General features: G+C 41.0%; 3 protein-coding genes across 7 annotated transcripts; 1 reads left to right on the forward strand and 2 right to left on the reverse strand.

The window, feature by feature from the left end:
* Nucleotides 1–2,190: 2,190 nt before the first annotated feature.
* Nucleotides 2,191–2,643, forward strand: LOC137829150 (uncharacterized). The gene has a single exon (XM_068635944.1). It carries the CDS (start codon nt 2,191–2,193, stop codon nt 2,641–2,643), a length of 453 nt encoding a protein of 150 aa, XP_068492045.1.
* A 15,232-nt stretch (nt 2,644–17,875) lies between these two features.
* Nucleotides 17,876–28,358, reverse strand: LOC137827811 (putative lysine-specific demethylase JMJ16). Of its 2 annotated transcripts, none has more exons than XM_068634146.1 (13): nt 28,039–28,358; nt 27,136–27,274; nt 26,679–27,044; nt 26,496–26,567; nt 26,014–26,091; nt 25,385–25,897; nt 25,052–25,276; nt 23,796–23,957; nt 23,182–23,550; nt 20,425–21,847; nt 20,224–20,327; nt 19,413–19,610; nt 17,876–18,651 (listed from the first exon to the last, which is right to left on the reverse strand). In XM_068634146.1, the coding sequence occupies exons 3-13, from the start codon at nt 26,994–26,996 to the stop codon at nt 18,343–18,345; spliced, it is 3,771 nt and encodes a 1,256-aa protein (XP_068490247.1). In that variant the 5' UTR covers nt 26,997–27,044; nt 27,136–27,274; nt 28,039–28,358; the 3' UTR covers nt 17,876–18,342. The 2 variants fall into 2 exon arrangements, with proteins under 2 accessions (XP_068490247.1, XP_068490248.1); XM_068634147.1 differs by having other exon boundaries at nt 26,679–27,053; nt 28,039–28,348.
* Nucleotides 28,359–34,900: 6,542 nt separating this feature from the next.
* LOC137828260 (guanosine nucleotide diphosphate dissociation inhibitor 2-like) lies at nt 34,901–38,559 on the reverse strand. 4 transcript variants are annotated; one of them, XR_011083844.1, is made up of 8 exons: nt 38,232–38,559; nt 37,867–38,028; nt 37,736–37,763; nt 37,087–37,188; nt 36,841–36,925; nt 36,182–36,383; nt 35,706–35,780; nt 34,901–35,152 (listed from the first exon to the last, which is right to left on the reverse strand). XR_011083844.1 is itself a non-coding variant. In XM_068634751.1 (6 exons), the coding sequence occupies exons 3-6, from the start codon at nt 36,985–36,987 to the stop codon at nt 35,099–35,101; spliced, it is 402 nt and encodes a 133-aa protein (XP_068490852.1). In that variant the 5' UTR covers nt 36,988–37,188; nt 37,736–38,028; nt 38,232–38,559; the 3' UTR covers nt 34,901–35,098. The 4 variants fall into 4 exon arrangements, 3 of the variants coding, with proteins under 3 accessions (XP_068490852.1, XP_068490851.1, XP_068490850.1); XM_068634751.1 differs by having other exon boundaries at nt 36,917–37,188; nt 37,736–38,028; XM_068634750.1 differs by having other exon boundaries at nt 36,917–37,188; nt 37,643–38,028.
* Between the last annotated feature and the right edge of the window lie 33,268 nt (nt 38,560–71,827).

Genomic DNA, 71,827 nt, shown 5'->3' on the forward strand with positions numbered 1-71,827 from the left:
TAAAGATTGAGATGCTAATTGCTTGAGATTCAATCTAAGGGTGGATTACAACATTAAACTACCCCAGAACAAAGCTTAAACCAGCACAGCAACAGCAAGCAAAGCACAGGCTTCAACATCCTTCAAAAGATTTGGATTCTTCAAAACATTGAACACCACTTGGTTCAACAACAACCAGGCAGAGTACGAGGCCCTGATCGCCGGAATGCTTTTAGCCAAGGAAATGGGCGCGCGAAGCCTCTTGGTGAAGAGTGACTCGCAGCTAGTCACGGGGTAGGTGACAGGGGAGTATCAAGCAAAGGACCCGCAGATGGTTGCGTATTTGAGGTACGTCCAAGTACTGAAGGGAGCTTTCGCTGCATTTGAGTTGGTGCATGTCCCGAGAGAGCAAAATGCCCGTGCTGACCTGCTCGCCAAGCTGGCCAGCTCAGGCAAGGGGGGAAGGCAGAGGACAATCATCCAGGAGACCCTCAAGATGCCGCGAAAGTTTTAGCAGACAATAGGGTGGATGTCCTCCATGTCAGCACGACTAAGGGAAAGCTGAAGAGCCATCAGTCTTTGATTCAGGACACGGCGAGGGTTGCCAGCATCAGTGTTTATCTGACTACACCTGAAGAAGAGGATCATATGCAGGTGTGCGTCTTAGAAGAAGGGGACACATGGATGAAGCCCTATAGGCGCTACATCGCAGATGGGATCCTCCCAGCAGAGCCTGGAGAGGGCAAGAGAATAAAGAAGAACTCCGCGAGGTACACTCTCGTGGATGGAGCACTCTTCAGGCACGGGTTCACGCACCCGATTCTAACATGTGTAAGCGGAGACGAGTGCGCTAGGATAATGTCTGAGCTCCACGAAGGGATCTGCGGAAGCCATGTAGGGGGGAGGTCGTTGGCATCCAAGGTGATCCGTGCAAGGTTCTACTGGCCGACAGTAAGGGATGATTGTGTGAGGTACGCCCAACGATGCAAGCAGTGCCAAATGCACGCTGACTGGCACAAGGCGCCCCCAGAAGAGCTGAGGTCAATTTATAGCCCGTGGCCTTTCCACACATGGGGAATTGACATTCTGGGGCCTTTCCCATTGGCGATAAGGCAGATGAAGTACTTGATAGTAGCCATCGAGTACTTCACAAAGTGGATAGAAGTAGAACCAGTCGCACAGATTACTGCACATAAGGTACATCACTTTGTTTGGAAAAACATTGTGTGCCGGTTCGAGGTGCCGAGGTGTCTGGTCTCGGATAACGGTACTCAATTCGCGAGCCAACAATTGGGGAAGTTATGTGCATAGTTAGGCATCAAACAGGTGTTCACATCAGTCGAGCACCCCCAGACGAACGGATAGGTGGAGTCCACAAATAGAATCTTGTTGAGAGGATTGAAGAGGAGGCTGGAGAAAGCCAAGGGACTCTGGGCAGAGGAGGTACCAAGGATAGTGTGGTCTTATCACACCACTTCCCAGACCTCCACCATGGAGACGCCTTTCAGCCTCGTGTACGGATCGGATACGATGATCCCGGTGGAGATTCACGAGAGCTCACCACAATGTTGGGTAGGAATGTGCAAGCCTATGTTGACGATATGGTGGTAACCTCACATAGGAGGGAGCGGTAGATCTGGAAGAGTTGTTTACCACCATAGCCAAGTACCGCCTCAAGCTGAACCCTGAGAAGTGCGTCTTTAGGGTCGAGGCGGGTAAGTTCCTGGGATTCATGCTCACTGAGCGGGGAATAGAGGCGAACCTCGATAAGTGCGCAGCAATCATCGCCATGAGGAGCCCAGCCTCGGTAAAGGAAGTGCAGCAGTTGACGGGGCGCATGGCGGCCTTGTCGAGATTCGTATCAGCTGGTGGAGATAAGAGCCACCCATATTTCCAGTGCCTGAAGAGGAACAGTCGCTTCGTGTGGACGGAGGAGTGTGAGACATCTTTCCTCAAGCTGAAGGAGTACCTGGCGACGCCTCCTGTGTTATGTAAGCCACAGACAGGCGTGCTCCTCCGCTTGTATTTCGCAGTGACGGAGTGGGCCATCAGCTTTGTGCTGGTTTAAGAGCAGGATCAGGTGCAGCAGCCTATATACTTCGTGAGCAAGGCCCGGAGACGAGGTATCAATCTTTGGAGAAAGCGGCCCTGACAGTGGTATTCTCCGCCAGGAGGCTCCGCCACTATTTCCACAGTTTTACGGTGGTGGTGATGACGGATCTCCCCATCCAGAAGGTGTTGCAGAAGCCAGATATCGCTGGGAGGATGGTTCGTTGGGCAGTGGAACTACCAGAGTTTGATATAGTATACGAGCCCAGGGGATCCATCAAGGGACAGATCTATGCAGACTTCGTTGTAGAACTCTCACTGGGAGGCGCTCCCCGGGAAGTGGAGCTTCATTCCCAGTGGCTGTTGTCAGTGGACGGATCCTCGAATCAACAGGGAAGCGGCGTTGGGATAGTCTTGAAGGGGCCCAACGGGGTATTGATTGAGAAAGCCCTACGGTTCGGCTTTAAGGCAAGCAACAACCAGGCAGAGTACGAGGCCGTGATCGCAAGAATGCTTCTAGCCAAGGAGATGGGCGCGCAAAGCCTCTTTGTGAAGAGTGACTCACTGCTGGTCGCGGGGCATGTGACCGGGGAGTATCAAGCAAAGGACCCGTAGATGGCTGCGTATTTGAAGTACGTCCAAGTGCTGAAGGAAGCGTTCACGGTGTTTGAGTTGGTGCATGTCCCAAGAGAACAAAATGCCCGTGCTGACCTGCTCGCCAAGCTGGCCAGCTCAGGCAAGGGGGAAGGCAGAGGACGGTCATCCAAGAGACCCTCAAGATGCCGCGAAAGTTTGTGGCAGATAACAGAGTGGATGTCCTCTAGATCAGTGCATCCAAGGGAAAGCCGGAGAGTCATCGGTCTTTGACTCAGGAGACGACGAGGGCCCCTAACATAAGTGTCTACTCGACCTCGCCCACAGAAGGGGACCTCGTGCAAGTGTGCGCCCTGGAAGAAGGAGACACCTAGTTGACCCCCTACAGACGCTACCTTGCAGATGGGATCCTCCCAGCGGAGCCAGAAGAGGGCAAGAAGGTGAAAAGAAATTCCGCAAGGTATACCCTGGTGGACGGGACGTTATTCAAGCATGGGTTCACACACCCAATCTTGATGTGTGTAAGTGGAGATGAGTGCACAAGGATAATGGCTGAACTCCACGAAGGAATTTGTGGAAGCCACGTGGGGGGGGGGGGGGGGGGGGGAGATCGTTAGCATCCAAGGTGGTACGTGTAGGCTTCTATTGGTCAACCGTAAGGCAAAATTGCGTAGGGTACGCCCAGCTGTGCAAGCAGTGCCAACAACATGTCGATTGGCACAAGGCGCTGCCAGAAGAGCTGAGGTCAATTTACAGCCCATGGCCTCTCCATACTTGGGGAATTGACATTCTGGGGCCTTTTCCATTGGCGGTAAGGCAGATGAAGTACTTGATAGTATCCATCGAGTACTTCACAAAGTAGATAGAAGCAGAACCGGTGGCACAAATCACTGCACATAAGGTACAACACTTTGTTTGGAAAAACATTGTGTGTCGTTTCGGTGTGCCGAGGCGTCTGGTCTCGGATAACGGTACTCAGTTTGCAAGCCAACAACTGAGGAAGTTGTGTGCAGAGGTAGGCATCAAGCAGGTGTTCGCATCAGTCGAACACCCCCAGACGAACGGACAGGTGGAGTCCGCAAATAGAATCTTGTTGAGAGGATTGAAGAGGAGGCTTGAGAAAGCCAAAGGAGTCTGGGTGGAGGAAGTACCAAGGATAGTGTGGGCTTATCACACCACGCCCCAGACCTCCACCATGGAGACGCCTTTCAGCCTCGTGTACGGATCGGATGCGATGATCCCGGTGGAGATTCACGAGAGCTCACCACGTTTCCAAAACTTTGTGGCAGAGGAGTCCAACGAGGAGAGGAGGGTGAATTTAGACCTGTTGGACGAGGCCAGGGAAGAGGCAAGAATAAAGGCTGAGGCAATGAAGAGAAAGGTGGAGCACTAGTACAGCTCCAAGGTGAGGCCTCGCCAGTTCCAGGTGGCGGATCTCGTCATGCGCAGGCTCATCCTATGAGTTGGAGAACAAGTTGTCCCCTAAGTGGACTGGGCCCTTTAGAATAACCGAGGCTAAGGGGAACGGGTCGTACAGTCTTGAAACTATGGAGGGAGGCCCCATTCCACGCACCTGGAACGCAGCTAATTTGAAGTTTTACTTTAGTTAATATTCCCGCCGGTTGACCAGGGTCGTCTTTGCGCGTGGCTTGTTCTCACGAGCTAGGGCACCTTCGTTCTGCTCCGTCTGTGAATACCTGAAAAGAAGTGAACAAAGGGGCGCCCTCGCGGCCGTTTGCACTCCGACGATCAAGTCAGCTAGCGAGAAACATCAAAGGTGACACACCCTGCGTAGAACACTGTGACTGAATGCTCTGAGGGTGGTCGAAAACTATACTGAATGACTGAAACTGTGTTGCCCTAATCGTCCTGTGCTCACAGTGGGTGCGCAGCGAAAACAACTAGGGTTTGTGCTCTATGTAAAACTGCGAGAATTAGCTCAAAACTCGCCCCCTTTTCAAACGCCCCAAGGTCCCTTTTTATACGCCTCTCGTGCTTAAAACGCATTCAAGCGCATTGAAAGCGTATAAAAATATTCCTTGGAACGTTCGAATCTTAACTGAATTAACGCGTACCTTGGCAAACTTTCACTGAAACATTTAATGAGCACGTGCTTATTGCCACGTGCTCTTTTGACTTGATCGTTATTCTGCGCAGAGGGTCCCACAACGCCGCAACCCAACTTAGGGTTATTCCATTACGTGAGCCCTCTCTCCTCGAAGTGCTTCTGGCGCGTGGGGTGACTTCCTGGATGCCAACTCATGCGTCCCAACCTCTAGTCACTCGCCTTGGGAGTGTATCTACCTTTCTCTCGTACCATGCACGTGGTTCTCCCCTGGGCGTGGCCCCCTCATGGGTCGTATCTGTCCCAAGGTTTCCCAGTGGTGGTGTGGGTACTTCACGAGTTAGGTCACTCCCTATTGGTACTAGGACTTATGGCCTTGAAGCCACCTTTTTCTTTGTTACTTGTTCTGAATTGTCGAGGCGCGAGGCCTCCTTGCGATGCCTTAGCTTGGCTATGTCTTTATCTTGGCGACGCCTTAGTCCGGCGATGCCTTTGTCTAGCGATGCCTCTATCGGGCGACGCCTTTCTTAGGCGACGCCTCCTTTTGGCGATGCCCCAAGCGGTCAACCTGTTGACTTTCTTCCTTGGGTCCCTCATGGGGTCCCATCATGTGTTGACTCTGACCTTTGGTCAACGCTCGGGGACGGGACGGTACAGTTAAAGACTTTATGTAGTACACAGTTAAAAGGGGACACTTTTTTTCCCTTTCGGGGGGTTTTTTTAATGAGGTTACCCAAGTAAAAAAATCAGTTTAAGTATACATTGTCTTGAATTTTCTTTTCTTGCAATGTAAGGAAACGTTAAAAAGAAAGGGCGTGGTTCATTAAGAAACGAACCCGCCACCATGGTGTTTAGACACCTCAGCAGGAGGGACGCGGATATCTCCTTTAGGCGTGGACACCAAGAGTGCGAACCACCTCAGACGTTTAGACACCCCAAAGGGAGCAGCGGGAGCGCACTCCATGGGCGTGGACGACGAGCGCAAGAGGTAAGTACAACATATAGTTAAAATTCGGGCGTCTAGTCCCTGAGGCAGTGGTTAACAGATTCCTTCGAGACGCCCCCTCCCCAGGAAAGAACGGCTGGCCCCGGTGTCTAATGTCTAGACACCTCGCAAGGAAGTGGCGGGGGGCGCCTCCTTCGAGTTTGGGCATCAGGCAGTGAGGAAGTTCGGAGCAGTGTAGAGCCAGGCGGTTTGGTGCAGATACACGCCAGGTAGGAGAAGCGTCATCCTTCGGGAAACCTTCTCCTTAAGCGTAATCACCAAATTCCTGGTCATCTTGGTGTTTAGATACACCGGGGACGATACGACACTGCTTTCAACATGCCTCTCCGCGGGCGTAGGCACCAAGCGCACTGATCGCCTTGGTGTTTTTAGACACACCGAGGACGAAACGGCGCTGCCTCCGGGCAGGCCTCTCGTCGGGCGTGGGCACCAAGTGCGCAGAGATAAGGGCTAGTTACCTTGGTGTTTAGACATCCCGTGGACGATACGGCGCTGCTTCCAGCAGGCCTCTCCTCGGGCGTGGGCACCAAAGCGCAACTTTGTCCCAAGTGTCTAGACATGCTGAAGACGAAACGACCTTGCGTTCAGTAGGTATCTCCTTGAGTGTGGGCACCCAGCACGAGCAAGTAGGTTTCGGCCAAGATAAGCCCTCCTTCGCCTTTGAGCGATGTCGAGGCCAGAAACACCTTTAGAAACGGATGCCTCAGGGCCACGAAGGGTAAGTAAAGATCAAGCTAAAAGTTTATTACGAGTTAGAGAAGCAGAAGGAATTCGCGGAGCAAGAGAAAGCAAGTGAAGACAATGGTCGGTACAAAGATAAAACACAGACACGATTACCAAGTAGTAAAAGAAGAGAAGCACAAGTAAGAATACAAAGATAAAATGGTTGATTATATTCAGCGTGGCATTACAAAGGAACAAGTGGTTATGAAAGTACAAAGTCAGAAAGGAGGCTAATCCTTAGGAATATCTAAGGGTATGATTTTGCCTTCAACGATGTGGTTGAGAGGGCCGCAGCTAGAGGTGTCGATCCCTGGGTTTGCACAGACCGCTTGGGCTAGAGCCTCTGCAAACCCATCAGCGAAGGCGCCCGTGGCGTCGTCGACCAGCTCTTTCTCCGCCTTCTCGAAGCGCTCGGCTTGGGAGGCCAACTCTTTGTCTTTGGCTGCTAAAGCTTCGTTCCTCTCTGCCCGTAGTTTTGCAAGATCAGCTTCCAGCAGGTCGAAGGCTTTAGTCTTACAATCGAGCGCCGCCTCCACCTCGCCCAGTTTTACCTCCCGATCAACACATTGGTCCTCAAGTTTCTTTGTTTTGATCTTGGAAGCTTCAGCAGCATCTTTGAGCTCAGCAACCTCCGTGCGAAGAGGCACAACTTGCCCCAGAAGTTCAGTATAGCTTTGACCAGCTTCATGGAGTCTTTTGTTGGCGCATCTTTCGCTTTTTGAGCCTCCTTCAAAGTCTCTTTGTAGGAGACTTCTTGGTGAAGCCAGCGACGCTCTTAGGCCCGAGTTTGCTCTTTCAGCGAGGCCAGCTCCTCCTCAAGAGCCAGGCAGCGGTTGGCTTTTGCCTCAGCTTGTTCCCTCCAAGAGCGAGCATTCGAGAAGTATTCCCCAATATAGTAGGCAACACCTTCTTCTGTGGTCTGGTTAGTCGAGCCTTCAGGCGTCGCCTGGTGCATGAAGCCTCTTATAAAGCCTTGGACTGGTTGGGGAAGCTCCGGGCCCAGCGTAGGAGTAGGTGTGGGATTAGACTCGACCCCACCCCCCAAGGCCAGTTGATGGGGCGGTGAGGTAGCACTTGGTGGATGCTCCCTCAGGGACTCAGCACCATGGTTGGAGGAAGAGTGGGAGGTGACGACTTTGTTGGTCTTCCTCCTCTTGAAGACTTGCCCGTCCTCGGTGTCCTCATCATCCTCGGAAGGGATCACCATCACCCATTTGCCTTTGTCCAGGGGGGGCTGGTGTGGTTGCAGTCTCGACCATGGTGATGGGCATGACCGCGATGGGAGGTGGAGAGCTAGGGTTGGGAGTGGCATGTGGTGAAGGAGAGGATTGGTTAGGTGTTGTGGCTGGGAGAGTTTGAGAGTAGGATGTTGGAGAGGTTGGAGGAATAGGCTCAGGGCTTGGGTGTGGGGAAGCATCAGCTCCTTTGGATGTAGCTTTGCCCCGGTGATGGCATTTTCATGAAGTTCTTCTTGAATCAATGTAGAGTATGGGGCGGAAGCAATGAATGAGAGTGAGCAAGATCCTCCTAAGAGTGGTGTTGATCTTGTAGGTGCATGATAGGTATGGGTATTGAGTGGTTCGGCCAGCTCAAGGGAAAAGATGAAGGAATTGAAGTTTAGAGCCTAGAATTCTAGGAGAAGCAAAGCTTGGCACAAAATGGCAGCATAACTTTACTCACAATAAACTTGAAAATACAAGGTGTAGGCTCCTCCTTTTATAGGCTAAGGAGGACCATAATGCAACCCTAATGCTAGCCAAATGAAATGTAAATGTGAAGCACATTGGTGCACATGGCACATGGGTGCACAAATGAGCACATGGGGAGGGGTGTGTCTAGTTTTTATGCTCACCCCCTCCATGGGCTTTCTAGACCGGCCTTGGTAAATTTAGAGGTTTTTTTAGAAACTCTAAGTTTACCTAGGTTGGTGTTTTAGGTGCCAAAATTAATTCTAAGAAAATTACAAATAAAGTTCCTATGCTAATTTTGACAAGAAATTAAAGTCTACTCTACACTAGAGTTTATGGCATTTGAACATGTAAAAGAACGTCTTCTTGGATCCTCTTGGCCATAACTCTATGGTTGGCCCAAATCTACCCTTTGGTGGGCTTGCATGTGGGCTTGTGCTTGGGCCTCTTCCATCATCCCCTCCCTCTTGAAAAGGATTTGTCCTCAAATCCAATACTTTTGCTTCCTAGGGGATGGTTGTGGCTGGATGGTGTCCATCATCTCCTCCTTCTTTGAGAAGATCTATCCTCAGATCTTCAGGCTTGATCTCGGATAGCAGCCTCTTGCTTCGCCAAAGCTTGTCCTCCTGGATCAAACGTCCACCTATAGAAATAATCAAATAAGGCATAGGTGTTAGTTTGCAAATTAATTTTACTAGGTTGCCATTTTTGTTTGTCTTTTGGTTTTGGCAACTTTGGACAAAGTTTCTCTTTTAATGGTTGTGTGTGGTCTCTAATCATCTTATGTATTTTAAAATGTTTATTTGTGGTTACCTTCTCTTTAGGCATAAATCCTATAGGAGATGGTAACAACTTAAAAGGAGAAAGATGATTTAGCACACACATAACTTTAAAAGTAGAAATATAAGTAGTTTTGTGAACTACTTGATGGTATGTTTGCTCATCTCTAGAGTTGTGTGTGCACATCATGATTATTCTAGGCATAGTAGAAAGAGCTAGATTGTCAAATGTATTTTGACCATGCGTTTGAGGATGATAAGAATTTAAAGTGTGCAACTTAGTTGCAAGTTTTCCAAAGGAAATCCTCAAATCATGGTTTGCGAAATTTGGAGCTCTATTCAACACTATGCTTGAGGATAAACCATGAAGATGTATCACTTCTCTAGAGAAGAGTTTATCCATAACCATGAAGATTGAATCAAAACCTTTTGTTGTCCTAGGGAGTTTTAATATGAAATTTGTATCTTCCCAAGGATCATTTGCAAAAGGTGAAGGAGTATAGAGTTCATGAGACATTGCCTTGGGTGTAGTTTGAAAACAAGAATTGTACCTAAGGTAATGTCTTTGAACTTCTTTTCTCATGGGGGACAAAAGTTTTCCTTTTAAAAGCTCTAGAGTTTTATCAACTCTAATTTGTCCCATGAGTTCTCCTTCATGAAGACTTTTTCTCTTATGTGTAAGGATAGTCTCGTTGTGACAACCATTGTTTATAAGGATTTGTACACTTTGCAATGGTTGTCTCAATAAGACATGGCAAGTTTCTTTAGGCCCTACTTCACATAAAAATTTGTTTTTGTAGATGCTTATAAAAAACTTGACATTCACTTGGTGATATCCTAGCACATATGAGAAATAATCTATTTCATTTTTATCTATGCAAGCTTCTTTTAAAGACTCTTCTTTTTCACTTAGGCTTGCAAGTGTTCCTTTACAAAAGGTAAGGCATTGAGGTTGTTCAACAAGACACATATTTTCAAAGGTATTTTTAAATCTTTGGTCTTATTGAATGACCTTGTGGGAAGGAACACTCTTCTCCCACGCCTTTTGTTCTTCAAGGGTCTTCTTATGCTTTTCTTTTTCTTTAGCTTCCCTTTCGACTTCCCCTCTCTTCTTTTGTATTTTTCTTTCCTTTCTTTCTTTATGGGAAGCAAACAATTTTTCTACCCTCATTTCCCAATCTAGGCAAGCTTCTATATTTTCTTTTCCATGGAAATGGGGTTGTTCTACCCTAACCTCTCTTGAGTTTTCTTGTTCTTTTCTATCTCTTCTATGTCTTCTAGGGGGTGCTTGATAATAATAATTTACTCTAATGCTTCCCTCCCCAAAAGAATCATGATCTTTAGAGATATATGCATGAGAAGGTAATTTTTTTAGAATGTGAGACTTCTCATTCTTTGCTTTAGTCAAAACATTAAGTTTAGTCTCACTCTCCAATTGTCTATATGCAATTGATTGCACAGTTTGTGAAACTCCTTTCAAAAGAGTTTTTAAAGATTTTAATTCACTTCCAATAGACTTTGTAGAATGAGAAGAAGAAGACATGGCTAAAGCTTTGTGTTATACAAGTATTTTACCTTGAGAAAACTTAGGAAAGTCAAAGAAGGTAGTTTTCCAGGTAAGGGAGGTGAGTCACAAAGGACTACTTAAATACCAAGCCTTTGCCTTAGCCAAAAACTATCCCCCAATGTCTTCACACAAAGCTTTCTCTTAGTAAACCACTTAGAACACAATTAAGTTGAGAAATCAAATTTTCAATGAAAGAAAACAATGCAAGCTACTAATCAACAAAGCTAGTCGGTTTAACACAAACTTAACAAAACTAACCATGCAAAGCATAGCTATGAAAGCAATAGAAAAGCAATTACAAACAAGTAACAATTACTAATCAAGAATGCTATACTATTCGGCCCTAGGTGAGGCTTCTTGGACACTTTGAGCCCTTGAAGACACACTCACCGTCTAAACGTAATTAACAAGGTAATTAACAATAAACCAAGTTGCAAAGGAAATAAGAGAACTCCCTTTGTTGATCCTCTTTTTGGTTAGTGCACTTCCTTGTTGTCTTTGCTTGTGGATTTTCCAAGTGTTTGTAGTGTTTTCAAGAATGCTTGTTTCGGCTTTGGCCTTGTCTTCTCCTTAGAATGATGGTCTTTAATTCTCCAATTACCAGCACCTAGCAAAGGGCTAAACCTTAACCAAATCAAGTTCCCATTCACATAAGCACCAAAGAAGAATTAATTTCCAGCACCCAAATTAGAGGTCAAAGAACAAAAGCAAGAAACAAATTTAATTGAATAAAACAGTACCACCAAAAGGATTTAGATTATGACAACTAGAAAGAGATTCAAGAAATTAAAGCAAACAAATAAAGGTACTCAATTAAAGGTTGGCACACAAAAGAATTCCTAAAGAAAAGCACTAGATTAGATGACCAAATAAAAAAACAGCACCACTGGAAAATGTTGTGGGCCAGAAAACGTGTTTGTTCCCCGATTTATGCTGAGCTGTATATTTAAAATTTGACTCTGAAATTTGATATGCAAGAGATTCAGGATCTTATCTAAAATCTGGCTTTGGAATCACTCAAAACGCATGCACCATTTTTTTTTAATAAATTTTGCAATTTTGGTGTTCGGTTAGGCCAGCTGGAGCGCTTCAGATTTGCACTCTGATTTTAAAAGATTTATCATTTTTTTTCTGTTGCTTCTTTTGACCTAATTCTTTTTTTGTCCTTTCTATAACACTTTAAACTTGCATTTTCCAGAGAATCAAAATTTTCCTATGAGTGGAAATATTTTTCTGGGTTAAAACAGCCAAAACAGAGAAGGTGAAAACAGGGGAATCTGAAAACTGGAAACAAAAACAGCAAGATACCAAAGTTTAGACACAATGGAAATTTGTGAAATAGAATTGTGTAGGATCTAAACACAATATGAACTCAAAATAAAAATTAAAAAGGCACCAAAGGAGCAAAGAACAGCAGATTCAAGCAAATAAAGAGACCCAAAATCAAGAAACAATTAAGCCAAATAAAAGGACTACTATGAATTGTTGACAATATGGATGAACATGACTTGACAAAACATGTATAGATTCAGAAAATTAAAGACTCAAAGCATAATATGAACCAAATAAGGAAAGCAATAAAGACTCAAAAGCCTAAAAGAAAAATAGCAACACAAAGGTGTATGGAATCCTATCACAAATTGCACAAGAACTTGTTCAAGATCAATTGAACAAGAGTGCTTCGGTTGGATCTTCCACAAAGCACACCAAGAACAAATTAAAATGTAAAAAACAGCAAGACAAGTAAGGAAAGTAAATGACAATATGAAATAAAGAAGAACTAAAATTGAAAAGACAAGGAGCTACTCATCTTGAAGAACCAAAGCTCATGATACCAAATGATGGCATTTTCATGAAGTTCTTCTTGAATCAATGTAGAGTATGGGGCGGAAGCAATGAATGAGAGTGAGCAAGATCCTCCTAAGAGTGGTGTTGATCTTGTAGGTGCATGATAGGTATGGGTATTGAGTGGTTCGGCCAGCTCAAGGGAAAAGATGAAGGAATTGAAGTTTAGAGCCTAGAATTCTAGGAGAAGCAAAGCTTGGCACAAAATGGCAGCATAACTTTACTCACAATAAACTTGAAAATACAAGGTGTAGGCTCCTCCTTTTATAGGCTAAGGAGGACCATAATGCAACCCTAATGCTAGCCAAATGAAATGTAAATGTGAAGCACATTGGTGCACATGGCACATGGGTGCACAAATGAGCACATGGGGAGGGGTGTGTCTAGTTTTTATGCTCACCCCCTCCATGGGCTTTCTAGACCGACCTTGGTAAATTTAGAGGTTTTTTTAGAAACTCTAAGTTTACCTAGGTTGGTGTTTTAGGTGCCAAAATTAATTCTAAGAAAATTACAAATAAAGTTCCTATGCTAATTTTGACAAGAAATTAAAGTCTACTCTACACTAGAGTTTATGGCATTTGAACATGTAAAAGAACGTCTTCTTGGATCCTCTTGGCCATAACTCTATGGTTGGCCCAAATCTACCCTTTGTTGGGCTTGCATGTGGGCTTGTGCTTGGGCCTCTTCCATCACCCGGGCTGTCAAAGCCTTGGCAAGCCTCATCCTCTTGTTCATGTCCATTTTTGAATCTGCACCAAGGAAGCAAACAAAGCAGAGGTTAGGCGCAGGCTAAGTCAAAGCATGAAAGCATAATCAGGCGTACTATGGAGACCTAAAGCAAACAAGCAGTTCACACACGAACAAGAGTAAACGTTGACAGAAGCAGAAATCAAAGAAGACAAGTGGGAAATGGTTCTCATACTGAGGTATTGAGTGAGGGCTTCGGAGTTGTATTCACGTGCTATCAACTCAGCAATGTCTAAGACCCCCACGCTGGCCAAAATCAAGCAAACCTCTCGATCTGTTGAAGGTAGTTCATCTAAGGTTTTGGGTTTGGTCAGCTTTAGTTTTTGTACCCAGTATAAAGGGAACCCGTCCAGCGTTGCGCGATCGTGATCAGTACAGCACACCCTGAAGAACTTACCCCTCCATCCCTTGTAGGACTGCTAAAACAAGGATAGAAGAATCCTCCCGGCGATGCCGCTGAAGCTGACCCAGAGGCTTTTCCCTTGTTTCTTGACCTCGAAGAAGTGGAGGAATACGTCCACGGAGGGGGGTTGGCCAAAGTATCCACAAAAGATCCCGAACGCTTTGATGAAGGCCCAGCTATTGGGGTGTAGCTGGGCAGGGGCGACATTTATCTCAGTCAGAAGCTCTCTCTCGAACCCAGAGAAAGGCAGACGCAGACCTATGCGTTTGAACACGGTCTAGTAGAAAAAGAAGAAATCCTCCCCGTTGTTCAACCGGTCGTCCACACAAATAGGCTCCCCGGGTGTGCAAGGACGCACAGATATGTAGGCATCATGCCTTTTGGCGAAGGCGTCGTGTTTGTAAACACCTGGTTCGCCTACATGGGCCCTCCAATCAGCTAAGGTGGTTAAGGTTGAAGTCTCAGCAAGCAGCTCATTGGAAGCCCAAGGGTACTGAGACTTGTAGTTGACGTTGGGAGGTGGAGGGTTGGCGGTGGTTTTGGTACGCACCATGATGCGGCAAAGGAAGCTGAGCAGAAAGAAATACAAGGGTTTAGTAAGCGAAGGGTCATGGTATCAAAATGGGTAGAAATCCCAGAAATCCCTACCCCCACGCGAGAAAGTTCAGAAGACAGGGGAACAAAGAAATGAGAAGGAAGAGCGCGAATGCGAGAAATATAAACATACCCAGGCAGTTATATCAGTACAAAATGTTTGAGAGAAAGAGCTATGGAAGAAGAAAAATCATACCTTTGAATGATCAGAGTGACGAAGATTTTGGGTGTGAGGAGAGAGTTCAGAGAAAGCTTCGAGAAGAAGATGAACAGTGAAGAAATGGGGTAATTGATGGAACAGTACTCAGAGCACGCGATTTTGAAAGGTATAACGTAAACCTTGAGAAGCGCTAGCGACACTCAACCTCAGCCGCAGGATTGGGCCACGTGTCGAGAGATTAATGCGCCACTTAAGTTGTCACGTCACAAGCACAGGAACGTCCCATCACCAGAGTGCCACGTAGACGGTAGGGTGAGGCCTTAAGTCTTTTCACTAAAAACAAGTTATCAGCTCAAGACTGGGGGGCTTGTGTATCGACCCGTCCTCGGGCGTTGACCAAAGTCAAACATACGATGGGACCCACCAAGGGGCTCCAAGGAGGAAAGTTAGTGTTGACCACCTCAGGCGTCCCAAGCATGGGCGTCGGCAGGTTTAGGCGTCGCCCACCTTAAAGGCGTGACCTGTTGTCCTAAGAGCGTGCTTTGGCCCAGATGGTGCCACCCCCCGATACCCACAGGTAGGGAAGACTGTGGAGAGGGCGACACAGTAAGAGGCCACGGTACAGGAGTGGAGGTCTCAGGCCTCGATACATCAGAACAGTAATAAAGAGAAGAGAAAGGTGGCTTCAAGGCCATATTCCCAGTACCAGCAGGGAGTGACCTGACTCGTGAAGTACCCATGCGTGAGGTGTAGGGACAGGGCGATCCACGCCACCTTTGGAGAATCGCTGGGACAGACACGAGAGAGGGCCACGTCCCAAGGGTAATCTACGTGCATAGTGCGAGAGGAAGGCTGAGATACTCCTAGGGCGAGTGACTAGAGGCTGGGGCGCATTAGTTGGCACCCAGGTAGTCATCCCCTGCGCTGGATGCACTTCGAGGAGGGAAGACTTACACGCAGGGATTTCCCTAAGTTGGGTTACAACGTCGTAAGGCCTTCCATGTGGAGTTGCGCTTAAGTCATAAGTGACACGTGGCAGTAGCACTGAAACCCAAGGTATATAAGCTTTTCTGAAAGCTTACAGAGGTACATTTTTTACATTTTTACACACGCTTGAATCATTTGCTAGCTTACACCTTGTACGCACGAGTGATTTGAGCACCAGAGAGAAGTTAGTTAGAAAACGGTTACGCACCTTCAGAACACCTGAGTCACAGTGTTCCGATACGAAGGTGCACGGTGTTTACTGCCTTACTGACTTGAGCGTCGGAGTGCAAATGACCGCGAGGGCGTCCTTTGTTCTCTCTGTTTCAGGTACTCACGGCGGCGAAGGGTGGTGAACCGGAACAAGGACGAAGGAGTCCTTGATACACGAGTCTTAACTGCGCACGAAGCACGATCTGATCAATTGACAGGAACATTAACAAAAATAATATTTAAAACCTAAATAAAACAATTATATGAATATTAATTAAAACAATAAATTTATTTATTATTATAATCCAATAATTTATGAGTAAAACTATTAAATATGAATAAAATTATTCATATCATCAACCTATTAAAGATTATCAACTAATGCGGCCCGAATTCCCTAACGAGGATATTTTGGCCCTTTTTAATGAGACTAGAAGTGATATTAATGAGAATAAATGGACATTGGTTTTTAACGGAGCTTCTAATACATTGGGGCATGGAATATGGGTAGTCCTCATTTCGCCGAAAAATCAATATATACCAATGATAACAAGGTTGTGCTTCGATTGTACCAATAACATTGTAGAATATGAAGCTTGTGTAATGGGTATTCGGGCAGCCATTGAATCCAAATAAAAGTTTTTATATGTATAATGTGATTCAACATTGGTTATACAGCAGTTAAAAGCAAAATGGGAAACCAGGGATAAAAAAATTGGATCCCTTATCAAGCACACATCAGGAGATTAAAGGAGAACTTTGATACTATCGTATTCCACCACATTCCATAAGATGATAACCAATTGGTTGATACTTTAGCTACCTTATCATCAATGTTTTAGATAAACCAAGATGAATAGTTGTCGCTAATTAAAATGGTGAGTCGTGAACGACCTATTTACTGCCATTTCATCGAGGAAAAGTCTGGTGGCAAGCCTTGGTATTTCGATATTAAGAGCGTTGAAACAACATTGACCACACCCTTTATACAAAACAAGTTTTTTAAACATTGCTTCTTTTGATTTTTTAAACAACGCTATGTGGATATTGTTTTTTGTTTTTGTGGGTGCAATTGGGGGGGCTTAAAAGGGGCGTGCAGCTTTGTTATGTGATTGCATGTGCCAATTTCATTGGCATTGATAAGCATTGTGGAGCCACCATTTAGCAAATTTTCATATGAATGCCTTAATAAATGGTCCGCGCAAGGGAAGACGTCCTTCAATCATTTTGGTATTTATTTCTTTTCTCTCTCCTTTTGCTTGCACACGTTGTAATTGCATGTGTTGGAATTGTATATCACTCTCATGTTACAATCTATCACGAATTTAATGTTGGTGATGCTCAATATACTATAATATATTTTAATGTCAATGATGGCTTATTAAATAATGAATTGTTAAGTAGCTTTTAAGTGCACGATAATTATACAAATATTATATTTCCTTTTTTCATGATTATCGATTTTTAATCTAGATGTTTACTTCACTCTCTGTATATTTAAATATTATCTATGTGGTCTCATGCACATTATATATCTTTTTGAATAAATTTTCTTTTGACATAAACTTTTTTAATATAATTGTATAGTTTACACTACTTTTTTTTATATATTAAAGAGGCGTTTAGGTATATGTATGATCACATTTATTATCTCAGGTCTACTGTTTATTATTTTTTTAAAATATAGATCTACATTTTAATATGGTAGAAAATTACTTATTAATATTGTACTACTTCTATATGCTTAAATAAATTTGAGATATTTGTACATCTGCATGATCTTATATCCAATATTTTATTCTTATATAATAATTTATTTAAAATAAATATTTTTTTCTAAATAAAATTTATATATCATAATATTAATATTAATTTACACTATTTCTTTTTATTAAATATCAACTAATTTAAAAACTATTTTTATAAACTAAAAAATTATTGACATTCAAAATAATTTTAAATTGAAATTAACTATTAACTACTTTATATTCTAAATTAATAAATTAATAAGTTAATTGAATATTTTTTTTCCGTAAATTTTGATCAAACAACGTATAAAAGTGGTTCATGAATATGAGAGTTCTTCACCTTAGCTGTCACCGAAGTAAAAACCAGAAGATTACTAGACATGTGTAATTTACATGAAAACTATAGAAAACAAAACAAATCTACATAAAATTGACGTTTAAAAAATGCAATCAATCCAAAGAAAGTAAAAACCAGATTAAGCCCCTATTGTTTGAATTAGCTACAGGAGGTTATTTTACAACTGAACTACGAGATAACTTTCTAATGTTTTCAATTTGTGCTAATTCTTAATTGGTTATAAGACAATCTGGCTAATTATATAAAAAAAATAACTTCGACAAATTACATTTGATTAATAAAAAATAATTTGGTTGAGGATAATAAGATGCCTCTCAACTTTTGAAATCATCTACATTCTAAAGACGATCATAAACTTTTATGAACCGTGGAATAGAAGAAAAAAAATACTTTTATAAGATATGTACTTTTTTAAAGAAAACAGCTTAGTACGAGTAAAAAGCTATTTTCTAAAATAATTAATGAAATCTAAACATGAACCTACATGTTGTTTCAAACTGCGTGTACAACATATGAATCAAAATCAATTATAAAGGCCTGGTAGCCTCGCCCTTCAGAGTTTCAGATGAGACAGCCATAGTGACACTTGATAACTTTCAACATCTCCCAGCTGCCACTAGTAAAGAGCAAAATTTTGAAGGGAAATAGGCTTCCCCACCCACACTTTTTCTAATTTTATTTTCGTTTTTTTCTTTCTCTTTCTCTATAACCTCCATTCAGGTGGGAAAAAAAATCAAAAGATTAAGGTTGCATGAAATTGCATGTGCAACCTCGGAGGAACTACAATATACATGTGAGAAGGTTAGGCGTATGAACAATTCCGTCCAAATAATGAATTACCTAGGGCGGTTGTGATTTGTGAATCTCTTCTTTAAGAAATTGCGCAATTTGGCTCCTGTCAGCCTGTGGCCTACTTTCACTAAGAATGCTGTACAAAGAGTTCAATTCTTCTGCATTAGCCTTTTTACATAGGCTCCTTAATACTGCAACAACTTCAACGGGAATGTGCTTATTCAAGAGAACCCCTTGACCATTTCCACCACTCACATTGCTTTGGCATGATTGTGAAATCTGTCCTAGAGGACGGGAGTACGGCCGTGAGTCCCAGTATTCATTACACACTCGACTTCGATCCAGCGCCTCAATAGCCTGTTCAAAGAAAGTATGTATCTTTAACTTATAGCTTGATAGCTCTCAAAATTCAAAACTATGCCCATGGAAAACAAAATCAAATATGCATTAAGATGGTAACAATATGGGTGGAAACCAGAAAGAAGCCTACAAGCCCTAAAACACGGCTTTAAGAATAAGACTATTTTTAAAACCCAGACGTAAAACATGTGACAAGATTGTTATCTTAACCAAGGGAGAGATGAAATATTCGTTAAAAAAGACTGATGCTAGATCCACTCCTAGTGTTCCATTAGCCCTAATGGAAAGAGACGAGCTAAGAGAGAGTTCGGTTTGTGCATCAATAAATCAGAAAACTGTTTAAAAAAAATGCTTGGTTGCATTTTAATGAAAACGCTCCTTGTTATTTCCTTAACCTAAATACCTACTGCAAAGGTATAATTCAATCCTGAATCACTATCATGTCAATCTAAAAGAAGCTATAAAAGTATAATAGAAAGGTTAAATGAAGTCCTTGGAACCATAAAAGGATTTTAGGCCCTATTTGGAAGAAAAAAAAAAGTCATACAGTAACAGGAGAAGAAAATAAAATAATAAAATATTTGAGCTTCTCATATAAATAGGCTAAAATCAACTGTCATACTTTAATAAAATCTTTCATTTAACTTATCCAAAACCTGAAATGCATAAGTTCATTTTTTCTTATGCTTATAAGATACGTTCAATTTATTTAACCTTTTTTATTTTATTTTCCTACAAGTGTTTATCAGTAAAATTACCTGCACTATTGCTGGTGAAGAAAACCCAAACATTTCTAAGCCATCAAGGCTACCAGGGGGCTGTAAAGGAGGAAGGCCCTTTCTTCCCAGCTTATGTTGCTTTGCAATTTCTTGATTCACTTTCTCTCTGACGAGCTCCCAGCATCTTGCAGCTGACATGTGGATGAAGACCTCACTTGGACAACTTTCCAAGGAAACCTGAGGGGTAAAACAAGATTTTAGTTATTTCAAACACCAGCTCTTCCTAGTTTCAGTCAACTAATTACTCATACCAACCTATTTTGATATCCAAAGAAAATTTTAACCAAATCCATCCAACACCTAAAAAGTTAAGATATCAATTTTGATCTAACTTGATAAGGAAATAAGTTGCTTAACCACATAGCACCATTAAAGACTACACCATAATACCAAACACCTTGTTTGCATTTTTTTTACATGACTCCATTCTTAAATTTAGATGCCCAGAAGCCAGAATAGTCAGTAATCAAATTACTAAGATAAAGGGGCAATCAATTCTCACAACATTACACGTTTAAAAGAGCAACTTCTGAAAAAACAAACATACGTGGCTCTAAACCTACAACATCTCCATGAAGTGCAAAGTAGAGGATCCAGGAATCATCCATCAAACTTTTGCCGACTTAATAAGGGGGTAAAACTCAGCAAGATATTAGCAACAAAGGATTTAAATTATAAACACATCAAATTGGCAAAAAAATATGAAATACCTTTCCAGACATAATTAAAATAAAAATATAAGGCCAAATTGCATGACAAAAGCCAGCAATTGAGAACGAGGTGAACATACCATAAATAGAGGCCAACCACGTCCAGCATCCAGTATTTCTGAAATATAGTAACACATACTGGATGGATCTGAGACATTTATGTATCTAACACGGCTTCTAAATCCTGCATCAATTAATTCAATTTGCATAAATACACAGTTTATAGACTCAATTAAACAGTGCCATAGAAGTTTTAATTCATTATAACCAAGCATACAGACCCTTTGGAAATATAGCCTGACTGCTACACCAAGACTTTCCAGAAAGCACAACTCCAAATTCTAATGGTTCAACATTGCAGTTGATGCGCCGGACAACCTTTGCTATCCGAGGACCTTTCTGTCGGAAACTGTTTGGACCACAAGAAAAGTTCCCATTAACAGATCTTGCAGGGTCTGCTACATTAGAAGTGGCACATCCTCCAAACTTTTCGTGATTATCTTCAGTCTTAACCTTAGTGCCAGAAAGTTGTGGGTTCAGAGGAGAAATCTCCAAACTTGCCAAACAATGATCACTTGCTTCTACTTTTGAAGGAGCTGAAATATTTTTTGTACATTCTGCACTTGTAAGACCCATATGACAAGAAAGATCTAGTGGGGTAGAGGCTAGAACTGTTCCTGTGTGTTCATGACATTCTTGTTTCACATGCAAAGGCCGAATTGAAGCAGAACTCATATTTTCATGGGGTAATGTGCTAGCATCCTTTTCACCCATCATTGCAGTATCTGTCAAAGAAATGGTCAGGTTTGTATTTTCTATGTTGTTCAATGGCCTTGACTTATCTCCAGAACCTACGGGCATAGAAGAAAGTGCCTTCCTTCTATTTGAATCAGACATTTTCTCGTCATCTTCATCATCACTAAGAAGTATAATATTGTTATGCCTGTAAAGTGAACTTTTCTCACCTCCTTGTTGAGGTAGAGTAGATAAAGCATATGATGTATCCTCCTGAGACAATTGACAACCAGGTGTTTTCATCTTTGATCTGCAAATAACAGATTCTTCTTTAGTAACACAGATCTTGTGATTATGTACGTCAGATGTAGGTTTTGAGCTTATAAATGTTAGCAATTCCTTGGTTGAACCCAAAGATGAAATAGCTTCAGCTGATTTAATCTGTTGAAAATAGCTCTGATCTTTGCTATTTGCTTGATTCTCTATTGGGACGTCAATCAATTGAGAATCATCAATATATTTATTTGGAGGATGCAAAGCCATCTCTGTATGCAAAGTGGCCCTGGAAGAATGAGACAAATTGGATGAATGTGATTTCAATTCTTTAAGTATTGTTTCCTTGCCTGCTGAGACATAAGATGATAGCGCCAGCCCAAGATCTGATTTTGCCCATCTGTAGATTGCACTTAATTTTCCTTCCAATGCCTCCACCAGAATATTTAGTTCACTAACATCATAGCGAAAGAGGAAGAATCTAGAATCCCAAGAGCATGAACAAAACTGCTTTGCATGATCCAAGCAAGCATATCTATCTGGGGAACAGCGACAGCCAGATGCAGATAGGTGTAAATCAAAAAAGCATATGTTGCATTCCCTTTCATCAGTAGCATCAAAAGTACTCTCCATTTTTAATGCCTGTGAAGAACTGCAGAGGAATTCTCTTCTTGCTCGTTCCATCTCAACACGCATCTAGATAGGGAATCACAAGTAACACGAGATTATTAATATTAAAATTCAATAGAAAGTACCGTGGTGATGTATTTTCATAGAATTTGGATTCACAAAGCTAACTTATCACAATTTTGCATTTAACTTTAATATTTTTTTTTTTCGGGGGTGGAGGGTGCATTTTAATCACAAGAATGAATTTCATTTACTTTCTGAAATTGTAATTGAAAGATAACATTTTCTCTACCATAATCTCACAAAAGGGACAGAAAGCCTACGCATTATTTAGACTTCAAGCATCTTGAGTAGAGTATAACATATAAAACCATTGATGAGATTGAGTGTTCAACTAAACCTTAAACTTCTGGGATAACTGGTTAATGACACAGGAATCATTGAATTTTGATTTTTCCTTTTCTTTTTATTCCACTTTTGGATAACAATCCTTGTCTATTTATATGGAAATATCTTCGTACCTCTAAAAAGAAACTTCATAAAAGAACATTTAAATTCAATCTAGCACTTTATGCTTCAGTTTAAAGACTCTCTCCACGATCAACTAACATAATACAGAAGAAAAAAGCCAAGGTGGGGGTATAAGAAAGGGATGAACAGATAAAATATTCGAAAGTACTCATGGTGGGTGAGGTTATCAAATCAAAACTCAAATTGTGAATTGTCAAGCTGAATTTTGATTGTGAATGATAATTTGTATCTAATGACATGATTCAAATATAATGTAAAAATAATTTCAAACATATCATAGTGATGATTTACAATGTTCAATTTAATAATTCAAAACTCAAAACTGATAAAACAACTTAACCACAAGAATCATACAAAAAAAAGTATCATTTATGTGAAACCACTATTTTAGAAAATGGAAACTAAACAATGAAATAGCCAAATAGAGTGCATGCATTGATTTAGTAACAAACAAAGTATTGGAATAATAAAATAGGACAAATTAAAAAAGGTCCTTTATTTCCTTTTCATTAACAAATTTAAGCTCATGTCACTTTTCAATTTCTTTCTTGAGAATCGGTGAAAGAAAAGTAAAAAATGGAAATTATGAATCTTGGAATCATATGATTTGTGTAAAGGATATGAAATTGTACCAATTCACTCATGCGTCATCAGATTCAAAGTCATCTGAAATTCATCTTTAGATATGAATCAATAGGTGGCATATTGAAGGAATTACATTGTGAACCAGAAGATTCTTACAATTATAAACAAGACTATTTAAACATCAACTCCCTTGTTTATGGTCATGACATAAGTTAATACAAAATCATAAATATCATCTCTTCATACTGCATGCATTACAGGGATTAGAGAGAAGCATAATTTACCTTAAGCGCTTTTGCCAAAAGGCCTTCCTTTCCACAGACATCCTTCCATCGTAGATTATCCAAAGTATTCTTCTTCAGCAAATTAAGCTCCCATTGAGCTCGTACTGCTTCCCTTGCAGCCCCAAGCAACAGCTTATCATGTGATATAGAAGTCTTGCGCCCCTGTTCCTGGTACAACTCTATAGCAATATGCCCATGGGGCAGCCAGTCAACAGGAGCTACATTAACAGCCTCAGCACAATTGAAACCGCAGTTGAACCCAGAGTGGTAGGCTCGAGGAAATGTCAGAACAAAGTCCCCAGGGTTTTGGACACACCTATAAACTGGTACTCCTTTGGACTTAAGGATAGAAGGAGAAAGCTGAGTGACCTGCAACAAGTTAGAAATACAAGCAGCAGATAAATATACGTCCAAAGAAATAAACAAGATCATCCAGCATCACTAGTTATCAGCTTAATAATAGAAATATGGACAGGTGGGTAAAATGGAGATGTAAAACATGGAACTCCACCAAATGAGAACATAATTTTAATTCTTTTGTCACCTCTCAAGCAGATACAGCAAACAAGAAGATCAAATGATGTTTGTCAAGTGATAGAAAAACTTTTACTCACCAGCTTATGAAGCAAGTCGGGCTGTTCTTCAAAAAGTTCTGGTAAATGCTTTCTCATAGCCTCTTCCAATTTGCAGGCATCTTTTCCAGGGACTCCATACCACAATTTTGGAGCTCCCCAATGCATGTAGTTCAATGAATATAAATGGTGATCTTCCACATGCTGCATTCACAATTAAATCAAAAGGAAAATATAAAGTTGTTTTAAACTGCAGATCCTATGGTAAGTAAGGACTCATTCTCCCACACACAAACACACACACAACATCAACAAATTGCCATCAACAGAACAAATAGTTCTGGTATTGTGGTTTAGCAAACAAAACCGAGCAAAAAGATAACACCTATACTATGTGTCCCCTTAGTCTCACACAAATGCACATCCTTACGTCCTTTCCATCCTCAAAGAGCATTTTGAAGACACAAAAAAACACATGTAAATATATTACATAGATTACAGATATATTCCAGGAGATCTGATACAGATTTGATTTAGTTGACTTTATTTCTATTTATATCAGATTTTATTTGTATCAGACAGCCTATTTTGGGAATATTTGCTGTAATTTATTTTGACAGGAACCCTGGAAGAATTCCACCACCAAAAAAGCTATCTGCAGTAGTTGGAGAGCCGAAGGCATAATAAACCTCACACTAGAATCTCATACTTCCAATGTGGGATTCAAGTCCCATACCTTATAATTGCAACCTAACATATCATCACATCGCAGCCTAAGTGCCCATGAGGACCGGCTATAAACTAGCCCTTTGACTAATCCAAGGCAAACCTGTGCAACTGACATGTGGTGGAAGGCTATGATACCAATTGATAAGAACCTTGGGAGAACCACACCATAAAAGCTAGCTATTGTAGCAGGAAAGCCCAAGGCCTTGTAAACCTCACACTAGAATCTCACACTTCCAATGAGGAATTCAACTGCCATACCTTGCAAATGTATCCCAACAACTATGTAAATAGGATCATATATTTCGATTTAGCTCAATTCATTTCTTACTTACAGCTTCGTGTTTCTATATATATGTGTGTGTATACATACATACATGCACAAAAATATATATATATATGTATGTGTATCTATATATTTCATTATCCATGTATCCTTTTGTACAGTTCAATCAATCAGAAATGAAGTATTTATTTCAATCTTTTTCTTTGGTCTCAAGCATTGTAAAAACAAATTGTGATGAATTCAATGAAATACATGCTAGAAAATAAGGAAACTATGTAGTCCTTACCCAACAAAAGGAGGAAAAGCACATTCCAATGTACAACCATGGCACTAAAACACCAGATATATCACTGATTTCATAAGAGAGCAGAGATCCAGGAAGCCTTGCAAAGTTATTTAAATTCCAGCCAGACTTTATGTACTGTTCATGTGAAGCAGAACCTAGTTGACTAGATTTACTAGGGAAACCACTCCCAAAAATCCCAGTTTCCAGATCAGCTCCATAAAGCACCTGGAAGTGATAGAAAATTAAATGTAAGCAGAGCAGCATATAATAAGGGCAACAAATAGATAATAGTTTCGTGCAGCAGAGAATTATTGAGTTTCTACAGAATATGACCTCAAGTTCTTCAGTAGGACTCTCGACCATCCGCCAATATTCACCTTCAATGCTCTCCACAGAAGGCTCTGAAGTACCATTTAAAACTGTTGTATTAGCACCCAAATGAGATACATTCTCATTTTTTCTGAAGTATTGGTGCTTAAAATCTTCTGCATATCTCTGAAATGTTTCCAAGGTAAATTCTGGACCAGGTTCAAACCCAAACCTTTCCACTTCACAAGACCCTGTATTGGGTCCTCTTCTAGTGCCATTATCCACCCCCATTCTGGTGCATCTTCTCCTTTTCCTCTTCATATTACTTTGAACCCTTGACATTTTTCTCATTGAATCACGATTCTGAAGTTTGTCAATCCTCTGTACACGTGTAGAAAATTTAGAACCCTCCCATGTACTTTTTTCCTTGAGAGGACAAGGGGGTTTCCAAGAAGATGGTGGAACAATGCGGCAAATTCCATATGGCTCAGCCCTGGACCGAATGCTTGATATATATTTCAAAGTATCTTGAAACTCCTGGATAAATATGAAAAGTCAGAGGTGTGATTTTCTGATAAAGCCAACTGACAACTAAACAGAACAGTGGCATGGACAGAAGTGAATTCAAATGTGCCATAGGAACTGCACAAGACCTCTTCAGTAGGGTAGAAAACAGGAGCATCCTCAATATTTGGCCTACGAGCCTCTTCTGGTCGCCAGCTGGCAATAACCTGTCAGAAACTTCAATTGTCAATTACTCATCCCGCAAGAGAGATGCCCAATAACACCTATTTTATAATGAAGTAACTCATAATATATGATAAAATTACCAACTCAAGTCCATTGCTATTATTACAATAACCAGCTCAATTATGAGCATGTAGACCAAGCCACTTCTATTTTAACATTCAATAAAGGACCATCCCAATTCATAAAACTTGGCAATACATTTTCTCTTAATAAATTCATCTTTCAAAGAAATTAATGTATGTCTATACTAAGTTATTAACATAATAACAAGAATAAAAGAAACGACAGTAATAGAGGAGAATGGAGGCAAATTAGAGTTAATTCATCAATAATGAGGCCAATAATAATTTGACAGAAATAAATCATGTATATTTTATAAATAGACCTTTTGGCAATTACTGCAATCTGGACATCCACGGATGACTCCCTGAGGAAGACAAGCTCTTGAGGAAAAATTCTGCATTGACATTCATATGTAAGATACTAACCAGAATTCAGTGCACTAAAATATTTAGGAAATGTTGAACATTGTATTCAAAATCAAGATATAAATCAATATGAGACGGACTTGATCAAGCCGCTCACAGTCAGAGTCTTCATCTGAATGGTTCTCATATTGTCCATAATTAATCCATGGTCTTCGGCGAAGGGATCTAGGAACCTTTGCAGTTTCACGAACTTGAACATCATTTTCCACCTGAATTGATGGTGATTCAGAAGCACTTGTAGAGGCTGAACAAGTGGTCATGTTTTTATCATCTTGTTTTTCATTGTTTTCTACCCTCTTCAGAGAGAAAGATGTATATGACTCAAAACCTGGTGGAACTGATGGAAAATCATCATTATCTTCTTTAACACATATTCTCATAAGCTCAGTCCCCATCATAACCTCATGCAAAAGGCGATAAGCAATAATGTCTCTGGTTTGTCTTCCCTGTACGAACTAAGGAGTCAGCATAAAACAATAATCTGCACGCCCAGGCCAACACAGAAAAAAAAAAAAATTTGGATTTTATTAAACTTACTTTGATAAGAAGTGTACTTATGAAGTGAAAGACGTGGAGTTTGTGGGTTCTCTGAACTTCCACTGCAAAGTAGCTCGAGATCACATCAACAGAAGCTAATTCAAGGTGCCGGTAACTTCATAAATTGGAATACATCAATCTGAAATAAATCACAATAAACAAATAGAGTCAGCTCAGATAAGGAATCATCATGCAAGACAGCATCTTGACTTTCAATACATTATTTGCTATTTGGTCAAAATTGTTATCCTCTCTCATCTCAGACTATAGCTCTAACTAGTTTCAATAACGCTATTGGCATTCGTCCAGTAGAATGGTAGATCTGAAAGCAAAGGCATATCGAAAGTTCAATCTGTTCTATTTTTTTAATATTCTTGTTGAATCGAATAGTAATAATTGACAAACGAAGGACCAAGCTTAATGTAGGAGGGTGCATCAACTACATGCAAGTGACAACCAGCATTCTTGATCTCTTTCTCACTTATCCCTCTTTTAATATTTATATTTACTCTTTCTCATAACCAAATCCCTAGTTCACTACATTTCAACAGCCAGATCATGAGATAATTTAAAAAAAAAAAAAAATCAGTGATCACTGACAGGATCCCAGATATAACCTAAAAGATCCTGTAAAATTTGTTCAAAAGAACCTTCACAAACTATGGCTACCATTACCGGAACTTAACAATACAGATGCATAACAGAGCAAAGCAAACATCATTATAAACTCACTGCAACAATATTATTTGCAAATATTAAATGAACAGACACGAATCAAAAAGTTAATAATTAATAGTAATTAATAAATAAAAACTTAGTCAATTTTACTATAATCAAGCGATTTTGTATTGATTAGCTCTAATCCTTACGGGAAACAAAAGACCACATCCTATCAGGAGTTACCTATACGAAATCTTGGAGGAATTGCGATTTTCTATTGTACGGTTGAATACGTGAAAAATTGGGGTTAATACAATGGAATATCGATAAAAAAAATATAAAGCAAAAATTCGAAGTTCTATAGATGGCCGGTGGTGAGAACGATGAGCGAGGAGAATTGAAGACAAAGTGCAAACTCTACAAACCCTAACAAGATGGGGGAAGAAGACGATGAAGGAAGCAACATAGATAAATCTGTATCCTCTACATTAATGTCTAGATGAAATTTTTTTTCCCCTATCTTTTGAGTTTTTTTTTTGGTCAACTTTCTTTTGGGTAAACTTGCAATAGTGCGTAATTTGTATAAAGTATATTCGAGCCCAAGGACATTTTCGGGTTTTTGTATCTCCGTCTTTGCCTAACAAAATTATCATAATAATAAGTAACAATAATATTTTTCATGTATATCTTTTGAAGCAGTAATTTTATACTATAATTATATATTTTTATTATAATATTAAAATTATGAACATTTTAGTGTTTTAAATTATAACTTATTGTTATATTTAGTATTCAATTACAAATCAATATGTATGACAAAATTAGTTACTTGTATTAATAGTTATCTAAAAAGTATATCAAAGGTGATATATGATTGAATGACTAAGTAATGTGAGTATATGAATATTAAAGTATACTTATAAATAAAACTTTCTGAGCATATGACGGATTCTTTAAGTTAATCTTGTGGGTATAATAATGTTACATAGATTTAAACATTTTTTTAATAAAATTATCTCCAATGGTAAATTTTTATTAAATTGGGTATTTAATCTAATTTTGTGAATTTTACAGTTGATCTTATATATTAATACTTTTGTTTATGTATTTTTATTTAAACTTGAAAATTGGTCCCAACAAATTTTAAACAATGCTACTTTGTAGCAGCAATGGTGTTTGTATAAGCAATGCAAACTCATTATCATTCTCTTTAAAAAAATACTAATATTAAATATTAAGCAATGTAATGATTAATATTTATTTTTAAAGTCTAATATTAATCAATTTTAATCATTCTAATTAAACATGGTCTTATCAAATATTTTTTACTTTTACTTTAAATTAAAAATAAATAAACAAAAATAAATAGTTGAGGTTGTTTTAATAAACAACAATCATTACAAAGCATGATAAAAAAAACTCGTTTCGAAATTTAATAATGATATCACTTAATTCTTTGTAATTTATTTGTAGTCATATTTAAATTTACTTTTTTCTTTATGCTTTACAAAAAATATTTGCATTTTTATATGTAATGAAAAATGATGAGGTGCATATTAATTACTGCCAATAAAACCAAAAAAAAAATGGTAAATAGATTTCCATATGAAAGGTGACGTACATTATAATTACTATGGATAAATAAAAAATAAGAGATAGTAAATAGATTTTCATAACATTAGTATAAAAGACAAGTGACAATTTTACCACTGTTTATTTCACATATTATTAAAAATCGCATACACTTTACCCAGAAACATAAATTTCTACCATTTGTATTAATAGATATTAAAATACATGCAATTTCAAAATCGTAATTACAATAATCTTGACTAACTGCAAAAAAAAACGTCAACAATTATCTATGAAATTATTGGTTATAAGAATTTTGTTCGAACACTTTTTTAAGTATTAAGGACTCTAATTAAATCTAAGACAGACTTAAGAGAAAGAGAGGTTGTAGTATAATTCACATTATAAGAAAATTTTTAAATAAAAATAAATTTTAAAGAAAATAAATATTTAGCTATTCTAATGACTAAATAAATATCATTTAGAGATTGGAATAATTATTAGTATCTAAAATCATTTTTATTGTTGATAAAATTTATTAATTAATTTTTATTAAATTGTTATCTAATTAGTTATCATATATTAATTATTAATTTTAGATTTTAAAATAATTAATACTTAAAATTTTGATAGTTAATTAAATATTAGTTTATAAACTAATTTATAATTTTTTTTAATAATAAAAATTATTTTAAATATTAATAATTTTGTTGATTTTTAAAATAATATATAATTTGATTAATATAGTAATTAATTATTTATTTTATTAAAATTGATTTTTATTTAATAAGTTTATTTTAGTGTGGAGAAATTGAAATTGGTTTCATTCCTCTTTGAAGAATAAATAGCTTTTATTCAAAAAAGTAACTTAAAGGGATGATTTGAAAAAGAAAATGCAGTTGTATCTCAAATACTAGAAAACGAAAATAGCTAATACAAATGGAAGGAAAAAAAAAAGCAAAATGTTATGAAAAAGAAGTATATGGGTTAAATTGAAACAATGTATCGATGTGTGTTAAAAAAAAGTTATTCTTTTAAAAAATGACACAATTTTGCTACTAACTTTAAGTAAACCATATCATTTAATTATCTAGTTTTTTTTTTTAACATTGTTAACATATCAGATAAAATGCACAAAAATAATATATATATATATATATATATACATATTATTATTATTAAAATATATAAGTTAAATAAATAATAAATTTTATGAGATGGTGAAAGATATGACTAAATTTTAAACAACGTAATAATAACACTGCTTTTAGGATGGCCAAGTCTATGCAAAGTGGATACGAAAATAAATAAAAAATTAGCCTAGGCTAATAAACATTAAACCCACACAAATAATTTTAAAAAAAAAACAAAATAATAATAATGAATTAATGTCGGCATGGTTAACCATTTAAATTATTAAAAAAAAATTATTTAAGCAGTTTGATCGACGTTAAAAGTTTTATAACTTAATTTAAATTCATTAAATCTATGTGATGACTTAGTGGTCACAATATAATTACTTTTTTATTTCTCCCAACATGGATCGACGCTTATTATCCAATATTTTTGCGTCTGTTGTTTTAAACATTAAATCGGCGCAAATTTTAAAGTTAGTGTCGACTCATTTTCGTGATTTTTTTAACTATGATGGAGTTAATTTTTTGGTTTTTATCAAAATGGGATCCGTTTAAAAAAGATTATAAATTTAGGCAAGTCGTGCTTAATTGGGACGACTTCATATGCAGAAGTCGTCCCAATTAGGCATGACTTCTGCCATGTCATACTAAAGTCGTGCCAACTTGGTATGACTTTTGTCCTGTCATACTGAAGTCGTGCCAACTTGACACGACTTCTACCCTGTCATACTGACGTCGTGCCAACTTGGCACGACTTCTGCCACATCATAATTTTTTATTTTATTTTCAATTTTTAATTTTATATTTTATATATTGGGTAATAAGTTATGTAATGTTAAAAATTAATTTATTCTCATCATTACGTGTTCTGTAAAATCATTACTTCTCAAGCTATTTATTTTGCAAATTCACAACAATAATTCTCTATTTATTTTTCAAATATAATAATTTTTCATTTATCTATTTATTTCCAAATTCAATAACAATTTTCTTCATTTTTTTAATTAATCAAATAATCAAGTTATTGTATTACATTACCGTCAAACATGATCCATACACAATTATCCAATTTTTTGTTTCTTAAAACTAACACTATTAGAAAATTATGTATCAAATTAATTTTTAACATTACATAACATACTATCCAATATATAAACAATAAAATTTTAAAAAAAATGACGTGGCAGAAGTCGTGCCAACTTGACACGACTTCTGTATGACAAGGCAGAAGTCGTGCCAAGTTGGCACGACTTCAGTATGACATGGCAGAAGTCGTGCCTAATTGGAACGATTTCTGCATATGAAGTCGTGCCGAATTGGCACGACTTGCCTAAATTTGTAATTTTTTTAAAACGGACCCCATTTTGGTAAAAACAAAAAAAATAATCCCATCATAGTCAAAAAAACCCATTTTCGTCCATCTTTTAACCATGTTTATCTCAAAAAAAAGTTTGTAGGAAAAATACTTACTTTATAATAACTAATCGAAAGCGACTATTTCTATTTTTCTATTTTACTCAATTTTATAGAAATTTAATATATATAAAAAATAATCTTACATACATAAATAATAATCTTACATACATAAATAATTTTGGATGAGTTGTAATTAAAAAATAAAAAATAACATTTAAAAAAAATTGATAAATTGATTAAACAACCTCTTTTCTTTTTTTTATTTGAGTTTCTCTTTTTCTTCAAGTTTTTTCTCTTCTTTTATTGGTAGTTTTGGGATCAGAAAGTGTGTGATGATGTTCACGTTAAGGTTATGATTGACTTAATGCTAAATACAAAAGAATAATGATTTTACCAAATAATATAGTTGTTTGAAATGGAATGAAGAGGATGATTGGAAATAAAGGTTATTTTATCTTATATGTGAGATTTTGTATGCAAATGTGTGTGAACATGCTCTCTCTCTTCCTCTCTTCCTTTTGTTGCCTTAAAATAAAGAATTAAGAAAACGGTGACATAAAAACTGTACATTAATATTAATTTAAAAATTAAAAAATAATTTTATTATTTAAGTAATTTATATGAAATGACAAAATACTCGATCGTACTAATAAAATGAAATATATTAAATAAAGATAGAATCAGAAAGAAAAAAATTATATACACCAAAAAATGATTATAATGGAGAATCCGTTTATGTAGAAGTATAAATTAAAAAAGAACACACACAAGTCACACTTACCTTTGCATGTGGTTTTGTCCGAACATGAAAACTTCTATGATATAAAATAAAATTTGCCAAACATGTGTTTCATCTATTTTGATTTTGATTACTGAAAGACTTTTTTTCTCTTCTACGACTCACTTGTTTCAAAGCACTAACTGTTATTAACCACAGTCTGTTTCATCAAAATTTGCATGGAAATAATTGTCATAGCACAAGGAAGCAAAATTGTATGTTTTAAAGCAATGTTCTATAACATGCAAAGTAAATGATATAATGTAACAGCAAGAGATTAATTTCTCTTAAAATGTAGAGATACTTAACATAAACTCTTTCTCTTGTTAAAATGCTGAACATACTGATGGAAACCAAGTAGAGGATGCTCAAGCCCATGAAGCCCAAATTACTGATCTCACTCCTTTTGCTGCAGGTTTCCCAAATTCGTGGACGAATTCTCTCCAACCCGGGGAGTATGATGGAAACTAAGTAGAGGATGCTCAAGCCCAACAAGGGGCCCAAGCCCAACGAATCACTAGGAGCATGGCAAGAGCTTTGGGACAAGAGTATCAAAAGATGGCTCTTCTTATTTCTTTTATAGAGTATGGGTGCGGATGTAATAAATAGGTGTGCAAGTAGTAAGGGATGCTAGGGGGAGTGTAAATAGGAGTTAGGAGGTGCCAAACTAGGAAGGAAAGTCACACTTCCTTCATGCATAAGTTGGCGCCGAATTTGAGTGACATTTGAGGCACATTTGGATTTGCATTTCAGCACCTTATAGGCTATAAATAAAGGTGTTGCCCTTGTACAAATCAGATTTGGAATTTAGAGGTAGAGAGACTATACTCAAATTTAGAGAGAAATTGTGAGTCTTGTTGTCTTCTTCTTCCTTTGCCTTATCTTGTGTGCCAATGGTGAGCTTCAAGTGGCGGCATTCCTTCACTTATCTTGGAACAAGGCTCCAAGTGGCGTGATTGCTTTTCCAAGTCTCAAATCCAGCAAGCTTCACTCCATAAGTGTTCTTTCTTTCATTCCTTTCAATTCCATTCGGTAGTTTCTTAGTTCTTATTGTTTCCTTTCATTTCCACCGTTTACATTTGTGTTTTCCAGCTTTGTATTCATTTTCTGTTCGGTGCAGTAGCATTCTTTTCAAATTCTGTTCGGTTTCCATTTGTTGTTCTTCAATTCTTGTTGTTTGATTCCATTTGACAATATATGGACTTCCATATGAGCTTTGGTTTGGTGCAAAGTCTTGGTGAGTTCTTGAATTAGAACATTGATCCAATTCTAATTAAAGTGTCATTTCATGACCAACTCAAGTTACTCCTAAGAATGTCAAAGAATCATGTATTCTTGTTATTGCATTCATATCACATACACATGGTGAGAAATCTAAACCTTGCTATAAGAAGAGAACACATAATCATCAACTCAAAAATCATATTATCATTCCCAAATAAGACAAACAAAAGGGATAAAATATTATATAAATGTTTTATTTTATTATCAATTCTTTACTTGTTCATACAAAAAATCAAAAATCTATCTATCAATGTTATAGGACATTGAGAATTAATTGATTAAACTTGGTAGTAGATTAAGAGCAATTCTTGAAGCATATGTCGAACCTAGAGTCATAAAAGCATATTCATTATAAGAGTTATTTTATGATGTTTTAATTTTTTTTTTAAATTTTATTACCTTCACTACAAAAAAAAAGTGTATATTGTGGCGGTTATTTTCGTATAAACTGGCGTTTATAACTGCCACAATATACGCTTGTGGCGGTTTTCCAAACCGCCATAGAACTGGCCGCCACAAAGTTTAATGTGGCGGTTTTACACTACCCGCCGCAACACCCGCCACTTTAAACATAGTGTAAGTAGTGACGGTTTTTATAGGTAAATAATGTCAGATATAACTGTCACAATTTACATCCATTGAAAAAAATTCTGACGCCATATTATACGTAAGTAGTGACGTTTTTAACTGACGTAATTTTAATTCTGAATAAATAAAATTTAACCACCACTTTTTTATAATCTTTTTTATAATCTGTTTTATACAATTATAAAATTTAACCACTTTTTTTATAATATTTTTTATAATCTGTTTTATACAATTATAAAATTTAACCACTATTTTTTCATAATAAAATAAAATAATGTATAAAGTTATAATCATCCATTCATTTCATTGAAAATTAAAGCACACATAATAATGTTAAAAAGTTTATATGTAATTGAAAATTAAAGGACACATAATAATGTTCAAGAGTTTATACACATAATAATGTTCAAGAGTTTATATGTAATTGAAAATTAAAACAAATTAAAAGTTCATACATCCCTAATCAAGTTTAAAATTACAACACATAATTATTTGAAATTTGGGCATGATGATATAGTTTCAAGCAATCTCATTCTTCAGCTGCAGCACTTGCGACACTCAGGTCGACAGAAAGATCAAGAATCTGAAACAAAAGACAAAAGTGATGCTAATTAAGACAAGAAAACAAATCCAGACTTTATGACCTTTTCCTTCTTGAATATGATATTTTATTTATGCAACATTATATTTGGAGCTTAAATGTTTTTGTGCATGCAGATGCGGAATTCCAAGATCGTTTTTATCAGGTCCTCTAAAGGTATAGAAATTCTATGTTATATGAGGTAACACTATACATGCTTTTTAGGTCAAATCTACAAGTGCAGGTACCATTCTATATTCTGGTTAAAATTTAGCTTTATTTTTTAAAATGCAATACCATAAATAAGGAGTAAAAACAATGAAATCAGTGTTAAATTCCAAGCACAAGCTTTTTTGTGTAAATGAAAGATACCTTTTATCAAAAGAAAGTAAAAATTACAAGTTTAGTCAATTAGAAATAGAGATCTATCAATTTCTTGGCCTAGTCGTTTTGCTATACCAATTTTTTATTTATTTCTTATTCTCAAACCTGTAATTGTCATAGTATGCGATGAGATATGTAATGTGAATTGCATATTAAGTGAAAAGATACAAACCTTTCTAGTGATTTTACTGTACATCCCGACCCCGTCTTTAACTGTGATTTCAAAGTGTGTGGTAGGATCATAACTCTGCAAGGATTTAATTTCAGATTATTACAATTAAAAAAAATACAAGGAAAGAAATTCCATCTAAATGTTGAAAAAGAAGTGTAATAAGATTTCATACTTATCATGAAGGACACCAGGGAAAACCGTTGGAATCTAATTGTAAATTTACAGAACATGAGATGTTCATTACTTTATTTAAACCAAAATAACATTTGATTCTTTTTTTTTTGCAACATGTCCTGACCATATTCATCAGTGATAGACTTTTGGATATTTACGAAAGTTAAATAAAACAAGCAACTTTGTAATGTGTTTGTATGACTATACTCTAGAAAACCCAATCAAGTGTCGTAATGGTTTGGAAATAAGAAACAACCAAAGAAAATAAAATATGCTTGTGAGAGATTCTACTTAATACTTACAGTAGAGATGAAACAACCATCAACCTCATGATCATTGCAGGGTTCAAACCTGTCATACATGTCATAGAATATCTCATTTACAGATCCAAGAACAGGCTTCAAATCCTCCTCAGGTTGGTTGGTCTCTGCTTCTGTTGTAACAAAAGCGATAAATTTTCCTTTGGGTGCTACATTATGAGCATAAGAGTAGCAAAAGAGATACCTGCAATAACGAGGTACATGAGCAAACATAGCCAATAAAGTAGGAAAAAATAATCTTCACAGGTAAGAACTAATTTGAATTAACTTCTCATCAAGTACACCTAAACTCTTTCATATAACTTCTGAATAAGCGCCTATAAACTTAACAGAAATTTGCCTTCCAGTACTAAAAAAGTATAATAGAAGAGTTTTAAGTAAAACTCTCACGACTTAAGAGCTAATCCAAACTAGAACTACATTCTACTCACTAATTTTAAAATTTCTAAGTTGTAACTAGAAACTGAATGAACCAAACTAATGGATAATGCATTGTTAGTCGGTAGTTTTTCCCATTGGTGTAGGAAACTATATTTTTTTCTTTTGCTTTTATGATTTTTAAAATGGAATTTTGAATTGAATTTTCCATTTCATAACATATTGTGCAATATAACAAAACAATATCTGTCAGTTACAAATACTTTGTGCTAAGTGAGAGTCATGGGTTTGTGGAATAGGATGGCTCATAATACATATTGCACGTGAAACCTTTCCAACCTTGTGAACCTGTTGAATGAATTAAGTAGTGTCAGATGGAGTGGAGGAGACCACACTTTGCTGTAATTCATGTTTTCAGACTTCAGACATTCATGTAAAGCTTGTCCAGTAACTACATAGAACACTTGAGAAAACTTAGCTCACAGTCCTTGTTATCATAGAAATCTAACCTTATCAGATAAATATGATGGATCACACACAACTTTCTTGCATTTGGCTGTTTCTCCTTTTGAAGTCACACCATTGGCTTTCCCATTTTCGTCAAATTCTACCTGTGTACAACAAGGAACTTGAGAGTACTTTTGATTATATTGGTTAAGGAGCATTTAGTATACATTCAAATAGAGGCTTATAGATACTTAAAAAGTAAGTCTAATTGATTTTTCTATTTTAATATAATGTTTGTGATTAAATACTCTCAACTTTTGTTTCCTTAACTCATATTTGAAGAGTACTGAATAGCATTTTGCTCTGTATATCGTGGATTCTTCTATTTAGCACGTCTCAGGAGTTGAGCAACACAAACTAAGGTAATGATCAAGTTACAAAAACTGAAAGAGAACAGAATAACTAGTAAGGACAAAATTAACTATTTTAAAATGACTCCCAAAAAAACTTCAAAGTTAAAATAAAAGCTCTTGATACAAATTTCACAAGTAATTATAGAGCAATTGGTTTATCATACAGAAAATAAATAAAAGAATAGACAACTAAATGTGTATATACCTAAATTAAGAAAGCAGAAAGTATATCTTCTCCCATATGCGTATTGTCTCCCTAATTAAAGAAAGAAAAATGAATTCAGACCAATGCATTTACCTCTATTACTGCAGAGGATGATTTCGGCCTTCACGTTATGAAATAATTCTGCGTCGTACCTCAGTTAAATTCATTTTTGTGATGATTTTCTTTGATCAAATGAATCAGTTCTTTGAAAGGATTGTTATTACCTTGGGTGAAGGCTATTCTTCACAACTTTCTTACCATACTTCCTCCATTTGTAACCATCATCAAGCAGATCCACATCACTTCTTGTCTGGAAACAAAACCGTGGTTCTCTCAGCTTCATCCTTACTTTCACCTTGTTCTTCTCTGACCCTGAACTTCTCCACCTACCATCACATGAACACAGTAACATTTTTTTATGAGGAAAAAAAACTGAATAAATTGCTATACAAAGTTAAACGTTTTTTTTTCTAAATCACTTAAAAGCAAGATTAATTAACCTTAAACTATACAAAGTTAAAAATAAAATTAAGAACAATCAAATCAGAGAACACTAAATGAATCAAACTCAAAAAGAATGTGAACAAACCTGAACAAATTCTTCTGCGGAGGCGCCGATGGTAGCGATTTCGGAAAATCGAAATGATTTCGTACAACTTCGAGCGTTTAGGGTTCGTGACTGTGAAGAGCGTTTGAGCGTTTAGGGTCCGTGACTGTGAAGAGCGTTTTTAGGGTTCATGACGGTGAAAAGCGTTTAGCGTTTTGGGTTCGTGACTGTGAAGTGTGTTTAGGGTTTTGAGTTTAGGCATAGAGGGAGAGGTTTGAGCGTGAGAGCAATTTGAGCGTGAAAGCGTTTAGGGTTTATTTTGCAAACGTTGAAAGATGTTTGTGAGGAGAGGACTTCGAACCAGATTTTCAAAAATATTTTGGTTACCAAAATCATTTTAAAAAATAATTGAAAAGAGAAGGAAAAATTGTTTTTATTTTGAAGGATAATTGTGGCGGTTGAAAATGACATATCTTGAAAGGTAATTGTGGTGGTTGAAAATGACATATTTTGAAAGATAATTGTGGCGGTTAGTCAAATGACGTATTATACTGAAATTTGTGGTGATTATTAATAACCGACATATTAAAACCGCCACTTTTTACACGATTTTTTGTAGTGCTTTCATCACTTACCTTTTTGACAAATTTTACTTCAATACAAGTATTTTACAAGACTCGCATTCTTATTAATATTTTATTTAGTTAATTATTAGCAAAAATACACAATATTTAAAATAAAAAATAAATTTATATTCTTATAACAGATAATTGGATTTTATTTTATATATTATGTCACAATACTCTAATAGAGAAGTTAATAACATTCAAGTCTGATTCTTATTATCGAATGTATAATTCCTCTGTAACTTATCTCTTCATGAAAATATAACTTATTTCTTTATGAAAAGATGTTAATATAATATAAAAAAATAAGACTCAAAATCTTAAAAACACTGACACACACTAATACGACATGAACACGGATATAGAGATATGAATAATCTTTAAAATGTAGGACAAGGAAACACGGATATATATATTATATAATTATGAATTATATAAATTGATGATAAAGATTTATGTACACAACTATGTTTCAGTTTTTTTTGTAGTAGAAAGATGTTTCTCATGGCTAATTCAAAATGATTTGTTCCATATTTTTATAATCATAATAAAATTTATACAATAAGTTTGAGATTTTAGAAAATTATGTATTTTTCTTTTTTAAAATTGTGTTAAACCGTGGTCATAAATCCAATAAATATTTTTGAATTTGACACTTCACGGATACATATCCTACGAATGTCTTATGAGTTTCGGTGTCTGATACGTGTTTCCGATACAGACACGTCATTTAAGAGGTGTGTCCAAATCTCATAGATGTTAAACAATATATTTTGATTATAAAAGTTAAAAAAAAATCTATCATATATATATATATATATATATTCACCAAAAACTGAAATAAAACATTAACAGAGAACATAAATATTGTTCCTGCCGGTTGACCAGATTGATCTTCGTGCGTAGCTAAGATTTGCGTATCAAAGACTCCTTTCTTCTTCGTTCCAAACCTTCACCCTTCGCCGCCATGAATACCTGAAACAAAGAGAACAAAGGGCGCCCTCGCGACCGTTTGCACTCCGATGCTCAAGTCAGTAATGGCAGAAAACACCGTGCACCTCCGTATCAGAACACCGCAACTACAATGTTCTGAAGGTGTGTAACTGAATTCTAACTAACTTCTCTCTCGTTCCCAAGTCACTCGTGCGTACAGTGTGTAAGCGTAAAATGACTTAGAATTTGTAAAACGTACCTCTCTAAGCCTTTCAGAAAAGCTTATATACATTGGGTTTCAGTGCTTCTGCCACGTGTATCCTTATGACTTAAGCGTAACTTAGCGTGGAAATCCTTACAGCGCTGTCCCCTAACTTAGGGAAATCCCAGCGCGTAAGTTTCCATTCTCGAAGTGCATCTGGCACGGGGAGTGACTACGCCCCAGCCTCTAGTCACTTGCCCTGGGAGTATCTCTGCCCTCCACACGTACCATGCATGTAGATTACCCCCTGAGACGTGGCCCTCTCATGGGTCGTATCTGTCCCAGTGGTTCTCTAAAGGTGGCGCGTACTGTCGTGTCCCTATGCCTCATGCACGGGTACTCCGCGAGTCGGGTCTCTCCCTGCTGATACCGGGAATATGGCTTTGGAGCCACCTTTCTCTTCCCTTATTACTCTTATGAGGTATCGAGGCCCGAAGCCTCCACGCCCTTACCGTGGCGCCTCCTATTGTGCTGCCCCCTCCACGGTCACTCCTACCCGTGGGTATCGGGGGTGGCCCTACCTATCTGTAGGCGCTTCTTGGTTCAACCCCAGTCAACGCCTGAGGCCTAACTGTCTCCCTTCTCATCTCCCTGCGCCCTTGATGGGGATTTCCACTGAGATACACGCATAATGGGGATTTTCTAAATCCCTGATACGTCTTTGTAGTTTTTAAACAAACTGCACCAAAGTAATAGATTTCTCACATTACTTTTCACTTTCTCGTATTTTTTCTTATGATCGACACAATCTTTCTCATGTTTTTTTACCAATTAAGCTTTCCTCAACTATCTTCAACTTTTCCGTTCTTCTTTCTCACGTTTTTCACACACTGAGCTTTCCTTAACCTTAGAAAACCATCTTCAACTTTTGCGTTCTTCTCTCTGAATTGAAGCACCATTTTTCTCCTTTTTTTTTATATATTTGGTATTTGTTTTCATTTTGCCCTAATTGATTTTTCAAAATTGGTTTTCATTTTTTCTATTTCTCAATTCTAGAGTTGCGATGCATTTTGAACGTTCGATGCCTTGGGTCTATGCTCAAGGATTGAATATCACCTCTTGGAACATGGTTTGTCTCAATTTCACTCTTCTTTCATTATAATAATCTTTAATTTTTGGGTTTGATAACGTGTTCTTCGTGTCTGAGCTTAGTTTTTTTTATAGTTGTTTGTATTTGTAGTTTTTTTTTATTGTTTGTGAAGAGTTTTGACTTTGGTAAGGTTTACTTTGTCAGATTTGTCAGATTTGTCTAATCCTTCATGTGCATGAGTAACACAGAGATAAAGTAAACATTTGTGATGACTTCTGCTGCCATCACTTGTGTTGTTGTCATTTTAGTTGGGGGCACTAGATTCCACGTAATTGGGTCCATTCAAATCAAGGTGTTGAAATGTCTTTTGAAGGGACAATAAGTGATGGCTTGTAGTAAAAATAAGTGTTAGGGAGAAATGAGAAATGAGGTTGTTGTATGTGGAAGAATGTGCACAACATTGGAAGTAAATTCATAGTTTATATCAGAGGGTCTTGTCGTTGGACTAAGCTAATGGTTAGAGTTTAAATTGGTTGAGAGATTGTGAGTCATTTGAAGAGGATAATTTCCCATCAAATCTGAGGGCTGGCAACTAGTGGTGTAGCTATCTAGGAACAAATCTTTGACGAGGAATAATGGTTTGTGCAACCAAGAAACAGTGAGGGAATAATGTTGAGTGAGGTTTATCCTTTCATAGTTTCAGTTTTTCAGGCTGATCCAAGGTTGTTCCATGCAATGAAATGGCCTTCATTCAAATGAAGTATGTGGTTGCTTCATCAATCATCTTCAGACGACGTGGTGGGAGTTGCCATCACTTTGTTCTCGCTTTCCCGTGTTATAATCATCTTAAAATGACATAACAATAGCGTATTACGTAATTGCTTTTTATGAGGCCTATGTGGTGTTTGTACAGACAATAGAGATTAGAAGAGAACAAAAGAAAGTGAGATAAGATGATAAGTGTGATATGATAAAATAATGTTAATTAAAGAGTATATAGTTATTTTTTAATGGTGAAGAAATTGAATTTTTATGTTGAAGAAATTGTTTATATATGTGATGAAAGAATGAGCACTGGTATCCTTCACCTATTATCATAATCAGGGATTATGAAAAATTAGACATGGTGAAAATGGCTATTTGGCTCAATCATAAAATAAACTTCCAAGATAAGGGAGAAAGGTTTATAAGGAGATCCATTTTGCTTGAAGAGTGTTGCTTAAGATTTTTAGGGAGCTAGACTTTAGTTACCGTCCTCTGCCCATGGACATTAACGTGAGATCAATGCGTACCTCTTGTGAACGACTACCACCAAAGTTGGACATCAGTTCCAAGTTGAGTAGAAGCAATTTCATGTAATTCATAGCCCCATTTTGTGTGGAATACCCGTGACATTAACTGCTAGGAAGTATTATATTTTAGCAGGATAGCATGTGTAAAGAGAATGTCTTTGGTCTTTTTTAGTTAAATTAGTTTCTTATGTACCAAGGTTAGTCTGTAGCTTTCCGTGTATGCCTTTCTTTTGCAGTAGTTGTGTTGAAATCAATAGAGTATTAATCACTACATTTTTTGTACTTTCACCATCACATTCAGTCTAAATACCATGTTTTTATCTTTCCTCCAACATAAGAGACATATATTACAAAATCACGCGTTTCAAAGTTCTTGAAGTCAACCAAATGAAAGTTTGCAATGCATATTTTCGTCTCATATCTTTTTATTTATCTCTTCATATTAATGCACTTATTTTAAATATACTAAATTTTTTTATTTATTTAGAATTAGGGGAGATAAATAAAATGTTGTATCGATATAGAATTGTTTAGATATTACTGAAATAAGTAATGATTTAGCCGGATTACTTATCTTGGAATGTAGCATTCTCCATTATTATGGAGGATGGCACTGTTGACCAGTCTAAATTATGGACACCTTATATCGGCACATGTTTATGAAGTCTTTTTTTTTTGTTTTTATAATCTAATATTATATTTATTAAATTTTTTCTTCTTATCTCTGTTGATCAAGAGTGATCAAGGGCTTTGAAGAATCCAAATCCAAGTGTTTGATGCAAGGCTGAAGTTGCTGTTGTGTTTGGGGTGGGATCTGGGTAGTTTAAAAGTGTAATTCACTCTTTGTTGAATCTAAAGCTAATGTGTTTTAAAACCTTTTTGAATTTAAGTGTTTTTCAAACTAAGTGAAAAAGTTTAAAATTGTTTTGGTTGGTTGACTTACTGTCAAACCAAAACAATCGGTTGTTTCGTGGTTTCAACCGATTGTTTCTTTGAAAATCCTAACAAAATTCTGTTTTGGTGGTTGAATGTGCTTTAAATGATTTCCAACTGAATACACTCCTTTATTAAATGTTTTGACCAATCTTTGAAAAGTATAAAAGGTTTGTTTATGTTTTAAAACAAACAAGTGAAACAAATTTGAGTTTTTCAGTTGTGAGAAAGATTGCTTTCAAGTTTTGAACATTCACATCAAGCTTTGGGTTTTCTCAAGAAAGAGTGGAATAGGATTGCATCTGTATTTATTTCAGATTGTTCTGTAAACAAGTGTAATTCTTTCTGAATCTTTTGTATTTTCTAGTGTTGTTGCCAAGGAGTGTTGTGTGCTCTTGAGGTGGTCAAGATCAATACTCTTGGTGTGTGTTGTTCCAAAGTGAGTGTGTTTCTTGAAGGATTCAAGGTCACTACTTTGGTGGTTTGTGTGTAATTTGTTTTGATTGCCTAGTGGATTACCTAGTGGCTTCTGGGACTGGATGTAGCTTTTGGTTTAAGAGTGAACCAGTATAAACTGTTGGTGTATCTCTTTCTTCCCTTAAACTCTTTTAAATTTAGCTGCTAATGCTTTACTGGTATAAACAACCGATTGTTTCGCAGAAACAACCGATTGTTTTTCTGGTGCTTTGATGTTCTGTGCTTAAATTCTTGGCTAACTGAAATTCTTATCTGGATTCACACAAATGATTTTGTTCAAGATGAAAAAGTTTTCAAAAACCCCCTTAAACAATTCACCCCCCTCTCGTTTAAGGCTATATATTCTAACAATTGGCATCAAGAGCTTGGTACTTGAAAAATATTCAAGTTTGATCCTAAATTCTTTTTTCTATGGCTGAAAAACTACCTTTTGGGAAGGGTGCCTCAATTAACAGACCACCTCTGTTCTGTGGTTTGAATTATCAATTTTGGAAAGTTAGAATGAAAATCTTTGTTGAATCTCTTGATAAAGGAATTTGGGATTCAATTGAAAATGGTCCTTTTATTCCTAAATTTGAAAAGGATGGATCTTCTATTGAAAAACCTTGGTCCCAATGGACTGATGCTGAAAATAAAAAGGCCAAGTTTGATTGTATTGACAAGAATATCATAACATTTGCTTTGAATTCGGATGAATTTTTCAGGATCTCACAATGTTCATCGGCCAAGGAGATGTGGGACACTTGGGAAGTCACCCATGAAGGAACAAATGATGTGAAGAGAGTAAGGAAACATACTCTAGTACAAGAGTATGAGATGTTTATAATGCTCAAGGGAGAATCTATTGCTGAAGTGCAAAAGAGGTTCACTCATGATGGCATTCCTTTGAGCTCTTCTTTGCGTTTTGGTGATGAACTTGCGGAAGCTTGTGGAGGAGATGAAGTAAGGCCTTCCTAGGAAGTATGGGTGCCTTGAAGGTGAATGAGAGTGGGGAATTGGGGAGGTTCGGCCAATCCCTTTGAAGGTGATGAAGTGAAGATTAAAACCTAGATGTTAGGCAAAGAGTAGTGTATGGCACAATTTGGCAGCATAACAATACTCTATTCAATCTTAAAATACATGAAGTTGGCTCCTCCTTTTATAGGCTAAGGAGGACCTGAAATGATGAGCAAATGCAAACCAAATGAAATGCAAAAGAGTAGCACATGGAGGCACATGGAGCACATGGCACATGGGTGCACATGGCCTCCTAACTTGCACATGGACGTCCTAGATTAGTGGAGAGCTTTTAGAAACCGTAGCTAATCTAGGTTAACTCCTCCTTAATCCTAATTTGCAGAAATTAACAAAGGTTCACAAGGCTATGCTATTTACACCACAATTAAGACTAAGCTACACTTTGTTGGGCCTTCTTGGACGTCAACCTTCTTGGATGTCATCTCTCTTAGACGCTTCTTGTGTGGCCTAGATGCTCCTTGTGTCTCTTAGACGCTTCTTGTGTGGCCTAGACGGTTCTTGTGGGTGCCCTTTATGCAAGGTTGGTCCTAGACGCTCTCTTGGTTGCCTTTCATGCAAGGTTGGTCCTAGACGCTCTTTTGGGTGTTGGGGCCTCTTCCATCATCCCCTCCCTCTTGAAAAGGATTTGTCCTCAAATCCAATGCTTTGTCTTCAACTAGGGGGATGGATGTGGCTGGATGGTGTCCCTCATCTCCTCCTTCTTGAGAAGATCTATCCTCAGATCTATAGATTCGATCTCGAATAGCAGCCTCTTGCTTCGTCAAGGTTTGTCCTCCCGGATCAAATGTCCATCTATGGGAATCTTGAAACAAAGTAAAGGAGTTAGTGTGAGCAATTGGAGAAAACTTAATTGTATGAAGTTGCCATTTTTGTTTTTCTTTTGTTTTTGGCAACTTTTCACAATATTTCCCTTTTGATGGTTGTATGTGTCCTCTAATCCTCTTATGTTTTGTAAAATTTTCAATAGTAGTTACTTTTTCCTTAGGCATAATTCCTTGAGGAGGTGGTAACAACTTAAAAAGAGAAAGAGGACTATATACAACTTCAAATGTAGAAATATTAGTAGTCTTGTGGACTACTCCATTGTATGCATGCTCATTATGGAAAAGATATTTATCCCAAGAGTTGTGGTTGTCTCTCATGATTACTATAGGCATAGTAGAAAGAGCTAGGTTTTCAATTGTATTTTGACTATTCTTTTGAGGATGATAAGAATTTAAAGTGTACAACTTAGTTGCAAGTTTTTCCAAGAAAATCCTCAAATCATGGTTTGCGAAATTTGGAGCTCGATCCAACACTATGCTTGGGGGTAAACCATGAAGATGTATCACTTCTCTAGGGAAGAGTTTATCCATAACCATAAAAATGGAATCAAGACCTTTTGTTGTCCTAGGAAGCTCTAATATAAAATTTAGGCTTATGTCTTCCCATGGATCATTTGCAAAAGGTGAAAGAGTATAGAGTTCATGAGACATCGCCTTAGGTGTAGTTTTAAAACAAGATATGTATCTAGGGTAATGTCTTTGAACATCTTTTCTCATGGGTGACAATAGTTTTCCTTTTAAAAGCTCTAGAGTTTTATCAACTCTAATTTGGCCCATGAGTTCTCTTTCATGAAGAATTTTTCTCTTATGTGTAAAGGTAGTCTCGTTGTTACAACCATTGTTTATGAGAATTTGTACACTTTGCAATGGTTGTCTCAATAAGACATGACAAGTTTCTTTAGGCACTACCTCACATAAAAATTTGTCTTTGTAGATGCCTATAGATAACTTGACCTTCACTTAGGGATATCTTAGCACATATGAGAAATATTCCGCTACATTTTTATCTATGCAAGCCTCTTTTAAGGATTCTTTCTTTTCCACTAGGCTTGCAAGTGTTCCTTTACAAAAGGTAAGGCTAGGTTGTTCAACAAGAAGCATGTTTTCAAAGGTATTTTCAAATTTTCTTTCTTGTTGTAGGACCTTGTGGGAAGGAACACTCTTTTCCCACGCCTTTTGTTTTTCAAGGGTTTTCTCTTGATTTTCTATTTTTAATATGCTTGTAAGGGGTGTTATAAGATATTCCTCATTCTTTCTAGATTCACACCACCCCTCACTTGGTTTTTCTTTTTCTTTTTCTTTAGCTTCCCTTTCGTCTTCCTCTCTTTTCTTTTGTATCTTTCTTTCCTTCTTTACTTTATGGGAAACAAACAATTTTTCTACCCTCATTTCCCAATCTAAGTAAGCTTCTACATTTTCTTTTCCATGGAAATGGGATAGGTCTACCCTAACCTCTCTTGGGCTTTCTTGTTCTCTTCTATCTCTTCTATGTCTTCTAGGGGGTGCTTGATAATAATATTTTATTCTAAGGCTTCCCTCCCCAAAAGAATCATGATCTTTAGAGATAGATGCATGAGAAGGTAATTTTTTTGAAATGTGAGACTTCTCATCCTTTGCTTTAGTCAATTCATTAGTTTTGGTCTCATTCTCCAATTGTTTAGATGAAATTGATTGAATATCCTTGGAAAGTTGTTTTAAAAGAGATTTCAAGGATTTCACATCACTTTTAAGAGATTTAGAGGAGTGAGAAGACATGACTAAAACTTTGTGTTTAGAAATGTTTTACTTTAAGAAAGATGAGGAAAGTTAATGAAGGTAGTTTTCCAGGTAAGAGAGGTGAGTCACAGTGGACTACTTAAATACCAAGTCTTTGCCTTAGCCAAAAACTATCCCTCAAGATCTTCACACAAATCTTTCTTTAGGTAAATCACTTAAAACACAATGAGGATGTAGAAATCAAAAAATTTTATGCAACAAAAACAATGCAAGCTATCTAGCAAATTATCAAAGCTTTAAACAAGACCAAACAAAAACAATTAAGCAAAGTTAATCAAAAGCAAATTGGCGTAATTAAAGCAATTAACAAATGCTAAGCTTGAAAGTTTAAGCTAGTCGGCCCTAGGTGAGGCTTCTTGGACTCTTGGAGCCCTTGAAGACACACTCACCATCTAATTGCATGATTAACAAGTAATTAACAAGAGTTAAATTGCAAAGAAATTAAATGGCACTCCCTTTGTTGTTTTTCTAATTGCACTCCCTTTGTTGTTTCTTCTTTGTTGGGCCTTCCAAGGTGTGTGGTGTATTTAGTATGTGTTTGTTGCTGCCCCTTGCCTTTGATCCTCTTGGAATTAGGTAATTAAATTCTTCAATCCAGCACCTATTAAGCAAAGCTAGACTCCCCTCAAGTCAATTCCCACTCAACAAGTACCAATTGATATTTAATCCACCACAAAGCTTAGAGGTCAAAGAAAGAAAGCAAGAAACAAATTAATTTGAAAACACAGTACCACACAAATGGAATTAAATGTGACACAACTAGAAAGAGTTCAAATTAAATTAAACAAGCAAATAAAAAGGCACTCAAATAATGGATGACACACAAAAGGAACCTAAGGAATAACACTAGATTTGATTTAAAAAACAAAAACAGCACCACTGAAAAAATGTTGTGGTCCAGAATGCGTGACTTTTAAAGATTTATGCTGAGCTGGCTCTTTTGTATTTGCTTCTGAAAATTGATACACAAACAAATCAAGATCTTAACAAACTTTTGGCATTGGTTTAACTCCAAACGCATGCACCAATTAATTTTAATAATTTTTTTAAAATCAGTGCTCAAAACCGCCAGATGTAGCGTCAGGATTGCACACTTTTTTTGTAAGATTTATCTTTTTTTTTTCTATTTCTTTTTTTCAACTGATTCTTTTTTTGTTCTTTTGCTAACACCTCAATCTAGTGAAATCCAGAGGCTCAGAATTTTCTTATGATGTATTTAATTTTCATAAAGCAAAACAGCCAAAACAGATTTGTGAAAACAGGGGATTCTGAAATTTGGAATAAAAAACAGAATGATATACCAACAAAAACAGAATGGAAAAAATGTGATGGAATTTGTGTGGATCTAGCACACAAATAAGAACTCAAACTAAAATTAAAAAAGCACCAAAGGATCAAAACAAAGCAGATTTCAGATCAAGCATTCAAACAAAAAAAAAAACAAGAAACAAATAAATCAATAAGAGTACTACTAGGATTTGTTGACAAATATGGAAACACATGACTTAGACAAAACTTATGGATTCATAAAATGAAAATACTCAAGAACATCATATGACCCAAATGAAATTTCAAGCAAGACTCAAATACCTAAAAAATAAAAAACAGCAACACAAAGATATCAAGAATCCTACACAAAATTGAAAATAGATGTTCAAGCACAATTTTGAACAAAACCCACCGATTGAAATGAATAAACAAGCATTCAAATCATATTAAAACACAAAAACAGCAAGACAACTTGGAATAAAGATGAACAACTTGGAGAAAGAAGAACTCAAAAAGAAAAATGCAAAGAAATACTCATCTTTGAAGAACCATAGCTCTAGATACCAAATGATGGCATTCCTTTGAGCTCTTCTTTGCGTTTTGGTGATGAACTTGCGGAAGCTTGTGGAGGAGATGAAGCAAGGCCTTCCTAGGAAGTATGGGTGCCTTGAAGGTGCATGAGAGTGGGGAATTGGAGTGGTTCGTCCAACCCCTTTGAAGGTGATGAAGTGAAGATTAAAACCTAGATGCTAGGCAAAGAGTAGTGTATGGCACAAATTTGGCAGCATAACAATACTCTATTCAATCTTAAAATACATGAGGTTGGCTCCTCCTTTTATAGGCTAAGGAGGACCTGAAATGATGACCTAAATGATGAGCAAATGCAAACCAAATGAAATGCAAAAGAGTAGCACATGGAGGCACATGGAGGCACATGGAGCACATGGCCTGCTAACTTGCACATGGACGTCCTAGATTAGTGAAGAGCTTCTAGAAACCGTAGCTAATCTAGGTTAACTCCTCCTTAATCCTAATTTGCAAAAATTAACAAAGGTTCACAAGGCTATGCTATTTACACCATAATTAAGACTAAGTTACACTTTGTTGGGCCTTCTTGGACGTCAACCTTCTTGGATGTCATCTCTCTTAGACGCTTCTTGTGTGGCCTAGACGCTCCTTGTGTCTCTTAGACGCTTCTTGTGTGGCCTAGACGGTTCTTGTGGGTGCCCTTTATGCAAGGTTGGTCCTAGACGCTCTCTTGGTTGCCTTTCATGCAAGGTTGGTCCTAAACGCTCTTTTGGGTGTTGGGGCCTCTTCCATCAACTCACATCATCAACCATCTAATGAGCCTTGGGAAAACCTTTGATAAAGGGGAACTAAACATCAAGATTCTCACGTGCCTTGATAGATCTTGGCAACCTAAGGTAACAACAATATCTGAATCAAAAGACTTGACATCCTTGACTACAACCTCATTGGTTGGTAAGCTTAGAGAACATGAGTTGGAGATGAATAGACTCAATGTTCAAGAAAGTGAAGACAAGCATGTGAGGAGAATTGCCTTGAAAGCTGCTAAGCACAAGAGTAAACAAGATTCAAGTGATGAAAGTGAGGAACAAAACCTTAGTTTGCTGTCCAAAAAGTTTAGTAAGTTCTTGAAGAGAAATCGCAACAAAGATTCTAATAAAGACCTGTATGGAAACAAGAAAACTAATGATTTCAATTCTAACAACTATACTTGCTTTGGTTGGGGAGAACAAGGGCATATAAAAGTTGATTGCCTAAATAAAGAACGCAAGGAGAAGAATTCAAGCTACAAGGAAAAGAAGGGAAAATGAAAAAGAGCATATATTGCTTGGGATGAAAATGAAGTCTCTTCATCAAGCTCCTCATCAAGTGACGATGAAAAAGCCAACCTATGTTTAATGGCAGAAGGAGATGATGATTCAAGCAACTCAAGCAGTGTAAGTTCGTGAGCTTCCTTAAGTGCTGAAAATTATAGTCAATTACTTCAAGCTTTTAAAGAAACTCATGAAGAAGCTAACCGATTGACTATCTCAAACAACCGATTGAAAGGGTTGAACAACTGCCTTGAAAAAATGGTCAAGACACTTAAAGAAGAACTGGGAAAGTGAAAAAATGATTTTGAAAATCTTGAAAAGCATTACAAAAACTCTTTTCATGTGTGTAACTCTCTTGTTTGTGAAAATTGTGAAAATCTTGAAAAGAAAGTTCATTATGTTGTTAGAACTGTGGATAAGCTTTCAAAGGGTAAATCCAACTTTGAGAATGTCTTGGCATCTCAAAATTGTGTTTTTGGAAAAACAGGATTAGGTTTTAATCCACAGAACAAGCAAGATAAATTTTCAAAGTCATTTTCAAAACTTCCAGAAAAACAACCGATTGTTAAATTGAAACAACCGATTGTGACATGTTTTTACTGCATGAAGAGAGGTCATTCTGTCAGATTCTGTAAAATTAGGAAATATTTTGTTCCTAGAGGTATCATGAAATGGATTCCCAAAGGTTGTGAGGTTTCAAATGATAAAGGTAAATCAAAAGGACCCACATTTTTAAAGGGACCAAATCTTGTTGCTTGAACTCATTATGATGCACGGATACTGAGTAAAGTGTGAAGTCCTGAGTTAGCTGATCAAGCTTTTGGAAGAAAAATAGTGTGTCTGGAACTGAATTAAAAAGTTTATACCAGTCCAAGTTGTTTCAAAAGCCAAAAGAAGCATTCTTGATCACAAACAATGACTCGTTGAAGGGACTTCATAACAAAAGGATAAGACCTTCCTTGTCTATGCTTTCCAATTACTAATTCTTGATTAATTTCTTCATTTACAAATGAGCAATTGCATTTTTTTTGAACCTTTTTTAGTTTATGCTTGGAATTCACATTTTGTTAACTGTTGCAGAAAAACAACTGATTGTTTCCTTGAAAGAACCGATTGTTTCTCCTCTGACAACACTGTGAATAATTGATTTAATTTCTCTATGCATTCTGTCTTTTACAGATTTCAATCATAAAGGGATCTTGAGTCAATAAAGCTTTCTTGAAAGTGTGATCTGGTTCTGGAGGTTGTTGTATCTTGTCATAAAAGGAATATATTCCATATCTTGAAAATTCAAGTGCCTTTATTATGACTAGTCAAAATTACATGTGTTGACCATGTGATTTTCTGCTCTGGGCTGACGTTTTCTGTGCAAGGCTTGACCAGTTTTTCTACCTTGAAGACTGAAACCCACTATCACCAAAGGATCAAAGAAGGTTTCTGCTTTGCTATAAAATCTGTTTCAGCTTTTTTCCTTAAAAGAAAAACCATTGGCTCATCTCTTGCAACATCTCTTTCTGTCCTTGTGTGTGTGCCTTTTTCTCATTTTGCTTTCATGGATTCCACTCCTCCTACATCAAAGAGAATTAAAACTAGGGTTGTAAGGTCAGGACGACGTCTTGAGGGCTGGTTTTCAGGAGATAATGAATTGATTGAGATGTATTGCTTTGAAACAAGTAGAAAAGTGATAAACAATCCAAAAGTTGTCTCATTTGATTGGTTGAAAAGCCAAAAGCTGGACAATGTGAGAAGGCTTCTCAAGGAACAACTGCTAAAGAGGTTATTGGAGATGAAGGGGAACATATATCCGGATCTAATTCGAGTCTTCTACACAAACTTGAATTTTTAAGGAAACAATCTTGTTTCACATGTTAAGCGTGTAGATATGGAGATTACCCATGATGTATGGGCTGCTGTAACTGGTTTGAAATATGTTGGGTTGAGAATCAATAAAGGAAACATTGGTGTGGTGGAAAACTTCAACAAAGTTCAGTACTATAGAAGTTGTTTGAAGAATCCTCAAACTCAAATAAAAACTTGTTCTGTTGAAGGTTTGAAGTTAAATGAAAGGTTGTTAGCTCTCATTGTTACATGGATTTTGTACCGTCCCGTTCCCGGGCGTTGACCAAAGGTCAGAGTCAACGCATGGTGGGACCCCTCAAGGGACCCAAGGAAGAGAAGTCAACAGGTTGACCGCTCGAGTCATCGCCTCGCTGAGGCATCGCCCAAGAGAGGCATCGCCGAGTAAAAACATCGCCAGAGAGGCTTCGAGCCTCGACCATACAGAGCAGTAGTAAGGGGAAGAGAAAGGTGGCTTCAAGGCCATAAGTCTAGCACCAGAAGGGGATATCCTGACTTCTGAGGTATCCTTGCCACTGCTGGGAGACCCTAGTACCGATACGACCCGTAAGAGGGCCATGACCAGGGGAGAACCACGTGCATGGTACGAAAGCAAGGTAGATACACCCCCAGGGTGAGTGACTAGTAACTGGGACGCACGAGTTGACACCCATAAAATCAACCCACGTGCCAGAGAGTATTTCGAAGGAAAGCTCACGCAATAGAATAACCCTAAGTTAGGTTGCGGCGCTGTGGGACCCTCTGCATAGAATAAACGGTCAAGTCAGAAGGCCACATGGCAAGGCACACGTGCCCATTAAAGGTTTCAGGGAAAGTTTTCTAAGGTACGCGCTAATTTAAGATTACGTATCAAATGTTTCAGGGGCATTTTTATACGCTTTCAATGCGCTTTAGTGCGCTTTAAATGCTGGATGTGTATAAAAAGGAACCTGAGGACATTTGAGAGGGATCCGAGTTTTAACCTAATACACACAGATACACAGAGAAAAACCCTAGTTGTCTTCGCGGCACACTCACAGTGAGCACAAGGCAATTAGGGCAACACAGTTCTAGTTACGCAGTTTCAGTCATTTAGTGCAGTTTTTTGATGTTTCTCGCTAGCTGACTTGATCGTCGGAGTGCAAACGGCCACGAGGGCGCCCATTTGTTCACTTCTTTTCAGGTACTCACAGATAGAGCCAAACGAAGGTGCCCTAGCCCGCGAGGACAAGCCCTGTACGTAGACGATCCCGGTCAGCCGGCCAGAACATTTGGCGCCCACTGTGGGGCCGATCTAAAACATCAGTCCCATCACACAAGATTCTCAGTTCCAGTTCTTAAGACCTAGACAAACTACGAAAGTTTCCAGAAAGCCATGACCACGAGAGCAGCACGCGCTAAGAGTGAAGAAATGACCATGCAACAACTCATGGGCATGATGCAAGGGCTGCAGGACGCAATGGCGGCCTCGAAAGTGGAAGAGGAGCGCATGCGAGCGGATCTTGCAGCCTCTCAAGCAAGAAACGATGAACTCCATCGTACCAACGAGGAGTTGCGCCGTGGGTGGCGCGACGGAGATGAACTTGAGGCCGCATCCCCACCTAGGGAATTGACAACACCATTCTCGCAGGCAATCCTGGAGACAGCGATACCCAGTACGTTTACAGGGCCCAAGGTGACCTTCACAGGGGTGGAGGATCCTGAGGCACACCTCGCAACGTTCCACACGCAGATGTTGCTGGTAGGCAGTTCTGACGCCGCAAGGTGCAAGCTTTTCATGAGCACGTTGACGGGAATGGCTATGGATTGGTTCATCAGCCTTCCAGAGGGCCACATTACATCTTTCACCCAACTCTCGCGGCTGTTCAGAGAACAGTATTTAGCCAACAGAGCCCCAGCCCTAGTTTCGTACGACCTTTTCGACGTGAAACAATTCCAAGGTGAGACCCTGAAGGAATACATAAGCCGCTTTGGAGCACAAGTGGTGAAGGTGGGTACCACCGATGAACCCATGATTGTATACGCATTCAGGAAGGGGGTGCGACCCGGGTCTTTTGGTAAGTCGCTTAACTGCAAGCTTCCCAAGACCTTCGCTGAAGTGAGGCGACGAGCGTTGGAGCACATTGCCTCAGAGGGCGAGGCATACGAGAAGTGCATACCTGCTGCACCCGCACGACCAAGGGCGCAGATACGCACACAACCTGCTAGGATCCACGAAGCTGCCACAGAGAGAAGGAACCCAGACAGAAAGCGCACCTACGAGGCGAGGAGGGCCCCGCCAAGGGCCCGAGCTGAAGGAAGGAGAGAGGGGAGTAGACCACTGAGGCACAACTTTGTGGTGGAGCTCAAAGACCTCATCGTTGTGCCCAACATAGCGGACAGGTTGAGGCCACCAGCGAAGTCTGACAAAATTCTGGGGCCCCACAAGGAGTGGTGGTGCGAATTCCACGAAGCATTTGGACATCATATTAACAAATGTTTGGCGCTGGGCTATCAGTTGGATGAACTTGTGAAGAGTGGCTTCCTAAAGGATTACCTCGCAGGGTCCCCTACAACGGCAGCCACAGCAGTACAAGAGGAGGGCCAGGCACACGAGATGCCAGTCCATGGAGAGGTTCACACCATTTCTGGTGGATTTTCTGGTGGAGGGCCCACTGCCTCTCAACGAAAAAAGTATGTGAGGTCAGTAAATTCAGTGGCAGAAGAATTTCCAGACGACCCTTGGGAATCAGACCTTGTATTCACAAGGGCTGACCTACGGGATGTTGTCCCGCACGACAATGACCCCGTGGTCATCTCAGTAGTTACAGCAGGAAGAAAGGTACATAGGGTTCTCGTTGACCAGGGCAGTTCCGCAGATGTCATGTTCTGGACAACCTTCAACAAGCTACAGTTGTCCCCGGACCTCTTGAGACCCTACACCGGATGCTTGTACAGGTTTGCAGATAACCCAGTGGAGGTACGTGGTACTTGGAGCTGAGAACGACGTTCACTGATGGAACGGCGTCACGTACCGAAAGTATCCGGTACCTGGTGGTTAACGCCAACTCAGCCTATAACATTTTGTTGGGCAGACCCGCCCTAAACAGATTGAGGGCAGTACCTTCCACTTGCCACATGAAGATGAAGTTACCAGACCTTAGCGGCAAAGTGATAGTCATCAAGTCAGACCAGGAAGAAGCCCGAAAGTGCTATGAGAATAGTTTGAAAACAAAGAGAGGCGTGGTGATGGTAATTGAACGACCTCTCGTTTCAGGCTCGTCAACAGAGCTAGAACCCGTAGAAGAGGCGATGCCCACGGAGTCCACGCCCGACGACGCTTTACCTATAGAGGCGACGCCAGTGGATGACGTATGCACAAAAGGAAGACGCAGCGGCGCCTTGCCTATGGAAGAAGAGTCAGAGGAGGTGACACCCGAGGAGGCGACGCCCATGGAAGAGGATCCCATGAACGAGTCTCGCCTGGCAAGCGTGTAGCGTGATCGACCCCAACCAGGGGACAACGCGGGGGAAAGACAGATAGGGGGCAAGGCGTTTAAATTAGGATGCTACTTGAGCCAGGAAGAACGAAGAGAGGTAACGGCGGTGATCTCGCGACACTTAGACGCATTTGCATGGACCACAACAGACATGTCAGGCATCGACCCAGATTTCTTGTCCCATCGCCTTACCATGGACACAAAGGCCCGCCCTGTGCGGCAGAGAAGAAGGAAGTTCAACGAGGAACGATGCCTCGTCGTAAAGGAAGAGACTCAGAAGATGCTAAACGCTGGGCACATTAAGGAGATACAATACCCAGAGTGGCTGGCCAACATAGTCCTAGTCAAGAAGGCAAATGGGAAGGGGAGGATGTGCGTAGACTTCACAGATCTGAACAAGGCATGCCCGAAGGATTCGTACCCACTCCCCAACATTGACACCTTAGTAGACAGTGCCTCGGGCTGCAAGATGCTAAGTTTCTTGGATGCATTCTCAGGTTACAATCAGATCAAGATGCATCCCAGGGACGAAAGAAAAACGACGTTTATGACAGATACATTTAGCTACTGTTATAAGGTGATCCTGCCTGTTGACCAGAACGCAAGAGTCTTGCCATGTCAAAGGTATCTTCCTCTGGATCGGCTTTGCACCACGCTAGCTTCCGTCCTTCACACCTCGATTCACCTCAAGAACCTGCAAAAGACAGAGTGGCGCCGCTGCGGCCGATCGCGCTCCGACGCTCAAGTCAGTGACGGAACCACCAAAACTCTAAGAGAGAAAAGCTAGAAACTCAAGGAACCGTGCAAAAACTCTCTCAGCGTACTCAAGTGTTCTCAAAGCGTAAAGAAGTGTTCTAAACGCGCGTACCTCAGAAGTTCGTTAGAATCCCTTATATACCTGTGCACTTTCTCTCTCCTCACGGTTACACCTCTGGACACGTGGCTCGCATCCAGTTGTACACGTGTCACCATCTGGAACGTCCTCTGCTTGAGCGTCACTTCTTACTCTTCAGGCTGTTCGACTAAGTTACCCATGCAAGGAGTAACTCAGTGTATAGCTGCCTTGGAGCGCGATCTCTTCTGTGTGGCGAGTATGGGGTGTCACCATGCACACCTTCTCTGTGGTCTCGCCGGCCGCCATCATGATCTGCTTCACTTGCTTCATCGTGTATGTTCTGGTAAGCTGTTCCCTTGCCTCAACCTCTGGCTAGGGAATGATCATCTAATAACTTCGTCCTTCGTACTCGTACCCTCTGAAGGCCCTAAGCAAGCCTTCCTAAACCTTCGGCGATGTCCTTCTGTCGGCGGTCTCTGATCACTTGGTCGCCTAAGCTCACATATAACGACCATGACGTAAGCCTGGTGACCGTCGGTTCACACATACTCAAGATCGGAGAACGCCAAACTAACAATTGGCGACTACACAGACTTGTCGATGTACTTCCCTTCTGTCAGCCAGGTATCCCGTTCAACACGCCTATATTATCGCTTGCTGCCACGTCATCACTCCCGACTACCTGGTCGGTACACAAGCCCCCCAGTCTTAAGCTGAGACTTGTCCAGCGAAAAGACTAAGAGGTCACGTCATCGCCGATCTACGTGGCACTGGTGCAGATTTCTGTACGTCTGTACCTTTTGCTTTCCTGACGCTCCACCAAACTCCTTTTTCAATCGCACGACACGTGGCTTCATCAACGGCTATCTTCAACTGTCGTTTGCGCTTCCGAAAACATTCGCAAAAACCCTTAAACCCCTTGCGATTCCACTGTTCCATCATCTTTCTGCACTCTCAAAAGTTCTAAGTATTTTCTCTGCATCCTACGACGCTCCTCAACTCTTTCAATCTCCAACTTTCTTCAACACTCATCCGATCACCAAAAGGTAACTCTTTTACGCCTTCTGTTGATACTTGTTGCATTTTGACCGATTCGCATCATCCATTATCTGTCTGGTGCATACGTTGTGGGCTGTTTCTTCCTTTTCTCCCCTCTCGTAACTTAGGGCTTCGTCTTCCATCACGTTCATCCCAACGAACTCTTGTTCGTTCGTTCTTCTTTCTTCGTCCTCAATCGAGTCGTTCTCTGTAACCTTTGTTCATCCCTTTCCTTTTTCCCTTGCAGTTCCTACGATGGCTCACGCGAAATCCACCGCGAACCCTCCTCCTTCATCGCGAAACCCTCCATCCCAAGTGCGTAGGGTTGCCGCTGGGGCAAATCCTCCACCAGCGCGTAACCCGCCATGAGCCTCCGGCGCTCCTTTCGTACAGGTTGAGAGGCCTGCTCCTTCTCACGCCAATCCCACTCCAGCAACTCCACCAGTCGCCGGAGGAGCCTCCATTCCTACACAAGACTATAAGAAACTCTACCCGTGGGCCACCCCAACTTTGCTGAAGGAGACCTCTTCAGTAAACTCTGCGTTGGCGGTGCTACGGTTGAAGAAAGGGGACGAACCCAACCTCTCGTTCCACAAGGAGCACGGCGACAAGTTAATGGTGCTGCCTTGCCCTCCCGACGTGCCAATCTGTGCGGATGACAAGGGGAACAACAAGGGGAGCAAGGACTCCAAAGAAAACTTCAGAAGGCCAAAAAGTCCTGACAACATGGGTGAGTTGGACAAGGACCTCTGCCTTTTCTGGAAGAGGGTGGCTGATGCCCACATTAACTTTCCTACTTCCTCAATAATCACCTTCGAATTCCTCGAGGGTCAACTCGAAGCCCACATCGGTAAGCCCCACCTCGCCATCAAATTTAACACCAACTTGGCATTTTTTCCGTTCTACTTTGGCATTCCGTTATTAACCTATGTGCTGCTTGTGTTATCCCTGTACAGACATGCTTGTATTTTCTGCTTCTGTTTTAATTGCTCACCTATTCTTTACCTTGTGCAGATAACATGCTGGGAAAAGGTAAACTGGCTGAATTGAGGGCGATCGCCCGAACTCACAAACTGGCGGCGGGCTCCCAAACCGTGCCCAACTCGGTGGTGGAGATCGCCGTTGCTCAGGGAAAAACTCCCCCCGAGGTGCAACCTCTTTCGGGGTACTACCCGCCCCTCAACGAAAAAAATTGATCTTGAGGAAGCCAAAAAGAAAAACTCCCCAAGTGGTACAAGAGATGAAGAGACCACCGAGGATGGCCTCGTTACCAAGAGGACAAGGGTGGCTCCCTCTTCGCCACCTGCACTCCCAACTCTAACACTGCCTTCACCCCCAGCTCGAACACCGCCCTCACCTCCAGCTCCAACACAACCAGTCCAAGCAACACCCTTGGCTGTCGCACCCCCTGCGGTTGAAAGCAGCGACCCCAATTTCATAGAGAACCCTCCAAGCGCCTCCACGCCGTTCGTATCTGCTGGAGAGGGTCCTCCTTCAACCACCTCTATTGCTGGGGCCGCACCAGGTGGAGATGAGGGTGCTCACAACTCTCCAATACTCATAACCGAATCTCCCACTTCACCACCACGCCAAGAAGCCCCCCTCGCCCTTCAAACTCAAGAGGGTGGTGGTGAAAGTCAGCACCAAGCTCCTTCAGCACCTCCGCCAGCAACAACTTCAAACTTTCCCCCCTCCATCGAAGAGATCTGGGGACCCTTCACAACCAAACTGAAGATGATGGCAGAGGATCTCCCCTTGATTATAACAAAGGCTGTGAAGAACACGAGCAAGAAGCTTCAAGATGAGAATGCGGCGCTCAAGGAGTCAAACCGCCTGATAAGGATGGAGGCAGAGAAGCTTTCTTGCAATCTGATGATGGCGGAGATCGACCATTCAAGGCTGGAGGACGCCATGGACGCTGAACTAAGGGGCGCGCGTAAGGAGGCCTCCGATCTGCGGCAAAAACTGCACCTCCTAGCTCAAGAGAAAATTGAGCTGGAGAGTAAGCTGGTACCCTACAGGCTCAAGGTGGCCAACTTGGAGGCATCAATGAAAGCAGATGCGGCCAAGGTGGAAAACCTTGAAAAAAGGTCGGCAGATCGGGAAGTCCTCCTCGGGAAGGTCGAGAAGGAGAGGGACGACACCATGGCTGAGCTCGCCAAAGCTCAAGAGAAAAAGAAGAAGATTGCTGCAGAGCTGGCCCAGGCGCGGGACGAAGGCAAAAAGGTTGCTGAAGACCTTGCTCAAGCTCGCGGGGAAACTGAAGAGCTGAAGAAACAAACTGACGAGCTGAAGAAACAAACCGAAGAGCTCGAGCAAAGCTCCGCCCAAGTCCTTGCTGCCGGGTTCGACGCCGCCCTGGAGCAAGTCGCTTGCCAATACCCCGAGCTTGATCTGACCATGGTGTCCATTTGCAACAAGGTGGTGGATGGAAAGATTGTACCCTCCGAAGACTAGCTGCCTCTCCTCATCACCTCGTTTTTGAAAACTGCTGCTTATCTTTCAATTGTAATAGTGGCTTATGTGTAAACTTGTACTGACATTGCTTTTATATAACTTCTTCTGCTTTTTGCACCTCGTCTTTCTGTTTACTTCGCATTCTTTAACCTTCACCTGCTTTCTTACTCGCTGTATGGTTGATCAACTTATCTGGTGAAACTTGCTTAAACAAATCAACCCAGCGATACTCCGGGCTCAACTATTCACTCACCGCTTTGAACTTGAGCAAACCGTTAATCTTATAACAATTTATCGAACTGTTAACTCGAAGTAAAACTTGAGCAACTTATTAACCTTCAAGCGATGACATTTAAGACAGCTTGCAAACTTAAAACAATAAGTTACTTACCAGACAGCAGGTTTTAACTTAAGCTAGTATCAAAATACAGTCTACCTGATCTGCCTAGCAAGGTGACCCTTATCCCTGTAATCGCCTCGAACTCTTCTGATCGCCGTAGGGTTCTGGCGATGTAAACTTTCTTTGCCTCCATATCTTGACTATTGTTCCCTCATCTGGGGGGCAGAGGCGCCTTTCGGATCCTTCTCTACCTCCCTGAGCTTCAGAACAAGGAGCTGGATAGCGAGGTGTTCTCTGTGAACTTACCTTAGCCATCTTTTAAACTTCTTTCACTCTTCACGTCATACCTGAACTCGTTCAGGACGAGAAGGATTTTATCTGCTTCACACCGCCTACAAGCGTGGAAGCTTCCTCTGGTCGTACTAAGTCAATATTGATGTTTCACCTAAAGGGGGAAAGGTGTTTTCCTTCCCTTCCCGCCGTTTAAGGTCACGAACACCCCTGACTTTTCAGTTCATCTTGCCTGAACTCACTCTGAGGTGAGAAGGACTTTTTCTGGTGCCTCAACTTGCCCAAAGGCAAGGAGGACTTCTTCTTGCCTGCACTTGCTCAAAGGCAAGGAGGACTTCTCTTTTTCTCGCCTGCGCTCGCTCAAAGGCGAGGAGGTCTTCTTCTACTCTCGCCTGCGCTCGCTCAAAGTCGAGGAGGACTTCATCTTGCCTGAACTCACTCATCGGCGAGAAGGACTTTCTCTTGCCTGAACTCGCTCAACGGCGAGAAGGACTTTATCTTGCCTGAACTGGCTCAACGACGAGAAGGACTTTATCTTGCCTGAACTCGCTCAACGGCGAGAAGGACTTTATCTTGCCTGAACTGGCTCAACGACGAGAAGGACTTTATCTTGCCTGAACTCGCTCAACGGCGAGAAGGACTTTATCTTGCCTAAACTCGCTCAATGGCGAGAAGGACTTTATCTTGCCTGAACTCGCTCAATGGCGAGAAGGACTTTATCTTGCCTGAACTCGCTCAACGGCGAGAAGGACTTTATCTGGTGCCTCAACTTGCCCAGGGTGTACATCTCCTCCCCCCTGGATGCACTGAGGACTTTTTCTCTTTCTCGCCTGCACTCGCTCAAGGGCGAGGAGGTCTTTTACTCTTTCTCGCTTGCACTCGCTCGAGGGCGAGGAGGTCTTTTACTCTTTCTCGCCTGCACTCGCTCGAGGGCGAGGAGGTCTTTTCTTTTCTTTCCTCCAAACGCACGAGAGCGCTGAGGTCTTTAGTCGTTGCTGGTGCCTCCGATCGCCGAAAGACGATGAGTACTTTAAAACTTTAACTGATGCCGCCAATCGCCGAAGAGCGATGGGGACTTTAAAACTTTTTCTTACAAAACATGCAGCATAACATTAAACTTGCCTTGAATCACGTACGAGTGATAAGGTCTTTTTTCTTAAAACTTTCGAAACAACAAGCATGCAATCTTAGAAACTTTAAACTCTTTGAAAACTCTTCTTTATTGGGTGGCCTCATTAAAAACCCTCCTTAGGGAAAAAAGAGTGCCCCCTTCAAACCGTTTTAACAGAAAGCTTGCAAATCTCTTCATGTTCGTTTTTACTTACAAAGCTTTAACTGTAATATAACTTGAGGTGTGTGGCGTTCCAAGTGCGAGGAATCGCCCCTCCTTCCAATGTCTCTAAGCGGTAGGCACCGTTCCCGAGCGCCTCGGTTATTCTGAACGGTCCTGTCCACTTAGGCGATAACTTATTTTCCATCTCGTACTGGTGGGCCTTCCTCATCACCAGGTCGCCTTCTCTAAACTGCCTTGGCATCACCTTCGAGTTATACCTTCGTTCAATCCTCCTTTTCACTGCCTCAGCCTTTACCCTTGCCTCCTCCCTGACCTCATCCAGTAAATCCAGATTCAACCTTCTTTCTTCGTTCGAGTCTTCCGCCACAAAGTTTTGGAATCTCGACGAGCTCTCCTGAATTTCCACTGGAATCATCGCATCACATCCATAGACCAAGCTGAACGGGGTCTCGTGGGTTCCTGACTGCTTGGTGGTGTGGTACGCCCAAACTATGCGGGGTACCTCTTCAGCCCACGATCCCTTGGCTTTCTCTAGCCTTCTCTTCAAGCCTCTTAGCAACACCTGATTGGCGGACTCTACTTGGCCATTTGTCTGGGGGTGCTCGACGGATGCAAACACCTGCTGAATTCCCACCTCTCTGCACAGCTTCTTCAGTAGGTGACTTGCAAAATTGAGTCCCATTGTCTGACACCAGGCGCTTAGGCACACCAAACCGGCACACGATGTTCTTCCATACAAAGCTCTCAATCTTGTGTGCGGTGATCTGGGCTACTGGTTCTGCTTCGATCCACTTGGTGAAGTATTCAATCGCCACCACCAAGTACTTCATCTGCCTGATCGCCAATGGGAAAGGTCCCAGGATATCAATTCCCCAAGTATGAAACGGCCATGGGCTGTAAATTGACTTTAACTCTTCTGGAGGCGCCCTGTGCCAATCGGCGTGCTGCTGGCATTGCTTGCAACACTGTGCATACTTCTTGCAGTCCTCCCTCATCGTTGGCCAGTAATAACCTGCACGGAGAGTTCTTGCAGCCAGGGCTCGACCCCCAACGTGACTCCCACATATGCCCTCATGGAGCTCGGCCATGATTCTTGTACATTTTTCTCCGTGCACACATTCCAGGAGTGGGTGTGTGAACCCAAACCTGTACAACTCGCCATCAATCATGGTGAACTTGCTGGAGTTCTTCTTTATCTTTCTAGCCTCCGTCGGATCCAGCAGGAGAAGGCCATCTGCCAGGCAGCGCTGGTACTGTGTTATCCACGTGTCTGGCTCGTGCGTAGCGCAGACCTGCGTCATGTTCACCCTCTCCCCCCCGACATGCTCTTATTCTCGGCGATCTCAAGGTCTCCCGAGTCAAGGATCTGTGACTCCTCGCCGCTTTCTCCGTCGACTTGCTTATCTGAAGAACCAGGTGGTCTGCCACAAATGCTCTAGGCGTCTTCAGAGTTTCTTGGATCACTGTCCTCTGCCTACCCCCCTTGCCCGAACTGGCGAGCTTAGCTAACAAGTCTGCTCGAGCATTCTGCTCTCTGGGCACATGCACCACTTCAAATGAGACAAAGGAACTCTTCAACTCCTGCACATACTCCAAGTAAGCCGCCATTTGTGGATCCTTGGCCTGGAACTCGCCTGTTACTTGTCCCGTGACTAATAACGAGTCACTCTTAGCCATCAGCACCCTAGCCCCCATCTCCTTGGCCAGCAAGATTCAGGCAATCAGCGCTTCATACTCTGCTTGATTGTTGCTGGCTTTGAAGGCAAACCTCAGGGGCTGCTCTATCAGCACGCCGTTGGGCCCCTCTAGAATGACTCCAGCACCACTACCCTGCTGGTTTGACGATCCGTCCACCGAGAGCACCCAACGAAAATCATCCCCTTCAACTCGTGCTGCTTTTGACGATAGCTCGACCACAAAATCAGCGAAAATCTGCCCCTTGATCGGACCTCGGGGCTCATATTTGATGTCGAACTCCGACAGCTCCACCGCCCACTTCACCATTCTCCCAGCTACATCAGGCTTCTTTAGGATTTTCTGGATGGCAAGTCGGTCATCACTAACACTGTAAAACTGTGAAAATAGTGGCGCAACCTCCTCGCCGAAAATACTACAGCCAGTGCAGCTTTTTCCAAGGCCTGATACCTCACCTCCGGGCCTTGCAACACCTTGCTGACGAAATAAATAGGCTTCTGAGCCTGGTCTTGATCTTGGGCGAGCACCGCACTCACCGGCCTCTCAATCACAGCAAAATACAACCTGAGAGGGGTTCCTACTAGGGGTTTGCACAAAATCGGCGGGCTCGCCAAGTACCCTTTAAGCTTCACGAAGGCTTCTTCACACTCCTTCGACCAGACAAACTTGTTGTTTCGCCTCAAACATTGGAAATACGGATGGCCTTTCTCTGATTATACCCCGAGAAGCGTCCAGAAAACTCAGCAATTTGCACCCTGCTGCACTGTCGACCAGGGCATCTATGCTTGGCAAAGGATACGAATCCTTTGGGCAAGCCTTGTTCAGGTCAGTGAAGTCGACGCACATGCGCCATTTCCCATTGCTCTTCTTCACCAGCACGACATTAGCCAACCACTCAGGGTACTGGACCTCCCTGATATGGCCATCGGCGAGGACCTTATGTGTTTCATCCCTAATCGCCTGCCTCCTCTCCTTGTTAAACTTCCTTCTTCTCTGCCGCACTGGTCTGACTTGTGTGTCCATTGCCAAATGGTGACACAAGAAATCGGGGTCAATTCCCGGCATGTCTGAAGCAGACCACGCAAAAGCATCCAGATGCCGTTCTATCACCTTGGTGATCTGGTCTTGGAGCTCAGCCTCCAAAGATCTTCCCAGCTTGAATACCTTTCCCCCGATCTCCCTTTCGAGCCATTCCTCGACGGGTTTGGGTCTGGTTTCCCTGGCGATCATCGCCCTGGCGATTCCCAATTCCCTCGCTTCCTCTGGGCGATTCCTCGCCTCTTCTTCCCGTCCGCTGCTCTCTCCCTTAACCTCAACATCCACCATGGTGACATCGCCTCCGGCGGCCACTTCCATCGCCGCATCAACAACTCGCCATTCTGTTGGCTGGGGCTTCACACCGGGAGGCGGTGTCGTGGCGATGCAACTTATTGACCTCTTATTCTTGAGGCTATTCTCATAGCACTTCTTCGCCTCCTTCTGGTCAGATCTGGTGGTGATCATCACCCCCTCCATCGATGGTAACTTAACCTTCATGTGCCTGGTTGAGGGCACAACTCCTATTCTGTTGAGGGTTGGTCTCCCCAACAGAATGTTATATGCTGAGGGGGCATTCACAACGAGGTACTTGATTTTCTCCGTCCTCGAGGCCACCTCATTCGTGAACGTTGTTCTTAGCTCGATGTACCCCCTGACCTCCACCTGATCGCCAGCGAAACCATACAAACACCCTCCATAGGGTCTTAGTTGGTCAAGGGGTAGTTACAACTGTGTGAAAGCCGGCCAGAACATTACATCCGCCGAGCTTCCTTGGTCCACCAGTACCCGGTGGACTTTCCTTCCCGCTGTGACAAGCGAGATAACTATGGGATCGTTGTCGTGAGGCACAACGTCCCTAAGATCCTCCTTTGTGAACATGATGTCCACATCTGGCGAGTGATCCTCGAACATATCCACCGTCATCACAGACCTTGCGTATTTCTTCCTTTGTGACGCAGTGCATCCACCACCCGAGAATCCTCCAGCGATGGTGTGGATCTCGCCATGAGTGGGCATCTCATGCTGCTGAGCCTCTCCACCTGCCGGCTGGGAGCTCGACGCACCTCCCGTCCTCTTGTCCAGCAGGTAATCGTTCAAAAAACTGCTCTTGACCAGATCGTCGAACTGGTATCCCAAGGCCAAACACGAATCAACAGTGTGACCAAAACTCTGGTGGAAGTCACACCAGGCGTTTGGTTTTGGTCCTAACACCTTGTCGCCCACTTTCTCAGGCGCCTTAAGCCTGGCTGCTATGTTGGGAATGGCGATCAGATCCGCCAATCCCATGACAAACTTGTACTTTGGTGGGTGATTATATTCCCTGGGGCGTCCCGGGCCCTTTCCCTTGTTCTTCCTCGGATCATAAGGATGGCGAGTCCTTTGATCCTTCTTGGCCGCCATCGTCTCCAGCACCCTCTGCGGCTGGATTCTAGTCTGGGCACCTGGCCTAGCAGGGGCCACGCTCCCTCTCTTCTCGGCGACTTCACTCTCGTCGGCGATGTGGGCCACCGCAAGTCGCCTAACTTCAGCAAACGTGGCGGGGTGAGCCCTAATCAGCGCCTCACAGAAAGGTCCCGGCAGCATGCCCTTTTTGAAGGCGTATACCAGCTTCTCCTCGTCTTTAGCAGGCGAGCGGACCATCTGTGCTCCAAAGCGATTCAAGTAGTCCCTGAGGGACTCTCCCTGGTACTGCCTTATGTCGAACAGGTCATAAGACAACCTAGGTGGCGCCTTGTTCACAATGTACTGCTCGACGAAAAGCTTCGAAAACTGCTAGAAATTGGTTATGTGACCTGTAGGCAAGCTCACAAACCATTCCAGCGCTGTTCCCTGGAGCGTGCTCACAAACATCTTGCAATATACAGCATCCGAGCCTCCTGACAGCATCATCTCCTCCACGGCGGTGAAAGAAGCTTACTACGCTCGCAGGGATAGGCGTGTCTGTGATCGCCTGAGCAAACGGCACAGGGAAAACGCGCGGTGGCGACGACGGCACGACCTCTTCAACAACTGGGCGTCCTCTCTGCTCCTGAAGAGCTTGACGCAACTCCTCAGTCACTTTGCTGAGCTCTTCATTCCTGGCCTGAGAGGCGACCAGGCCTTCATGCATCTTCGCTTGCTCTATGCGCGATGCCTCCACATTCGCCTGCAGCGCACGCATGGTCTCCATCATCTGCGCCATGGTCATGGCGCCTTCTGTAGCAACTGGCACAACGGGACTTGAACGGTTGCTTCTCATCTTTCTCATGAAAACTCAGCAAACCAAACTTCAACGAACAAAACCTTCTCCAGCAAACAATCGATCCAACAATCAATCGGTCAGAAACTCCAAAACTCCCAAGAACTTCCAAAAACACAACCACAACAGCACGCCGATAGATTCGGACGTCAAAACCTTCACAGAAACTTGCACTCTCACCAAGAACCTACCGCTCCTCCAGCAAACTCCCGATTCACCAACCAGAAACGCAAACGAACGGAAAAAGCTCCGAATCAACCGATTGAAAACCGCGCAAACAGCAAGAAACTTCAAGAAACCGATCGAAAGCTCGAACGAACGGTGGAAAACTTCAGACTATCAATTAAAACCCAAACGAACGACAGAAAACTCGAATTTTCACCGAACAAAAACTCGAACGAACGGTGGAAAATGGTTGCACCAGCACACAACCACACGAAAACTACAGAAACTTCAAGAACTCACGCTGTGGATGGGGACAGGTTTTACACGGCCCCACGGTGGGCGCCTGATGATCCTGCCTGTTGACCAGAACGCAAGAGTCTTGCCACGTCAAAGGTATCTTCCTCTGGATCGGCTTTGCACCACGCTAGCTTCCGTCCTTCACACCTCGATTCACCTCAAGAACCTGCAAAAGACAGAGTGGTGCCGCTGCGGCCGATCGCGCTCCGACGCTCAAGTCAGTGACGGAACCACCAAAACTCTAAGAGAGAAAAGCTAGAAACTCAAGGAACCGTGCAAAAACTCTCTCAGCGTACTCAAGTGTTCTCAAAGCGTAAAGAAGTGTTCTAAACGCGCGTACCTCAGAAGTTCGTTAGAATCCCTGATATACCTGTGCACTTTCTCTCTCCTCACGGTTACACCTCTGGACACGTGGCTCGCATCCAGTTGTACACGTGTCACCATCTGGAATGTCCTCTGCTTGAGCGTCACTTCTTACTCTTCAGGCTGTTCGACTAAGTTACCCATGCAAGGAGTAACTCGGTGTATAGCTGCATTGGAGCGCGATCTCTTCTGTGTGGCGAGTATGGGGTGTCACCATGCACACCTTCTCTGTGGTCTCGCCGGCCGCCATCATGATTTGTTTTACTTGCTTCAACGTGTATGTTCTGGTAAGCTGTTCCCTTGCCTCAACCTCTGGCTAGGGAATGATCATCTAATAACTCCGTCCTTCGTACTCGTACCCTCTGAAGGCCCTAAGCAAGCCTTCCTAAACCTTCGGCGATGTCCTTCTGTCGGCGGTCTCTGATCACTTGGTCGCCTAAGCTCACATATGACGACCATGACGTAAGCCTGGTGACCGCCGGTTCACACATACTCAAGATCGGAGAACGCCAAACTAACACTTGGCGACTACACAGACTTGTCGATGTACTTCCCTTCTGTCAGCCAGGTATCCCGTTCAACACGCCTATATTATCGCTTGCTGCCACGTCATCACTCCCGACTACCTGGTCGGTACATAAGGCAATGCCATTTGGTTTGAAAAATGCAGACGCCACCTACCAGAGATTGATGGACAAAATCCCTGCACCGATGCTAGGAAGAAACGTGCAGTCCTACGTAGACGACATGGTGGTGACCTCGAGCGAGAGGGGCCGACACGCAACTGATCTGGAAGAGTTGTTCGCCACCATATCGAAGTACCACCTAAAGTTGAACCCAGAAAAGTGCGTCTTCGGTGTAGAGGCAGGGAAGTTCCTAGGTTTCATTCTCACGGAAAGAGGAATAGAAGCAAATCCTGACAAGTGCGCAGCCATCATCGCCATGAGGAGCCCAACTTCAGTGAAGGAAGTTCAACAACTGATGGGGCGAATGGCAACATTGTCAAGATTCGTATCAGCTGGTGGGAAAAAGGGGCACCACTATTTCCAATGCCTCAAGAGGAATAGTCGTTTTACGTGGACAGACGAGTGCGAAGCAGCGTTCCTCAAGCTGAAAGAGTACTTGGCGACGCCACCCGTTCTTTGCAAGCCACAAGTAGGCGTCCCCCTCCGCCTATACTTTGCAGTAACGGAATGGGCCATTAGCTCTGTGCTGGTCCAAGAACAAGACCAAGTACAGAGGCCAATATACTTCGTAAGCATGGCTTTACAAGACCCAAAGTCAAGATACCAGTCACTAGAGAAGGCAGCACTGGCAGTAGTATTCTCAGCACGAAGGCTTCGCCACTATTTCCACAGTTTCACGGTGGTGGTAATGACGGACCTTCCCATCCAGAAGGTACTCCAGAAGCCAGACGTGGCCGGGAGGATGGTACGCTGGGCAGTGGAATTGTCAGAATTTGACATCCAGTACGAGCCCCGGGGATCCATCAAAGGCCAGGTCTATGCTGACTTTGTAGCAGAACTTTCACCAGGAGGAGATCCTCAAGAGGTGGAAGCAGGGGCATAGTGGATGCTCTCAGTGGATGGATCTTCCAACCAGCAAGGGAGCGGCGCTGGAATAATCCTGGAAGGACCTAATGGGGTGTTAATCGAACAGGCTTTGCGCTTCGCCTTCAAGGCAAGCAACAACCAGGCGGAGTACGAGGCGTTGATTGCCGGGATGCTTTTGGCTAAAGAAATGGGTGCTCAGAGCCTCTTGGCAAAGAGTGACTCCCAATTAGTCACCGGACAAGTAACAGGGGGTACCAAGCGAAAGACCCACAGATGGCTGCGTATCTGGGGTACGTCGAGGTATTGAAAAGAGCCTTCGTTGCGTTTGAGCTGGTGCATGTCCCCAGGGAGCAAAATGCCAGAGCTGACCTGCTTGCCAAGCTGGCCAGCTCAGGCAAGGGGGGAAAGCAGATGATCGTAATACAGGAGACCCTCAAAACGCCGCGAAAGTTCGTTGCAGACAACAAGGTAGGCGTCCTTCACGTTAGTACAACGAGAGGAAAACCAAGGAGTCATCGCTCGTTGAGTCAAGAGACGGTGAGGGCACCTTGCATTAGTACTTACGTAGCCTCGCCAGATGAAGAAAGGAGTGTACAGGTATGCGCATTGGAGGAAGGTGACACTTGGATGACCCCTTACAGGCGATACCTGGCGGATGGGATCCTCCAAGAAGAGCCAGAGGAGGGCAAAAAGACTAAGAGGAACACCGCCAGGTACACCTTAGTGGATGGAATATTGTTCAGGCATGGGTTTACGCATCCTATCTTGACGTGCGTAAGCGGCGACGAGTGCACTAGGATAATGGCCGAACTTCACGAAGGTATCTGTGGGAGCCACGTGGGAGGAAGATCCTTGGCGTCCAAGGTGATACGTGCAGGTTTCTTCTGGCCAACAGTAAGAGAGGATTGTGTACGATACACCCAGCATTGCAAGCAGTGCCAGAGGCATGCCGATTGGCACAAGGCGCCGCCAGAGGAGTTAAGATCCATATACAGCCCGTGGCCCTTCCACACCTGGGGAATTGATATCCTAGGCCCGTTTCCATTGGCAATAAGGCAGATAAATACCTGATCATGGCCATCGAATATTTCACCAAGTGGATAGAGGCAGAGCCGGTGGCATAGATCACCGCCCACAAGGTACAACACTTTGTTTGGAAAAACATTGTATGTCGTTTTGGGGTGCCAAGGCGTCTCATTTTAGACAATGGCACCCAGTTCGCGAGCCAGCAGTTGGGGAAGTTATATACAGAAGTAGGAATCAAACAGGTATTCGCGTCGGTCGAATCAGCAAACAGAGTTTTGTTGAGAGGATTGAAGCGCAGATTAGAGAAGGCTAAAGGGGCATGGGCAGAAGAAGTGCCAAGGATTGTATGGGCTTACCACACCACGCCCCAATCCTCCACCATGGAGACACCTTTCAGCCTAGTGTACGGATCGGACACTATGATCCCAGTGGAGATACACGAAAGCTCGCCCCGTTTCCTAGGTTTCGTGGAGGAAGAGTCCAACAAAGAAAGGAGGGTGAACCTGGACCTGATAGATGAAGCTAGAGAAGAAACGAAAATTAAGGCTGAGGCCGTGAAGAGAAGAGTGGAGCGTCAATACAACTCCAAGGTGAAGATACGACAATTCCAGGTCGGGGATTTGGTCATGAGGAAGGCTCACCCTTACGAGATAGAAAATAAACTGTCTCCCAAGTGGACTGGACCGTTCAGAGTAACCAAGGCCAAAGGGAATGGGTCGTACAAGCTAGAGACTCTAGAAGGAGGCCCCATCCCACTAGTTGAAACGCGACAAATTTGAAGTTTTATTTCAGTTAAGATTTTGTAAAGGGGGCACTCTTTTTCCCTCTCGGGGGTTTTTTAATGAGGTCACCCAAATAAAGAAACGGAAAGTTTAAAGATATATTTGCCTTAGTTCTTCCTTGCCTTGTAAAACCTAAGATCAAAGAAAAAGACAATATCGGCGTCGCCCGGGCAAGGCGTCGCCAAGGTAAGGCGTCGCCCGAACAAGGCGTCGCCAAGGTAAGGCGTCGCTAAGACGAGGCTTCGGCAAGAAAGGACGTCGCCCAGAGAAGGCGTCGCTAAGATAGCAATGCCAAGATAAGGCATCGCCAGGACAAGGCATCGCCAGAAGTAGGCGTCGCCACCAAGTAATCAAGTGGAAGTCAAGCCTGGAGCGAAATAACAGGTATATCAGTGTAAGTTGAAATCCGAGCGTTTAGTCCTTGAGCAGGGGTTAAGGGATTCCCTTGGGACGCCCCCTCCTCAAGTATGAATAGCTAGCCCCGGTACCAGATGTCAGTGTAAGTTAAAATCCGGGCGCTTAGTCCTTGAGCAGGGGTTAAGGGATTCCCTTGGGACGCCCCCTCCTCAAGTATGAACAGCTAGCCCCGGTACCAGATATCAGTGTAAGTTAAAATCCGGGCGCTTAGTC

The sequence above is a fragment of the Phaseolus vulgaris genome, chromosome 7, assembly GCF_000499845.2.
Source record: "Phaseolus vulgaris cultivar G19833 chromosome 7, P. vulgaris v2.0, whole genome shotgun sequence".
In the NCBI taxonomy this organism is placed as follows: domain Eukaryota; kingdom Viridiplantae; phylum Streptophyta; class Magnoliopsida; order Fabales; family Fabaceae; genus Phaseolus; species Phaseolus vulgaris.

Coding starts and splice junctions, on each gene's coding strand:
- LOC137829150 (XM_068635944.1), top strand. CDS start 2,191: ATGACGGATCTCCCCATCCAGAAGGTGTTGCAGAAGCCAGATATCGCT.
- LOC137827811 (XM_068634146.1), bottom strand. CDS start 26,996: ATGATGGGGACTGAGCTTATGAGAATATGTGTTAAAGAAGATAATGAT. Junction 26,092..26,495: donor ATTGCAGTAATTGCCAAAAG/GTCTATTTATAA, acceptor AGTTTCTGACAG/GTTATTGCCAGCTGGCGACC. Junction 25,898..26,013: donor TTTTCTACCCTACTGAAGAG/GTCTTGTGCAGT, acceptor ATATTTATCCAG/GAGTTTCAAGATACTTTGAA.
- LOC137828260 (XM_068634751.1), bottom strand. CDS start 36,987: ATGAATTACAGCAAAGTGTGGTCTCCTCCACTCCATCTGACACTACTT. Junction 36,384..36,916: donor TCATTCAACAGGTTCACAAG/GTTGGAAAGGTT, acceptor TCGTTATTGCAG/GTATCTCTTTTGCTACTCTT. Junction 35,153..35,705: donor ACAGTAAAATCACTAGAAAG/GTTTGTATCTTT, acceptor CTTTTGTTTCAG/ATTCTTGATCTTTCTGTCGA.